The sequence below is a fragment of the Macrosteles quadrilineatus genome, unplaced genomic scaffold, assembly GCF_028750875.1.
Source record: "Macrosteles quadrilineatus isolate MER2022 unplaced genomic scaffold, UCM_ALF_1.0 Scaffold_1__1_contigs__length_201487025, whole genome shotgun sequence".
In the NCBI taxonomy this organism is placed as follows: Eukaryota; Metazoa; Arthropoda; class Insecta; order Hemiptera; family Cicadellidae; genus Macrosteles; species Macrosteles quadrilineatus.
Window position 1 is genome coordinate 14,698,255 of NW_026542594.1, and position 72,089 is coordinate 14,770,343.

At 32.9% G+C, this 72,089-nt stretch overlaps 2 protein-coding genes across 2 annotated transcripts; both read left to right on the forward strand.

Moving 5' to 3' along the window:
* Positions 1-12,734: 12,734 nt before the first annotated feature.
* LOC128982847 (uncharacterized) lies at positions 12,735-37,185 on the forward strand. The gene is made up of 12 exons (XM_054401885.1): positions 12,735-12,764; positions 13,714-13,776; positions 15,808-16,061; positions 18,527-18,737; positions 24,257-24,420; positions 24,811-24,921; positions 27,732-27,855; positions 28,583-28,797; positions 29,674-29,863; positions 31,366-31,578; positions 34,677-34,895; positions 36,630-37,185. The coding sequence occupies exons 2-12, from the start codon at positions 13,719-13,721 to the stop codon at positions 37,103-37,105; spliced, it is 2,235 nt and encodes a 744-aa protein (XP_054257860.1). The 5' UTR covers positions 12,735-12,764; positions 13,714-13,718; the 3' UTR covers positions 37,106-37,185.
* Positions 37,186-64,188: 27,003 nt separating this feature from the next.
* Positions 64,189-65,934, forward strand: LOC128994768 (uncharacterized protein K02A2.6-like). Its single transcript, XM_054419534.1, has 2 exons — positions 64,189-64,445; positions 64,521-65,934. The coding sequence occupies exons 1-2, from the start codon at positions 64,189-64,191 to the stop codon at positions 65,932-65,934; spliced, it is 1,671 nt and encodes a 556-aa protein (XP_054275509.1).
* Positions 65,935-72,089: the final 6,155 nt, after the last annotated feature.

Consider the following 72,089-nt stretch of genomic DNA (forward strand, 5'->3'; position numbering starts at 1 on the left):
GGAAAGTCACTTTTGTTATATTTTTATACAATTAACCAGTTGATATTCTTTGAATGTAGGTCAAAACAAACACTATTATATATCAAGTAATAACATACAGTATATACTGTATATATATATTCTAGAACAAATATATACTATACAATCGTTGTTGAAAAGTAATATCGTCTAGAAATAGTAACGAATGAGAAACAGTGTCGGTACCAGGAAAATAACTCATTAATCTTTTCATTTCCAACTTTCTGCTTCGTTGGATACTTTGTGCTTTACGCTCAATATACTACAGTTATTCTGAAATATTACTGATCTACACTGATGAGCGGTAAAATGAATTACAAAGAATGAAGCTTTTTCAGATAGCTTAAAATAATTTTTTAAATGCTTCGGTATTTGCTGTAGTAAGGCTTTTAGAATTATATGCGAATATAGTATAGCTTAAAGTAGCTTCATAAATGGTTTTATTATCAGATCAAAGTTAACTTATAAACCATGATAAGATAATGCATTTATATCCTATTAGTTCGATGATATATTTTAGGAAACTTGTTGTTAATAATTTGTGTTTTAATCATGAAAATTAAAAAAAAGAGAATAATTAAACTGTGGTTTGTATTTTGTTTTGCGATGGATTTTAAAACTGGTCTTTCTTACTTTAAAACTGTCCAACATCATTATTATATAGATTTACTTCTGCACAGCAATCTGTACACAATTAACACATTTTTCCTTAATCACATGAAAACTATATTTATTTTTTGTACCAACATGTTGATGGAAAAGGTTTCATAGTTTGTGTGTTTTTATGCTACTAATGTTTTCATCCCGTTATCGTAAATGATGGACATTTACAAAAACATAGCCGATAGACGAACATCCAAATAAATAGATCCATAAGACTAATGTATTCCTTAATTAAATGACGCTGGTATTTGATTGAAGTCATTAAATGATTAACTGTGAAACTTCTAAGCCAATCATAACGAGTAATTTGATTTCTAGGAGATCCTGTTAATACAACTTTTAATCCGTTGTTTGATTATCCAATGTAATCACGCTTCATTTGAAATTTTGTAAACCAGTTCAATGGAGTCATTACAGTAACTCTAGCATCTTTCTTAGGTATATAAACTGTCCTAAAACGATCTGCAACGGACAATCCGCAATATTTCATTTTTATATTTTTAAATAATTTAACCACATTTTATTTACAACAATCTAGACATCTATTTGCACATATAAACGACAAACCAAGGAAATCACTAAACACACTACCATCACTTAGGTCAGTAAATACATGCATTATTCATAATGTTCCGACTATACTTGGTTCTCTTTGTTTCTATTATATGAAGGTAAACCCTTTCGTATAATTTTTAGGTTGACTTGTAATTCTTTATTCATTTATCTCAGGCCTTGTTGACATACAAGGGTGGGTGTCAAGTGCATGTCTGATACCCTGATACAGGTCACACCAGGAATACATACATTCGGAATGGACGACTGAAGGAAAGCCATTATGTAATGGACACTCCATCACGTGGCTCGTGTATAAATGTCAACTTCATTTAAGGAATTTCGTATATCTCATAAAGGTGAATTGAGAAAAGTTATCTTAGAAATAGAAACCAAGCTGATATTTTATGATTTTTCCATGGCGCTGTAATTCTTTACTTTTCATTTAATGGAGTTAATGGGTTTTTTGAAAGATTGACATAATACCATATTCGTGTTCTCCTCAAATTTCTACATTATATATTCTTCTGATATTTTTTACACTAAAAATGAATAATTTATTTTTGTAAAAAAATACAACCGACTTCAAACGCTCTAAAAAGAATGAAATAATTTCAATAAAGTACACTTTTGTATTAGGCAAGCTCACGTATTTTAAGTCGGCGCGGCTCTATGAAGATTTTTGATACAAAATTGAAAGAGGGTGTCCATATTGCAGGTCTATAACTAAAGGTGTTAATCTGCATGTCTTTTTCATAGTTATGCGTTAAGTGTTAGTGTTATTTTATTACCGTAATCAGAGATCGGCATTATAGTGGTATTAACGAGTATCTTTAAAAAGATTATAACGCATTTAAATGTTTCTAACTTGGAAAAGTAACGTTTTAATACTAAACTAGCTTCTTTTCCCTATCATAATATCAAACTAAATTATTTTCCTATTCATATAGAACATTTGTGTGTGATATTTTCATAATGCATTTATTCTAAAGTAAACATAAAATAAAAGAAAATATTTCTTTTTATAAATAAACAAAACAGTTCAGTATGTTTTTTTATACAGGGTGAATAAAAAGTCAAGACCCCCCCCATCTAATATTTTACCAAGTAAATATACAGAGATATCCTTTTGGTGGTTGTACAATCTTAGCAGGAATTTTCATTTTATGATTTTGAAATTTTTGAGTGCCACCCCAAAAGGGGGATTTGGGGGGTAACTCAAATATTTTAAATGTAAACCCCCTTCAAGTGACACCTCATTTTAAAGGGTTTACAAAAACTTCTCTATCCAAAATGGTAGCCAATATTACCATTACGAACCAATTTTACCATTGATTTTCCACAACATTTGACGGGCTACCATTTTGGATAGAGAAGAGATAGAGACCTCTAGTTTTCTTCATTCTTTAAGTTTTTGTAAACACTTCAAAATGAGGTGTCACTTGAAGGGGGTTTACATTTAAAAATATTTGAGTTACCCCCCAAATCCCCCTTTTGGGGGGGCACTCAAAAATTTCAAAATCATAAAATGAAACTTCCTGCTAAGATTGTACGACCACCAAAAGGATATCTCTGTATATTTACTTGGTAAAATATTAGATGGGGGGTCTTGACTTTTTATTCACCCTGTATATTTATGTTATCCAGCTACAATTTACTGATTTTCAAAATACACACACAATATTTAATTTCAATCATATTTGCAGTTTGAGCCGCGCCGACTTGAAATACGTGAGCTTGCCTAATACAAAAGTGTACTTTATTGAAATTATTTCATTCTTTTTAGAGCGTTTGAAGTCGGTTGTATTTTTTTACAAAAATAAATTATTTCATGATTTTTAGTGACTGTATGATTTTTTATACAGACTGTCCCAAAAGTCCCGGACCACTTTAATATTTTCCAAACGACAACAGATAAATCAATAAGATTTGGTACATCAACACCACACCTAAAAATCTACTTTTTTAAGGAAATATCGAATTTCTGTCACATCATGGGGACGTCCCGCAAGGAGTCAGAAGGAAATCTTAAATAGAAGCATAGGTTGACATGTACATCAAATTAAAGGTCTTTACTAGTAAAATATAATGCTGCAAATTTGAACTCAAACGGACAACCAAGTCAAGAATGACAGTGGTTCAAAGATTCATTTAATTTGCATTTGGGGGCACAGCCCTAGGAATTGGAAAAAAATTGTTAACGTAAGCATAGTTCGATATGCACATCAAATTAAAGGTCTTCACTAGTAGATTACAATGCCGTAAATTCAAGCTCAAAAGAACGCCTGAGTAAAAAATGGCAGTCGTTCAAAGATTCAAAATGGCAGGTTCAGGAAATCTTTGAACGGCCGCCATTTTGTAACGGGTGGTCCTTTTGAGGCGCGGTTTCCGGCATTGAACTCTGCTAGCTAAGCCCCTTAAACTGATGTGCATATTGACCTATGCTTCTATTTAAGATTTCCTTCTGACTCCTTGTGGGACGTCTCCATGATATGACAGAAAATTGATAGTTCCTTAAAAAAGTAGATTTTTAAGTGTGGTGTTGATGTGCAAAATATTTTATACATAAAAAAATATTATTGATTTATCTGTTGTCGTTTAGAAAATATTAAACCGGTCCGGGACTTTTGGGACAGTCTGTATATTAATTACTTGAGGATTTTTGATAAGAAAAACTGTTTGAAACAATCAAAAGTTCCACAGAACAATCATTATTTAAAACTGCTTGAGTCACCTGTTCAGGTTACATAATCAATGGGTATGAAAATAAACATCTTTAGATATTCCTTAAGAAAGAAAGAGTTGTCCATTACATTAGGCCTAATGAAAAACTAATTGTCTTTTCTAGATACATTGAAATGTCAGACATCATCGTTTCCTGCAATCGGTGTACTTCTACATTATAAAAAGAAATACAGTAACGTCTCAAGCCTTTTGGAGCAATATGAAAGTTATTCCTCAGTTACCAGCACTAAAAAATCTCTCAAAAGTGGAAAATTGGTCGTTAACACCATAGTACCTTTCGTATAGTACCTTTGGAAAATATTATATGAAAGATTGGTTCAGCTAAAAGTGGTGTAAGTCATGTAGGGGGTTTTGTTTGCTCAAGATATAGCCTTGTCGAAATTGCAAATCATCTTCCTCTAGGACTTTCCGAAGCAGGCATAATAGTATTGATATGTTATAGTAACTGGGTACTAAAACCAGAATTACTGTATACACAAATCAGGTCAAACGTTAAAATACATTTTTTATAGTAACCAAAACAAAATGCATTTTTCTCAATGTAATTCATTTAGGCTCCATGGCAAGAAATAGTTTATTGATCAATATGAAGCAACTGTTTCAAGAAGAATTGTCTGTAGCTTCATTTAAATGGTTTCAACTAACAGCTGTAGGAATGTTATTATTATTTATTGTCTTCTCTGCACAAATGTAAACAATCTGCACAAATGTAAACAAAATAAATATTGAATATTTAAGTTTTTCAGAATTTTTCACCGAAACAAATATTATACTTAAACATAATATATAAGGTACCAAATAGAAACTCTCCTGGTTATTTTGATGGAGGAACCACACTGATCGGTAAAAGAATCACAGAGAAATTGGTGAACATACATAGAAAAAAAAACATCGCCACAAACAAATTGAGAACCTCCTCCTTTTGTTGGTAGTGGGGAAGTCGGTTAAAAAAAAACTTTATATATACCGATTTTCCCCTAAAATAAGGCTTAATGAGGTACAACCAAGCTATAGCTGAGCCTTATTTTTCCTCATTATAAAGCAAACAACTTTCATTCTCTAGCCATTTATCATTCGATTTCTTAAAACTTGGTGTCAATTGATAGGGAATAATTGTCAATGCTGGGTAAAACTTCTCTTGAAATACTTTCATAAAATTAGGCATATTTAGTAATTTAAGGTAAGCTCTACTATATACAAATTAAAATGTCTGCTATTTTCAAACAAAACATTATTTTTTATGATTCCTTCTCGCATATATACAATTTATAGTGTTACTTTAAATCGCACATGGAATATTATAAAGATATCTTTAATGGATTTCGGGGTATGAAACGTTAAATACCAAACAAAATGGTGGATACCTCACCGAGTTGGTTTTTTCTTCATTTTATTATTACACAGCTATCAGTTTTAGTAACTTATAATGAGAAAAACTATAACATGTAAGTACATAAGTATTTTTTCCAGATCAAATATGGTTTCTACATGATCTAAATTGATCGGTATTTGTGATCATGTTTATTTTTAATAGATGTTTTCATATACAGAAAACCCTTATAACTAGGAATAACTCAAATAAATTGTTCAATTTTCAATTTCTCAGTTTTTTTGGTTGACTTTTTTAATCAAAATACAGAAAAAGGTTGAAATTAGATTTTATATCTGAGATGTTCAACCTTGGGTTACTTTTATTTCCTCTTTTGAGTAAACCCAGCCTCTTTTTAAAGTTAACCAGAGTTTACACATTATGCGTAGTTTTCACACCGAGAGTAGCTATGAAAGTTAGTACAAATATATTAAACACAAAATAAAACATAAGGCAAACCCAGCAATGGTTACAGTAAAATAATCATTAGTAGCAGCATAGAAGAATTAAATGTAGACCGTCAGTCATGCTGCGGTTAACATAGGTTCTGGCACACACCGCTGGAAGCGCCTTTTGTTACGTAGTGCGCACGCCGTAAATACATGATGGTAACCATGGTAACCGCATCACGGCTGACAGTCTATTTTTAATTCCTTTTGTCTATGGTAGCAGTCAGTCAGCACAAAACACAAAAATTAGTAAGTAGAGTAAACTCCAAACAACACATTGGTTTTGACAAGTTTACTATTGCAGGCAGTTATTTTGCTTGTTTTAAGCACACATAACTATTTTAATTTAGTTTTAATGGGTTCATTTAACGTTTTTATTTGTTAACACTGCACGATTTCTTATGCTATATTTTTGCTAATTTCTTATTTGGCTTTACTTTTATTTGTAAGGATAATCAATAAACATTTAAGTTTATTGACGTTTAGATATTAATTTAAAGTAGGCCAATTTTTATTTTAAAGGAAAAGTATACAATATTGAAACCGTGTGCAGTAATCATGTACGATAAACAGAAAATCAAGTTAAGCGTAAATTATTCTAGTTGAAATAATCCATGCTGACAGGTTTAGTGCAAGGCAAAAGCTTCCAAGTGAATATTTTATGGGATACAGAATACGACACTTTGTTTAAAGGGAGATCGTGTGTGATAAAGGTTTGATTATATCCTCGAGTCTTCGATCAAACATGGCTTGGTCATGTTTTACGAGCACTCAAAGTTAATGCAAGAAAGCTCTATCTATGTGGATAACGTATATACTTTTATCAATGCAGATGGAACCAATACATCTAACCATTATATTGATTACTATACTAATATAATCAGTCTATCAGATTTACACATCGCGTAGCGTTTGCTAACATAATTTATGTTAACACAATCAAGATAGGAAACAATTATAACACTACTGGTTTTCAACTGTTCTGAATTGTCCAAGCTTTGTCTCAGGTTTTAGACAATAAGCCAGCATATACAGTGCGAGTGTAAGGGATAAAAGTTAGGTAGTGGCCTTTACAATCGGAAAACTCCTTCATTGTCCTTGTGTGTGTTGAGTAGGTTAAACTCTCAGTGGTTATTAACCAACCATGCATTAAACGAATTTGTAATTGAAGCTCAATCGATACTTGTTCCTAACGAGGGAAGTTGTTAGTTTCCAGTTATTGGTTTGTTGTCTAGAGTTTGATGTTAAACGACAATCAGTTTGTCCTCTTCGCTAATAGTTCAGTCTCTAAAATAGTTTAAATTGGCTTAATGAGTTTTTCACCAAAGTAAACTATAGCTATAGCTCGAGTCCTCAGATGGTTAAGATCGCGTGCGTGTGTGGAAATGATTGATTTATACATTTTTTTAAGTTGTTCACTTTTTTTCATATTAGTTGCCTACCTTATTTGAACACCTTAAACATGTATTACTGTACTTATGAAGGTGTCAAGTTATTGTACTTATTTGACATGTTCTAAGTTTCAAACCATCCTTATCCAAATCTTAAATTTAATAATTGATCTACACCTGTTTGGGAAAATTCAAGTTTTCCAAAACTTTCCTTAGTAAATATATGGAGATAGGAATGTATGGCATGACCTTTGAAACTATCGAGAAAGCTTAACTATTTATGACATAAATCTATAGAGAATGTGTGACTGCCTAAAAGTCTTAACTCTGTAGAGGAATCCTTACACCCATTTTATATAAAAACGAAAATGATTATTTGACGTTTGTATGATGAAATAACTATACGTAAGAGGAGGGCATACAGTATATTACTAAAAGCTGTAGTTTACAGTAACGTAATATCTTTACATATTTCTTTGTCTACTCATAAGTAAAATATTATGGGGTTTCCAGACTTTTATAACACCTTGTATGAAAAGAAAAATTAGCAAAAACTCAAAGGATACAACCATCTGTCATCCTCTTGTGTCATCCAACAAACTATTAATTAGAAACCAACAACTTTGTTAGTTAGTGACAATCTGACAATTATCAATAATTGTTCATCAATTGGAAATTCGATTAACGCTTGGCTAGCCAATAGCAGTTGAATGTTTTAATTGGACTTTTTTATTCTCGACTCAGAAGTACCTAACTTAAAAGATCAGTACTGTCAATATTTATTCTGACGTCAATGAACTATTACAGGTAATTGTAACAACACGGACAACTTTTATATCTGTCTTATTGGCTGAAAAGAGTTGAAACCTTTAGGGAGTGCTAGTAATATACTTTAGTAAATATGTTTATGGTATTTCATGTTTTGGTAACATGGTACAATACATTGGGTCTGATGATGATTGGAGTGTCCAATCGAAATCGATCACCACTTCCCAACTTTTATATGTATTTGCCGTCTTGTAAGTCAACAGTATAAGTGTAATTATATTATTGCAAGTGTTATTAGACTATATATTTATGTATTTTTCAGGTAATTTAATAACACTTACGATGCTGATCAAGAAGTTATTTACTGTTATACTGACCAATGCTTGATATGCACACAATTAACTTCCAATTGACAAAAGAAACAACTTATTTAACCCATATAACATTCCATTAATATTTAAAGTCTTCAAAATGGTTGTACTAACTATCGGACATGAAAACTAAGATAGTACATGAAAGGGAATTTTTTTGGAAATTTTTTGTCAAATAACAATTGTGAGGGTAAAATTCAATCAAACTTTTTTATTACATCAAATGTCTCGTTCCTTACCTCAATATGAAATCTATATATTACTTGAACTATTCTCAGACATTCAATGATGATCATTTACAACAGTGCGTTTATGAGTTAGGAACTTAAACGTGTGATGAATCCCAATTAAATTATATGTTAACAATTTTCTACCTTCATCTTATTACTAACTATTTACCTAAAAATATATATATATTTTTAAATTTAATGTAAAAAAATTGAAATTCTTAGTTCATCTCACAATAAAACTAAACACGCTAAATCCTAAGAATCCGTCTTTGCACAGCAATAACATTTACTGAAGGTATAAAGATGTGAAAAGGGTAAAAGTGTAAGTGCCAAGTTTATTTTTATGAAGTTGAGGCATTCTTCCGTCGTGACGTATTCTGTAAATGGCCATTCCGCACACTGGTGTCACCTTTCTTTTCATTTTATGCGTGACGTAAAACGTGCAATAGACGTAAAGTGAATCTGAAAAAGGGTGAATCGCTTTACTAGGTCTTAACTAAAGGATGTCAAAAAATACATGATATATACTTTGAGCTATTTATACTACAGAAATCTTATATAATTGACTACAGAAGTGTCCTACAAAAATATAAGGTGAAAAGTATTTTGAAATAAACTAGTATTATTTTATTCAACTATGATTGCGTTTTACTAAATGGTTTGCTACACGCAAGGTACAACAAGATTAAATTTGGACAATGCCACACTTCAAACACGAGTGTTGAGTTAGAAGTGCACAATAATCGACTGATTAACAAGTGCAATGCAACCTTGAAAGTAAAGCCAAGGTGAAAACCGATGAGGAAAGCTCGCGCTCTAGTACAACCATCTTATGAAAGTCGATAGTACAGTACCTCCAGTCGATAGATAATGCGTACATTATTCATGTTTAAAGGAAGATACGATTATTCTAATGAATCAAAACTGTTACTATTGAAAATGCCAAGTAAAATAATTTAAACTATGACTTTTTAATTGGTGGATAAACAATTCTATTCACCACATTCTTCCACTACTTCTACAAAAATTAAAAATATTTTCAATCTGTTGTTTCTATTGGGGGGTATATTTACACATATTTGATTGCATATACAATTAATGTATATTCATAATAGATAATAATACTCTTGTACAGTCAACATTGCATAGATAAAACAGAGTTTAAAGCTTTACATGAAAATGCATTCATAATATTTCCTCAGATATAAACGTTATAGCAATTTTTAGATTTGTAATAAGGTTTTCAATGATTTTAAAACAACTGAATCTTTAATTGGACTGATTGAATATACATATACACTATAGGGTGGCTGGTGTTACAAAATGTTGTGGTGTAAGTACAAATTAAATGGAGTGTGATAATGCATATAAGGAGCATATCAAGTCTAAATATTGGCTTCCCAAAGATTTTTCTATTTTAATAGCCATGTTTTAAAACACAATGTTAGAAAATTGAAAATCAGCTTCCATTTTCGAAGATGGCGGTTGTAGCCTACCACAGTATAAACGAATGTTGATTTTCTATATGTTGTTTCTGAGTACTATTTGTACACATGTGCAAAGTTTCTCTAAGAGGGGTATTTTTACCTAAAATGACTGGATTATGCTGCTTACATGCCTACTATCAAGTGGCATCTATGGAGTCTTCAAACCACTAAGCGAACATTAACAGATCTAAACCTCAATAGTGTCGCATATGGTTCGAAAGCATATTAATATATAAATATATATATATATATATATATATATATATATATATATATAAATGGAGCAGTTTTTTACATATTTAGCTACCTTCTCGTATACAGGGTGTCGAAAAATACAATAAACCAATTATTTAACAATTTTTATCTATGATCTTAATTTTAATTTATGAACGTTTTACAATTGAGGTTTACATACAAAATAAAAAACTGATCTTACAACAAAGTGCAGTGTGCGTAACAACAGAGTGCGTTATTATTGTTATTTGATTTAGGTTCATGTTAGTTGTCAATGTTGTGTTAGTATTGGTCATCCAACATTTTCAATGATTATTATTGAAATTTTATTGTAGAACATGAAAATGACATAATCTACTCAAGTCCGATTGCAGGTAATTGAGGATTCGCTGTATCGTGTTTAAAAACATGGTTATTATAGAAAAAAATAATTCTTTGGGAAGCTAATTTTTAGATTTGGAACCTCTTATATGCATCATCACACTTCATTTACTTTGTACTTACACCAAAAGATGTGTAACACTGATGACTAGCAACCCTGTATATACATATATTTCAGATATATTAAAATAACTTTTACTATCATTGCTGTAAAATAAAAATAGTAATAGTATAGTAAAGTTACTTTCAATCGACAAATTCTTTACTTACCCTGATGGTACCAATCATAAAAATCCTTATAAACTGCTAAAATACTCGTATAAATCCGTTTATGTGATACACAAGGTAAATATTAACACATTACCGAAAACTTAATTGTTTTATATTTACATCAGAACACTCGTGCACTTTATGCTAAATAAATATTTTGTTGGAATGTTTCAGATGGTGCACTTTTACAATAATTGTCAGCAGTAACTTCTTACTACATTTCTTCACGGAGTGAAAAGCTACCTCCATTGCTCACGTGACCAATAAACCTTGAAACTGGTGAAAGATTAATGGTTTCAGTTCCACAGACGCTCGTTAGGCGCGTGTTTGACTTCTACTTTACTTTTTCAGGCAAAACAGAACGCCTTTTCAATCCAAGGAAACAAAGTATTTATTAATCCACAAAATAGGAATCAAAGTGCACATTTGATCAGGTGATATGCACCGATTTCACAATAGCAAACATTTATTTTGCTTGTTAGATAAATACCAGAAGATAAGGATAATTTATAAAATGTAATTCATAACTTTGCTAGAGCCAGGTAGCTTAATAACTTTATAACTACAGATATTTCAAAAAAGTGTCAAAGATTTAACAAGAATAACTCAAATAATCCTTGAAGGAAGCTTGGGATTTGGTAAGTTCTTTATTGTTTATTGATTTTACATAAACATGTAGGGATATTTAAACTATACTTCTTCGCATATACATAATCTTGATACTGTTTAAGCTAGAAACGTGAAACGTACAGTCATTGTTAATCTTCATTAATCTTAGAATGATGCCAATTTTCTAGTTTTTTCCTAATTTGACGTTATTGTATTTTAATTTTGCTTCAGTGGAACCTTTGATTTGATCATGAGTACACATTAAATATCAGTTGGATGTACTACTTCTTTTTTAACGTTTGTAGGTTTTTTTAGATAAAGAAATCTATCATGGACAGAAAACTGTCATTCGCCTATTGGGTCTGATGATGATTGGAGTGTCCAATCGAAATCGATCACCACCTGCCATCTTTTGTATATTTACCGTCTTGCGAGTAGCAGTATAAGCGTAAACATATGTTTTAGGTGTTATAAGACGTATCTTTATTTACTTTCCATAAAGAAATCCACTAGGTTCAAATCCCACCAATCACCAATGGAGACTGTCTAAGTGATAACCTAGCGACCCTGTATGCCTTGTCTGAAGTAATGTGAAAACTGTTTCGTATAAAGTGGTTTGTTTAGCGGGCGTGTGATAACCAGATGGGACGACACGGAAAATGTTTTCTGTGCTAAAACGAATAAAAAATGTTAAATACAAATTTTCCAACCCCAACTGTTAAGTTGTAATGGCTGATTATGTGTATTTTTACTTGTAATTTACTTGTAGTAGCTTCTTTAAAACAAACATACAATCCAAACCAACATGTACAACATTTAAACTTGCAGCAAATAAATATACGGGTTGGAATTTGTTGTCCCTTTTTGTGGGCAGAATAATTGGAAAAATTAACGCACTTAGTAAAAACACACCCTGTATATTTTTTATCTAATGTTTTCAATAGTTGTCATTATATACATATTTATAGTCTTACCATACAATGAATTGGTATATTTTAAATGTAAAAAAACCGTGTTATTTTTGTCGATGTAGCCCAAGGTATACGAGTGTGACATATACTTTGGATATCTGTGCACTCTTATTAAGAGTGGAGGTATTGCTCAAAAAGAACAATGCCTTCCTAATAATGCAAGCTGTTAATTAAATGACGTATACCCAGCTGAATAAACCTTACAACAATGGAATCAATAGACAGTCTTTGGCACAACGGCTTCTTCACTGCGCAGGTAAGGATATACACAAGAAAAGAAATACTGTGCTTTAAACTGTTACTTATATTATCAATAAATTATTGAAAATTACGAAGTATTATATATTCGATCTGATTCAATAAACGAAAAATGTAAAGCTGGTAAAAAATTTCAAAATTAGTACATGAGTAACGCAAGTTTGTCGTAGATGACAATGGTTTGTTTTACGTTTTAATGAGATATAATGTCTACCTTTATTCCTTTTTGCATTATACTTCTTAATGTTACTAAGCGATTTAATATTATTTTCGCTACACTACTGTGAAACATGTTTATCAACTGCGAAAATTCATCATTACATTAATTACTAAGGAAAAAGAATGTTTACTATGCGAAAGCAATGTTTACTATCTTTTTTGGATTTTGCCTGACGTAAACAAATATTTCTCATTGTTTGGTCAACTGTTTCAATTTTCAACAACCAAAGAACCATTGAACTTTAAATTTAAGCACTTAATAACTTAATAAACTTAAATAAATGCAAGAGATAACCAATTTCTGTTTTAATTAAGAAACTAACTAGTCTTTGTGGTGTAGCGAAAAGTAACGTTCAAAACACGATTAAAAGTAAGTCTACACATATTCTCGACCATTTAATGTGCTCTACAAATGTGCACTTCAAATATGGTGTCAAATATGACTCACTTTCTACTGTCGTAATGAAATATAATATTTTACTAGCCAAGGAAAGGATTGTTGAGTTTAGTAATAGGTTACAGTAAAAACGTATATCTTCTGATCTAAAACAATGTTAAAGTTGTCAACATTTAAAAACATTGTTAAACAATGTAAAAAAAATAAAAGCCAAAACGAAATAGTGTAACTTATTAAACAAAGTTTAAGCTTCTTATTGCGTCATTTTCAGGAATAGGCTACATCTTGGACTATTTGATACATCTGCTTAATTAATTGTAAATGTTTTCAGGAAACATGACTAAACATGTATGGCTATCATTTGTGGTTATTTGGAGTTCAACTTTAAATATCGGTGAGTAGCAGGGTTTTTATCGTTCAGAGACGGATTACCTAAAAATAATAACATGAGAATTATTCTTAATAAGGTTTATGGAAAAATGGATGTCTTTAATCATCAATAAAAAACGACTTACTGTTTTCAACCCTAATTTAAAGATATAAGTAAATCTAACTAAATTACTGTTTACGGGAAAATTGTATCTTTAAAGACTGTTTTGCAACTGCATCAACAAACCGAAATGAATAATACAAACGCAAGGTTTTTCTGTATACCCGAATACGTAGTTAATTATCGTAGTTACATTTGTTTTAAAAGTCACTTGTTGGCCAAACTAAGTTAACTTGTGCTGTAATTCCATTTACAAGTTTTAACCCTATTTAACTTAAGCTGAAGTCATAATTATATAATGACATCATGAAAAAGAACTTAAAAATTGTTACATTCCTTTGTATATTGATGTGTAATGTCAACATACACAACAATTATCCTTTTTTTTGTCTAAGTACAAAACAGGTGTAACACTTGACCGATCCAAAAGCAAAAAGTAACATGTAATTTTGTTATGAAACGGAATATTTTTCTTCTTTCTTATGACTTGTATAAACGCAAAAAAATCCTTGACAAGAGAGATCAAAGATAGGATTGCATGATGGTGTTATCAAATTCATTGACTTACAAACATTCCAATTTGAATAAAAAATATAAAAAAAAACAATGAGTGTAGTTTTTTATTATTTTATTTGATTTATTTGACTTAACTATTTGTGTGAGTCACTAGTCATTAATATTAGCCATTATTAGTATTAGTGATAATATTATTATTAGTATTAGATTTTTAGGTACTTTCCTGTTAAAGGGAACATTCATTATTATCGATGATTTTCAATCGATATATCGATATTAACGAATTAAAACCTATCAGCTGACAACTACGATAAATAAATATTGTTCAGTATAAAAAAATATATTAAAATGAAACTGTTCCAAACCAGCCTAACAAAACTAACCAAACTTTCTGTAACATTTAAAAATTCCGTTTAATATTCCCCACATGCCTTTTCTGTAATCAAACGGAATTTTTAAAATGGTACAGCAAGTTTGATTGGTTATGTTAGGTTAGCTTAGAACAGTTTAAATTCATAATAGACTTGATTTTAGCCTAAACAAGATAGTTGTCAATTTGTAATGGATCATAAAGGGAAAGAAAAATATTGATATATTGATTAAAAATCTTTGATAATAATGAATGTTCCCTTTAACAGGAAAGTACCGATTTTTACCATTAGTTAGTATTACCCATTTGTGTTAGTGAAATACAACAACATTTGCTCAAAGTGTATTAACACAAATAACGTCTCGGAATGTTGAATCAACTATTGCTTATGTTGAAAAATATGGAACCGAAAATCTCACAAAGTTTTAAATTACGTCCATAACTTAATTGCTTTAAATAAGTTGCCAACCGTATTTAGTTTCGTGAATATTTACCCACCACCCAACCAACCACGCAGCATTGTTATTGAGCTTTTGCCTAACAACTAATTTAGTTGTATAAAACTCATAAGGTATGGTTTCTATAACTAATTAGAATTCATTATATAGCCCCTGAACTGTTTAATTAGACAAATATAAGGTACACATACCTTTACGTCAACAGTGCAAATGTGGTAGTCAAATTTACAACATATTTCGACTATTTATTCAGGCATCGACTGGTGAACTCCTAACAAGAATGCTTCATCCATTTAAGAGTCGTAAAAAAAAAAAAAAAAAAAAAAAAAAAAATACACGACATACATATTTCATGCTACAAAAGAACGTTTTCGTGCGTTATATTTGTTTGAAGGTTGGATGATCGTTGATGATGTTGGAATGGATGATCGACTCCGTTCTTGTTTAGAGTTCACCAGATGATGCCTGAATAAATGGGTGAAATGTGTTGAGAGTTTAACTACCCCTTTTTAACTGTTGACGTAAAATTATGTACCGTATATGTCTTCTATAAGTAACATTTCCACAACTTTATCCAAACTATTTCTCCAGCCGTGGCCGAGGATGAGCCCCACTACCAGTTCCCCGACGTGGAACACCACCCCTGCAACAGGGTGTGTGTAGAGGGGGAGCCGATGACGTGTATTTACAAGTTTACTGTGGAGAAGTACTTCGCCATGAGCAAGGCGTGTTACGATTGTCCTAGGAATGTAACTGATTGCTACAGACCGGACTGCGTGTCGCTGGACGGGGTCGCTAGACCGATCACCACCGTCAACAGAAAAATACCAGGACCTAGTGTGGAGGTATCGGTTGCTTAAACAGTGTGATTATTTAATTTAGAATTTTACTTTCCAATAATATTAAAGTACATTTTAAACCTTTTAGAGTTATACAGTAGCGAGGAAATATAATATGATATAAACTTATATATCGGGGATTCTCTAACTAGTTTTGAAAGCTAAAAAAAAAGAAGTAAAGAAATAGTTCAACAGCAAGTAATGAAGAATAGAGGAAAAGAAGAAAAAAGTAACCGAGGTGTTCTGTGAGTTAGTACAACAAATTGGGAATAGGTTTAATGGGTCAAAACAAAACGAGAATCAAGAATGGCATTTCTTTCCTAAAAACATACCGTTAGTAAGATATCTGTCGTTTATTTTTGTTGATTTAATTTATATTGTGAAAACTGATAAGATATATTTAATTTATGAAACTTAGTATACAATTTTAAATTAACCATACTCTGTTTGCGAAAAGTAATCATAACTTTTCGTTTCATAATGTTGGCCATTTAATATAATATATATATTTTTAATTAAATTACTAAGTAATGGGCGGTTTAATGAAATAATGAAAAGAAAACTTTTATTTAGCTCTTAGAATATATACAGGGTGTCCCGTAAGTAAACAGCCAAATTCCGGGAAATTGTTATATGGGTCAAAATAAAAAGAAAATCATGAATAACATTTTTTTTAAAATCGCTTTCTTAACCAGATATCCGCCATTTTGTATTTTTTACATAAACATTTTTGTTTTTTGACTTTTTCAACCGATCTTTATAAAAATTGGTATGTAGGTTAAGGTAGAAGGGACCCATGATGGAAAAAATTTCATCTTGATCCAACAGAAAATTTCAAAATGGCGGCCATTTTAATTTTTTAAACTTAAATTACTCAAAAACGGCTAATTTGAAGAAAAAATGCCAAGAATACTTTTATTTAGAATTTGTAATTCGCTTTCAAACGATACCAAGTTCAAAAAGATCAAATAAGAAATGGCTGAAATATTATGAATTTTAGTTGTAAAATGGGGCAAAACTGACTAGCTTCTGCCTTATTCTACCCCATTTTACAACTAAAAATCGTAATATATCAGCTATTTCTTATTTGATATTTTTGGACTTGGTATCGTTTGATAGGGAATTAAAAATTCTAAATAAAAGTGATTTTGGCATTCTTTCATCAAATTTGTCGTTTTTGAGTAATTTAAGTTTAAACAATTAAAATGGCCGCCATTTTGAAATTTTTTGTTGGATCAAGTTGACATTTTTTCTATGATGGGTCCCTTTTACCTTATCCTACATACCAAGTTTTATAAGAATCGGTTGAAAAAATCCAAACATAAAATGTTTATGTAAAAAATACAAAATGGCGGATACTGGTTAACGAAGCGATTTTGGAAAAAATGTTATTCTTGATTATCTTTTTATTTTTACCCATAGAGCCATTTTAAGGAGTTTGGGTGTTTACATACGGGACACCCTGTATATATCAAGCTGAGTTTTACAAGATCAAATAATAAATAGCTGAGGATTCACGATTTTTAGGCGCAAAATGAGGCGCAAATAAACAGCTTTGCCTTATTTTGCTTGGCTTAACTCAAAATCGTGATTTCTTAGGTTTTTAAATTTGATCCTTTTGCATTAGGATCTGTTTGATTGATTACTTGGAAAAGATGTCAAATAAAAGTGGTACAGAACTATTTTCATGAAATCAGCCATATTCTATTAATAAAAGTTATAAAAATTTTAAAGGCCACCATTTTTAAAGATAAATTTTAAACAATTATTTTTAAAAAAGCATGATTTATTATTGTATACCAAATTTTATAAAGCTATGTTAAATATATAAAACACAATTAACGGTATTCTTCATTTTTGTTTTATTAAATTAAATTTTTATACATTGTTTACAGTATGAGGCACTCTGTATAAGAAAGTAGAACAAACTTATATAAATTAGAACACATTAAACCATACAATTATAAAACTACAAATACAGTAAACAGATTAAATAAAAAATACTAGAATATAAAGAAAGGAGAAAAATACATTTAAAATGAAAACAGTAAACGATTGTGTTGAACTTTCTTGGATTTCAGATATATCATGATGTACTAGTCAGTTCTACTAATTTTAATCCACAACTTATTGGACAAATTTGATAGTTATCAATTTATTCGTCCTTTAAAAATTACATTGAGGTGTTTCAAACGTCAATATAGTTTTCAATATGCTTATCTCCTAGGCTCTACACGACTGGTTGAGCAAGCTGGTCTAGTGTAGTAGAGCGTGGAGTTTGGGTCCCGGTGATCACGGGCTCATATCCCAATAATCACCATTAGCTTATATCAGCTGAGTGATGATGCCGCAACTGTCAAAGTGTAACGTGAAGTAAAGTGTTAAACAGGCTGGGTCAGAACCTAGTGGCTTTCATTTCTACACTTTGTCTTGTGGTTTTTCCCTAACAATTTAAGAATGTCTACTTTTAGGTATGTCTGGGTGACAAGATTGTAGTGGACGTGGAGAACAACATGGCTGACGAGTCTACTAGTATCCATTGGCACGGACATCACCAGGTCCGGTCACCGTACATGGACGGCGTACCATACGTCACTCAGTGTCCCATTAACCCTATCTCAGCGTTCCGGTACACCATGAACGCCGACAACCCGGGAACACTCTTCTGGCACGCGCACACTGGTAACACACGAGTCACACTTTTCACTTGTATATATCATGATAACGTACATTTGTTGAAATTAGTTTGTGTAAGTTGTGGCAAGTTGGCATCTGTAATGCTTTACCTAGGTTATTGCAATGATTATACTTGAGCAATTTTATACTCGACTCTAAACAAGTCATTTGCTAAAGCACTCTAAGCCAACAGCCTAACGTGCTTAAGCTCGGGACACCAAGTAATGGGTACAGAACAAACATACGTTTTTAAAGTAAGCATTCCTCATGTGTTTTTGTGTAAATTATACCTTTTATTACATTAAAATGTTTGTGAACTCCTTTGGTTTAAGAAATAAACTATTTACTACATATAGTTGGCTACACTTGACAGATGCCCTTTACTTATAACTATACTTGGCGAAGTGTCTATAAGTTGGGTTGGCACATAGTCGACTGAGTGTTCAATATTAAACTCACTAAATTTGTTCACTTATTTAGGCCAAATTCTGGAAAGTTCCTTCCTATTGATATCCTTGTGTCCATTGAGTTTCATTCGCTCTTCATCCGAATTGAGTTTACTTGTTGTAGGTTGAACTTAACTTAAAAGATTTGGGTTGAATTGAAAATACAGTTTGATTGCAATACTTATGTAATTTAAATGGGTTGAATGGGATTTATTCACAAACTTTTAAAACCTACCTAGGTTGCCGTCTTACCATTATAGTACATGTAAAATAATACAAAAACACTCTATATAAATAACAAAATTTGTACATTCATGAAATTTCACCCGTGAGTTACTAATAATATGAGAAATGAAGATCCGATGAGTCCCCAAAAGTTTGGGCGTCCTAAGGCCCTTTTTGACCCGAAGGGCCCTTGGTCGTGAATAATTTTGTTTTTACGTTTAAGGGTCGAGTGAGGTGTGGTTTTCGATGTTTTTAGTTATTTTAAATCGATTGGGACTAGTTTTAAGTGTATTAAACCACTCCATACAGGGGTTTTCGAAATGTTATTCCTTTTTACCATATTTAAACATTTATTCATAAAGTAATAAAATTAGTTACCTCCATGCTTTATATAAAAGGGGATTATTGAAAATAACTGTAATTCTTTACTATATAAGAGGGAAGGATCACAAGGAGTAAGAGAAAATATTAAATACCCTCGTCACAGCAAACCTGCAGACTAAGCGAATTTTCATTTGCCCGATTTGCAATTAACTAAAATAGCATTGAGCTTAATGAATACTTATGTTTGCTGCTACAAATAAGGAGGCTAATAAAGTGTGTTTATAGTAAAATATTAATAGCCTAGTATAAATCAAATAAATTTGACAAGTTTTATTAAGACATATCTACAAACAAACAAACAAAATCATTTTACACTATTCTCCTTAAAATAACATGGAATTTTAAATTTAAAAATTTTAATTTTATTCGTAACTAATACACTTACAAAACACGTTAATATACTAAATTATTTGTTTTCTTTAAGCTCTTTAAATGCTCTAGAGAAAAATTGGGAAACTTTGTGTTTTGAGGGTCAAAGATTACAAATTTATACCACATAAAATTTAACCCTGTTCCATGGACCGATTATGCCGGTTTCGTTAAAATTGAACCAAAATTACTCGAGTTATCATGTTTACGGACACGTATATAACATGGATATATTATATTATATACAGGGTGATTTTTAAATGAGTTCCCCCCCTACTTTTTTCTACACTTCTTAAGATATCAACTCCGGACCACGTCAGATCATTGTAAAGTAGTAAGTACTTCATTTTGACTGGGTATAAATTTTTAGCCGCCATCTTGGATCCGCCATATTGGATACAAAGTTTTTTTTTCAAATGTAAAGGTAGGGTTGTGACCCATTAGTCCAAACAAGAATTTTACGTTGATTACAATGCCGCAAATAGTTGTTAAAAATCCTGATCTGTTCTAAAGTTTAAAGGACTTTTCATAACTTTATTTGTAGCCCATTTTAACATTGTGCATTTACAAACTAATACCATAATCTCAAAATAGTGCTAGATAAAGATAAGTATACACCACCATTCATTGTCGACCTATTTTCACTTGGTTATGACGGATGTATTTTTTTCGGCCGCCATCTTGGATTCGCCATTTTGAAAAGTGACCAATTAATTTAAATATGAAAGTGGTGTTATGACCCATCATTTCGAACTACTTTTTTATGCTGAACTCAATGCCGCAATCAGTTTTTCATTTGCACGTTTGGTTTTTGAATTATTGAAATTTTAAATAAGATCATTTTAATATTTCATCAAGAAAGCTTGATAACCAAAAACGGATTGCAGCATTGAGTTCAGCATAAAAAAGTAGTTGAAAATGATGGGTCACAACACCACCTTCATATTTAAATTAATTTGTCACATTTCAAAATGGCGAATCCAAGATGGCGGCCGAAAAAAATACATCCATCATAACCAAGTGAAAATAGGTCGACAATGAATGGTGGTGTATACTTATCTTTATCTAGCACTATTTTGAGATTATGGTATTAGTTTGTAAATGCACAATGTTAAAATGGGCTAAAAATAAAGTTATGAAAAGTCCTTATAACTTTAGAACAGATCAGGATTTTTAACAACTATTTGCGGCATTGTAATCACCGTAAAATTTTAGTTTGGACTAATGGGTCACAACTCTACCTTTACATTTGAAAAAAAATTTTTGTATCCAATATGGTGGATCCAAGATGGCGGCCAAAAGTTTATACCCAGTCAAAATGAAGTACTTACTACTTTACAACGATCTGACGTGGTCCGGAGTTGATATCTTAAGAAATGTAGGAAAAAGTAGGGGGCAACTCATTTAAAACTCACCCTGTATGTATATAAACACATAATATATAATATTTTGAGTTATCTAGCAACCCTCTAAACAACAGCCCTCTAAGGGTCCTTTAGGCTTCTGGGGGCATCGAAATGAAAACGTAAATCGGTTTCGGGTCTATGTTTTACCATAGGACCTTCGGTAATAGCTTATTTCTTATAAGGGAAGTTCGCTAAAAGGGGATGGATTAAGTTTTACACTATAACATAATAACATAGGTTACTACGCAATAATTTCAACTTTTAAGGTGTGAATAATCTTTCAATGTGTTTTTCGTGCAGATCTATGAAGACCAATTTCAAATTGATGTGTATTTTTCTTAGGCAGCTATTTACGTTTTTTTTACATTTATTAACAATTAAAACAATTGTATTTGTATAAAACCTTACATATTAAAATTAAATACTTAAACTAAAGCTATTTTTCTACAATTTCCATACTATCTCTCTTTACAATTTCATCATCACAATAATTATTCTCAGACGACTCATTAACCATTTTATTATTCTTAGCAACTTGTCCATCTTTACTGATTTTGTCCAAGTTGGTGTTCAAGCAGGACTCCCCTTTACAAACCTTGCATATTGCAGAACAGGCAACACCAATCTGCACGAAAAATGTGGTGCAAAAACAACTTTCACACATACAGACGTTTGCAACTTGTAACTTAATTTCCTCAAAATTATTTTAAATCAATACAAGTACGGTTGTCTTTCGTGGTTATGACGACCAGGACAACACTAAGACATCAGAGCTGCATTGTCGGTACCTGAACAATGGGAACGAGGTTTATGGGGTAAAAATTGGATTTTCTCATTTACTTCACCCTCAAAACACAAAGTTTCCCAATTTTTCTCTAGATCATTTAAAATAGCTTAAAAATAAATAATTTAGTATATTAACGTGTTTTTGTATGGTTATTAGTTACGGATAAAAATACTAAATTTGTAAATTTAAAATTCCCATGTTATTCTTACGTAGAATAGTGTAAAATGATTTTGTTTGTTTGTTAATAGATAAATCTTGATCAAACTTGTCAGATTTATTTGTTTTATACTATGCTATTAATATTTTACTATAAACACACTTTATTAGCCTCCTTGTAGCAGCAAACCTAGGTAATCGTTAAACGCAATGCTAATTTAGATTTAATTGAAAATCAAGTAAGTAAAACGGAAATTCGCTAGGTCTGCAGGTTTGCTGTGACGGGGGTATTTTATATTTTCTCTTACTCCTTGTGATCCTTTCCCCTTACGTAGTAAAGAATTACAATTATTTTCAATAATCTCCTTTTATATAGAGCATGGAGGTAACTAATTTTATTACTTTATGAATAAATGTTTAAATATAGTAAAAAGTAATAATATTTCGAAACACCCTGTATGGAGTGGTTTAATAGACTTAAAACTAGTCCTAATCGATTTAAAATAACTAAAACCATCGAAAACCACACCTCACTCGACCTTAAACGTAAAAACAAAATTATTCACGAACAAGGGCCCTTCGGATCAAAAAGGGCCTTAGGACGCCCAAAATTTTGGGGACTTATCGGACCTTCATTTCTCATATTATTAGTAACTCACAGGGTGAAATTTCATGAATGTACAAATTTTGTTTTTTATAAAACCCTATTTTACCTGTACTATTAATAGCAGAATGAACCTAAACTAAATGCAGCATTTCATTTATGATTATGAGTTAGTGAGTTGGAGACGACCGATGAAATAAAGATATAGATGAAAAAATCCTTATTTGATAAAAAAAATCTTTGTATGTTATGTCGTTGTATTAACAATAATATGAATGTATAGTAACTAAATATTTTTGGGCAAAATTTGAACCACAGAATAGATAACTGAAAACCATTAATGCCTTACTGAAATTTATTTAGGAAAAACCAGAACAAAAAGAACTAAAAACCATTGACTATTAGATACTGAAGCTGTATTAATTAGTAACAGTTAAAACTTAACTTTTAGCAAGTTAGAAAACAATTAATAGTAGACTTTACCCATCGGCTTAAAGGTGGCCGTGGTCGTACTCGTAACCAATTGAAGTAACGTAACCTGTAGAATAAACATGTAAATATTCATTTTTTTACAATTACAATAAATTTCGGTAGATTCTTTGTTAACCGCTGCCGTTTTAAATTTTCCTAAATACGCACATTATTATTCCTGAAATTGTAGAGTTATAATGTGAATACGGTACTGTATAACTGTTATCTATGGATGAACGAGTTAAGTGGCTAAGTCGTTCTCTCTGTCTCAAGTAAACGACAAAATTGCAGGTCGTAAAAAGGAAAAACAAATAAAAAGAAGAAAAAGGTAGCTCATAATGTTAATCTTATGGTACAAAATTAAAAATGGTTTTACCTACTGAACAAATATTCTTCAACGACGAAAGTTTGCAAGATATTGTGATATATTTAGTAATTCTCGAGATATCGGACGACAGAAAGATGCATATTGCACCAGTATGAGAATTCACTGTGTTAGCAACAGGTACACTAGTAAAATATTTATTCCGTCATATCCTGTATTTTTCATCTTTATTTGCTTGGAATTTGTAGCAAATCTGAATACTTCTGAACCAAACCGATCGGCAACCAGACTACGGTTTGGACAGCTTAATGGCGTAACCTAGGAAAAATTATAACCTAAAATCTGTTTTAAGGGGTCCAACGGGCTGACGGTGTTTTCGGAGCCTTCATCGTCCGGGTTCCTGACTCTGTGAACATCCACAGAAATCTGTACAACGAGGACCTCTCTGAACACGTCATGATAGTCTACGACTGGACGCACCAGTCCAGTATGGACAAATATGTGTCACACGTTCAGGTAAGACTTATGTTGAACTCAGCTATCAATTATTCTTTGAGATAACTAAACACACTTGTGTGCGCGTTTTTGGGTGAAAATAATTGCAAGGAGAGTGTAGAACGAATTAAGCTGATTTGAGTAGCTACAGAGCTAACACAGGTAACAGCTACAGAGGTAACAGTACCGACTACGATCAATCTGCTTCATAAGTCAGTATAACTTTTTAAGCCCAATGATCAATGACATTTGGGTCCAGTTTCGAATCAAAAAGCTACTGAACTTTCTCAGCATCGGACTGGTGACCTATTGAATTGTTGAGCACTATACCCACGCATATAAATCCAGCTGTGGTTAATTGTTTGATAAACACTTGTTCTTATTGTAGGTGAAAAGTGTTGTCTTTTTCAGGGCACTGGCACCAATAAGGGAGACGTTTTTCTGGTCAATGGACAAGGAAGATGGTACAAAAACTCCAAAAATTTGACCAACACTCCTGTTGCGGTATTCAAAGTTCAGAAGGTAACAGAAGGCAGAGTTAGACTAGACAGAATAAATAGTATATATATATATTGTGCAACCAAATTCCAATCATTATTAAAGGTATTATCAATCATTAAAATATGTTCAGCTATTCAAGATTGAAAAATAAAGGAAACATTATACAGTATATTTGTATTGTGCTACGGTCCTTTCTGGTATCTTTCTGGCTTACGGTCCTGCCGTTTGGTATACCTAACTAAAGTGAAAACGTAGATTGAAACAACCTTGTATCACCAAGCATTAACAGCTGAGGTATTTCAGGACTCGATGGTTAGGAGCTCTGTCTCAACTTCTGTAGGTATAAGTAAAAAAATAAAATAAAATAAAATAAAAAAAAAACATGTGATACGTGATAAGTGACTATAAACTTCTTGTCATTAGAGAGCTTTCATATTCAACCGATATGACAACTTTAAGTAATTTTTGGCTTAAAACCCCGTTTACTGTTATAATCTTTGATGAAATTAATGTGAAAAATGTTACCAATAAAAGTTGCATATATAGTAAACCAATAGGCTAAATTTACAACCATAGTTTCAAATGTCCACATCTAAAAAAAAAAAAATAATAGTTCACTAATGCATTTTTTCATAATACACTATGTAACAATTTGTATTAATCCGCAAAACTTATTTTCATAATTAAAATTAAGTACAATCAGTTAAATTTCTATGAAAATAAAAATTGTTTCAGTTTGGTCGTTTCCAAGCTTTTTTGAATACCAGACCTAATCTGCATTGTCTGTGCTCATGGACTGATCCTACTTGACTGTATAAGCATGCTTTGCTTATGCTGTCCTGTGGTGCATATTATGCAACGTTTGCGATCAGGCTTCAGGCATTCAGATCTGGGGGGAATAACGGATCAATTTAGCTTCCCTCTCAATGAATAATTTCAGTTTATGTAACCCTAGCCAGTGTAGATATACTCTATTGTTTCCGATAATTCAAACACTATCTATATAATTAATACGCTACATGAAACTTTGTCGGTTGAACTCCTCCACCATTTCTTAACCGAATTTATCCATTGACGTCTCATTGGAAAGACCGTGTCGCGTAGATTTGCAAACTGGCCTTACATTTTTGAAAAAAATCGCTTAGGCTCTGCCCCAGTGGCTTTGAAAGTTCCCATGTTATCCTTATGAAGAACATAATTGTTTACATTTTGATCAGCTGTATAATTTAATTGCTGTTATTTATTTTTCAATACAATGAAACGCATTGAGTACATTTATTTACTATTTGAGTTTGTGTAAACATAACCCCCACGACGGATCGTGTTAGTATGGTTGTATCTTCAATTTGTGATTTATCTTTGTTTTGTGTCGCTATGACGGATCGTGTTAGCATGATTGTAACTTAAATGTGTGCATTTATCGTTATTTTGTGTAGCTATAATTTGTTTTTTTTTCTTTTTTTTTCTTTTTAATGCTTCCGACGCGACGACAACGAAACATAGACAGGAGGCGTAATCGTGATAACGACCGCAGCTACAGAACAGTGGCGCGTAATAGACTTAACTCATCACAGTCAGCACCTGACCCTGGACAATCTCAACTATTAGGTTACAAATGCGCCCTAATACTACCCCAAAACGACTTTTCGTTCTCAATTGGCCCTCTATCAATGACCTGTGTTGCCTGTTCAGCGAGGCACTTTGAGAAGGATAAAACCGGCCGGAATGCTTTAGGTTTATCAATAACGAAGATAAACATGGTCTGACTTACACACCGGTAATCTTTGAGTTGACTCTTTTAAACTTATTGTAAATATGACTGTTATTCGTTTTGAAATAACTCCTGTGATACTTTGCAATTGCTCGATTTCGAGCAACATGTACACTAGTTATTATTGATTGGTTGAGATTGATTCATATCACTGCCATCAGACTGTCTATTTCGGCTCCATCCCGAAGCTTACTCAGTCATCTCCTATGTAAATCACAGCACCCAAATGGTCCAGCTACGATAACAGACTTTTGAACAAATGTTTACACCTGTTAGCATTACTCAAAGGTTGCTAACCAAAAACTAGGGAACCCATTTAAACGTGATTTTCAATAGTATTTCTAATATACCTGGTTACGATATAGGCCTCGTTTCTCTCTAAAAATCATCGAGGGAAGAATCTTACAGTGATTATGTGCCATTCTTATAGAAACAATATAAAATATTTATTTCATCATGTCACATGTATTTTTAATATAATTTATTGAACTAATATTGTAGAAACAAATACAATTTTGAAAACATCATGAGTTGTTTTTTATCGTAAGATACATTGGTGTGTCCATAACAAAACACCATGGTCTCAATGTGCTTTAGTGAAGAGATCCTTCCTGAGTGCAAGCAAAGCAGAAAAAATATAACAAGTATACTTTTCTTTAGTTTAAGTGTAACTTTTTAAATATTTAAATATTATATGTAATATTTAAATTACTGACTGACTGACGATTGAATTTTATACCTTTTAGTGTTTTTATTTATATATGTATATCACAGAGAACTAAATAAAACTCAAAATTTAATTTGTGAAAAAGTTCAAATTACCTTGTATCTGCCCTCATGTGATAGAAACTTGATAGAAACAGTCATAAGGTACATTTTATGATTCTAAAATACTTAGTTAAGAAACCTTAACAAACCTGTGTAACCTCGTAAGTAAAGAGTAGTATTTTATTTTGGAAAAAAAGGTCCAAAATGAATATTTCTATGACATATTTTGAATGAGAATCAAACATGTTAGTATAAATTCATGTTTAAGCTTGATTTTGGTATGATGGAACAGGGAACGAGGTACAGATTCCGACTGATCAATTCTGGTGTTATGAACTGTCCTGTGGAGATGTACATAGACAAACACAATGTCACCTACATAGCGACTGACGGCTATGACTTCGATCCTGTCGTTGGTGAGTTTATTGTAAAAGTAATTGTAGCATTTCTTAACCCTCATACAACATATTTGTGACAGAGAACTAGACGTGGTCAAATGCCATTCTATTTTTTGACAATGATCTAATATTAAACAGATGTCTTTGATTTATTGAGTGGTATCACGGAGTACCCTTGTGTCTTTAAGCCACAACAAAAATTAAATATTGCTTACTTAATGACACTTTAAAAAAATGTGAACTGTATCAGGGTGAGTCGGTGGGGTTAGTTGGCTGCATAACGCACAGCGGGACCAAGGTAGTGATGTAGTGGGTTCGTGTTCAAGCATTGATCATTTAGGCCGTTCCCAAAATTTAGGCAGTTCAAGGGGAAGGTTTCTTTGGTAAAATGGTCACTAACATTTTTATAGCTTAAATGTGTTTACCAGCTGCTCAGCTGTGGGCTGTTGTTTAAACAGCTGGAGCGAGAGGACGGGATGGAGTCGCTTCACTTCAAAAATCACCTAAATTTTGTCAACGGAATATAAACATAGATTTATCATTGCTGATTTATCCATTTTTGCTCGATATGTTTCAAGCTAATTTCCTTACGAACCTTGTAGGCAAGCAAATTTAATGTCAAAAGAGGACTCAAATCTCTTTAAAAATCGGTGTGAAATGCCTGGGATTAACATAACTCACAATTAATTTCAACACAAACACAAAATTTCCCTCTTTCCTCACAACATGTTTGTTTGTTTGCCAGCGGACTCGCTAGTGTCGTACGCTGGCGAGAGGTGGGACTTTGTGTTGAACGCGGACCAAGAGGTGGCCAACTACTGGATCCGCTTCACTGGGCTCATGGATTGTGATGACAGATTCACCAGCGCTCACCAAGTGGCGGTGTTGCACTACGATGGTGCCCCTGAGGTGGAGCCCACCGAGCCCGTGGGGTACGGCCTGCACCCCAAATATACCATGGTAGGGTAATACTCTAAGCTAAGAGCTTTAATGTCGAACTTTTCATTATATAACTTTAAGTTGGAAATTCGTAGGGCTTCAATGAAAAAATGTATAATTTAATACAAAGGCTATTTTAAGAGGGTTTGAATACCTTAGTCGGATGAATTCCTAAACTATTTCTAATTATTTCTGACCACATATTTAACATATAAACCTCCTACCACATTTTCCCTCTTCATATGCTTATTAATTGCAGGGAAGGTTGTACACATCCATTAATAGGTAGGATCTTCTAAATGTCATAGACCTACTAGATTGATGAGTAAAATCCAATAAAGACTTTTAAACACAATTTATTTAGTTTTCAGTTGATAAGGTATTCACTCTGACAGGAGGTGTGTGGTTTGAGGACACGTAATATTTGTTAACCTCACCATAAGTTCTGTTAAGATATTAGTTAGTTGAAGGTTACGCATAACTAGAATGCATTAGTTTCAAAACTAATATAGTTTTTACAAAGAAAATGAACACTGACTGGTTGTACACATCTTACATATTTGATACTTATGGGGTTATTTGACTGGATAATATTTTAAAGCCTCTGGAAAGGATTGATTTTGCTGCATTATGCTATTCGTCGGTAACGTTCTCTCCAACAACAGGTTGGTGTTCTATTAACACAATAAGGTTTTTGAAAAAGATTGTTATAAACTGCCTTTTGCTCAAAAAATGTAAGAAACGAGAGAACTATCCGTTTCATTTATTTGATGAATTGAGTTAACTGTACAATTTGTAAGACATACATGACGCTCCTTCGGTTTTAAACTCCCATTGAATCTAACCAGTATAGGTGATCCCCTTAACTGGTGCCTTAAAGCTTCACTTTTATTACAGCGACTTAACCCCTTAAACGTGAAGATCACTGAGCCCAACACCATCAGTGTTCCCAACCTGCAGGCCGCCAACAAGACGCAGGACAGAGTTCTGGTGAGTGAGAAGCCGGACATCCAGGTGGTGCTCTCCTATGACTTCAACCCTGTAGATCATCCCGCCTACCACAAGGGGGGCTACCGCTTCAAAGAAGGTAACATTTAAGGGGTAACTGATACACATACTCTTTTCTTAATACTAAAAAGGAGATGACTTAATTGTGTACAGCTTTGAATCAGCTTTAAATTGAACAAAATTGGGAAAGTATATGTGTGATTTTAATCGTCTGGTCAGCATATACTATTATAAAAACCAATGAATTGGGGTTGTACTCTACCTAATAATAAGTTTATAAATAGAATGGCTCAGCTCTAGAAACACCTGGTCTCAGTCCGTAATAAATCCACAGCAAGTATTATAACCTCATTTCTCTTCTCCTATTCATGTTCAGGTTGAATCGTGCCTTAACTGCATCGTATTTAAAATGTTGTTATAGTAATGTTGAATTTATTTGCATGAATCATTTTGAGTTATTATATAGGAGCCATTAATTGGTATACATATCGCATAAACCTAACCAAAATGATTATCATTTCTTTGACAGTATTCTATTAACCGAGGTTCAAGTAAAGCTATAGGAAAAAAGGGTAATTAATTGTAATGCCTTTTATAATCTTTTATACATTCAGATGTAAACAATTTAGGCAATTACAATTGGTACACAAGTTAAAAGGGTGCACTCTTAATAAAAATAACATTTAAATCTGGAATTACGTACCAATTAACAATGGGTAATGTTTAGATGACTTCGGTTGAGAAATGTAACCAAAATTACATTACAGCATTTAAACACTGTAAATATTCTTTAGGCGATATGGGTAGGTTTTTTATGAAGATAGGCTAGAACCTGCAAAAACATTTTTTTGTTTATGGGGAGGAGATAAAAATGCATTTACTCACACTGAGATGCTCAGTGGCCTCTCAGTAGTGTCAGAGTCCCGCGGGCTCATTGTCCCCGGACTACCGGCTAAAAAAACCCCTCATCTCCTAGGACACTAACCTGGAACTGTTTAGCGCTTTACTTCGGGCTAGGCCTTTAAAACTATGCTACTAGGGCTTTCCTTCTAGTTTCCTCAGAAAACTAAGGCTGATCAAGATCGACCATCTTATCTCGAAGTATGGCCTCGATGAACTGTTTTACACAGTTCCAGGTTCCCTCCCCCTGGAGCATAGCTCTAACGATGTTGTCTGGAGTAATATTGACGCCGATCTCAGAGATCAAGGACCCTCGGCGGACATGCCATTTGTCGCAAAAGAAGAAGGTGTACTCGGCCGTGTTGACACCACTGTAATGCCAGGGCAGTACAGACAGTCCGGGCTGGCAGCCTTCCCCATTCTGTGTAAAAAAGGCCCGGAAGTACCCGTGACCCGATAAAGCCTAAAACACCTTACTTAAGGCTAGGCTCGTAGTATTGCAAACTACGGTCGTGGCATTATCACATAGATAAAATCCATTGGTTATCGGCAGGAGCTGAGCCCGGGACCGAGGCTTGTACCACTAGAGCAGATCGGCCCCTAGTTTTAACTTAATACACAAAACGTACAAAGATTCTTTCAAACGAATAACATTTATTTAACATAGCCTTATTGTTCCAGTCAACTCCACATACAGAAGATACACCCCTCAGTTCAATTTCGTCACGTTCAAGTGGCCCCACGTTCCTCTGTTGTCCCAGTACAAAGACGTTCCTCAGGACTTGTTGTGTTCCTCCCAGGATCTCTCCCACTGTAGGAGTGAGTACTGCGAGTGTGCTAACATCATCAACGTGCCTCTCAACAGTAACGTCGAGCTCATCCTCATCGACAAAGGTCACTTGAAGTACAGTATAGTAGCAATTATAGTGAGAAATGGTGTTATTCTGGAAACAAATTTAAATATATGTGTCGTTATACATTTTAAGAAAATAGTTTTGATTCAAACTAAAAACTCATTAGAAATCAGAATAAGTAGTTAATATATCGTTTCCTACTTGGAAATAAACTATTTGACGGTAGGACCAAAATATTTATTTTCATTACTTGAGGCTGATCTAGACGGTTGTGGCATTATGACTTAGAAAATATCCAATGGTGACTGGCAGTATCTGAACCCTATACCTCGGGGACCACGGTCCCACACTCTACCGATAGACCAGCTCACTCACTTATTTGGTGGCAAAATCACATTAGGATCTATATACAGGCTGTGATCACAACAGATACAGCTTGTGAACTGTTATGTAAACGTCCTTTGGAAAATGTCTTAGTAATGGAAATTGCAAGATACTGTGCAATAGATATTAAAAAGGATTAAAACGTTACAAATCACTAGCCTTTTGGTTCATTTATAATAATTTAGACATATTATAACTGCAACACTCCCAAGTTGTGAATTTAATTTAATTTTACGATGAAATATCAAAATAAATTAAAAGCGGTTTTTTGTTTGGGTAATTTACGCCTTTTACGGATAATATCCACCGTAATTATAAAAATATTTATATCAAATATCACAATCGTCATTTTCAAATATGCCATTTACATGATAAAAAACAAATAAAAAACTCAAAGCTTTTACTTTTCTTAAATGGTAAAATTAAACATAGACAAAAAATAATTTACAATATCTGGTTAATATTACGGTTTGAATGAAATGAAACATGTGATCTTGCTTCTAAAAAGCATTGCTCACTTAGCATTGATTATAAAAACATCTCATTATATACTATGTGAACAAACAAAAACATTAACACTCTTACTACTTAAACAAACAGAAACATACTTAGCCCTACTATTTATAGCTCCTACTATTGTTGGTTTTAAATTGAAATGTTTGTATATCAGCTTAGAATTAGGAAATTTGACGTCATTCAAACAATGTTTATGTCAAGGGTAGGTTAAGTTAAGAGGAACTTGGTTGAAAATATATGTAATGACCATGAAAAGCTCGTAAAAAGTTATTAATTATTAGAATAGAATGTGAAATCTACAGGAAGTGTCAAATGTTATAATATAGGTAGGTAGTAGCTACCTCTGGATTAGAAAACATCATAACTAATCTATGGGTAGTAATATGAAATTATGATTAAACAATTTGTGAAAAGGCAAATGGTAATATTTCTCACAAAATGGCAAAAATATTAAGTGTTCAAAAATGTCAAAATGATTCAAGTAATTGTGAACATTATAGTTCACTATTTTTTACACCCCAAAATCTTTCAATAGAATCATTCACATTAGCGAAATTTTAAATAATTAATTAGGGTTAGATACAGCAACAGATATACAATCTCACTTATTTCATAAAATCAATAATCAATGAACCATCAAATATAAGAATAAATAAACATAACACATGATTGTAGAGAATATTATATGCCTACTAGCTGACCCGGCGAACTTCGTATCGCCTAAGTTATAGGTTTCCCCTAAGACAGACCGATGGAAAGAAAGTACCGTTACGTTTAATTTTCAAGATGATCTCGTTCGCATCGCTCAATCACGTCCTGGTTGAAGTTCGTTCGCTACGCTCACTCACCTTTGGGTTGGAGCTCGTTCGCTACGCTCACTCACCTTTAGGTTGGAGCTCGTTCGCTGCGCTCACTTGCCTTCAGGTTAGTTCGTTCGCTACGCTAACTCGCCTCCAGGTTGAAGTTCGTTTGCTACGCTCACTCACCTTTGGGTTGGAGCTCGTTCGCTACGCTCACTCACCTTTAGGTTGGAGCTCGTTCGCTGCGCTCACTTGCCTTCAGGTTAGCTCGTTCGCTACGCTAACTCGCCTCCAGGTTGAAGTTCGTTCGCTACGCTCACTCACCTTTTGGTTGCAAATTAGCTGTTGTCATAAATGTAAAAGAAATAATAGTGCTGCACCCTGTTGGTAATCCTTGTAACTTTAATGCTATTGAACATCATAGAACAGAACCAACTTGTTTAATTGAAACAGTTGTTAAGATTCATTAATTCCATTTCTCATAAGGTTAACATGGGAAACTCCAGAGCCACTGGGGCGGAGCCCTTTTAAGAATTTCGAAACGGGAAATAGTTTACGTCCAATTCGCATACCTACAGAATTTACACACCAAATTTCATAACGATCGGTGAAGTCGTTCCGGAGGAGTTTGCAGACAAACACTGTGACACGAGAATTTTATATATTAGATTTATAAACCAGCTGTGGAATTGTGAATTAAAGTAGTTTGACAGTTCAAGTTGTTTACATTTGGGTGGCATAGCAAATTGCAAACATTGCATGTGTTCTTATGGTAGCCAACATTGCATGTGTTCTTATGGTAGCCAACATTGCATGTGTTCTTATAGTAGCCATGGAGACCAATCAATATTTACTTTTAAAATCTTCACCTCAGAACTTTTAAAGCCAAAGGGACAAAGCCCAAGGTCAGTATCAACCGCCTCAGTATCAAAGTGTGAATAGTCCTATAATGGTCCTTGGTATGGTAGCTATATTTTTGTTAAATTTAAGCCCAGTCAGTTCAGTAGTTTATGCGCCGATTAGTAACACACATACAGACAGACGCCACTAGATTTTTATATAATAGTATAGAAGATTGATAACAACATAAGTCTGGTAGCCGAGTGGTTATAGTGCTTGCCTTCAAATCTGAAGGTCGCTGGTTCGAATCCATGCGAGATCGTTTCCAGATCCAGATGCCATTTGTCATTGGGCTATGAAATGATGCTATCTAACAAAAAGGTCGACGTTAGATAGTAACAAGACTAAGGGTTTGGACCATTCCCTTTCAAAACTAAAATAATGCCACTGGCGTAAAAACACACAAAATCAAACATAAGGACAATCTTATATTGCTAACCATATATCTAATATTGCTATATCAACAATAAATGTTAGCTATATTTCAAAGCTTAAATGTATTTTAAAAAATTATGTAATAATTTTGTTATTTTATAAGGCCAAACCTACAATGCCAACCACCCATTTCACCTCCACGGCTACGCGTTCCGCGTGGTTGGGATGGACCGACTGGGAAATCAAACCAAGGTACACGTTGTCAAGAGTCTGGACGAGAAGAAGAAGTTGGTGAGGAATCTGGATAACCCTCCGTATAAAGACACCGTCACTGTGCCTGACGGAGGCTACACTATACTGCGGTTCCACGCAAACAATCCAGGTATCTGCCAAAATAAACTGACATACGTAGGCTAAATCCATTGACTATACACAGAGTAGTATACTTCCTATCCAATGTAAAAAATTAAAGCCAACAATGTATGAAGTACAGAACCATCTCACCAAAGCGTACTAGCATTGACTAGTGTATTGGGTTGAATATTAATTTAAATCCATGCCAACCCTTAGAGTGCACTAGCTTATATGTTAAAAATGTATAATAGTTGTAGGAGATATAAAATTGCTGAAATTTGAAACAGCAGTATAGTAAATGTAATTCTATCATTGTTTTGGACATAGTTTAAGAGGATTCTCAAAAAGTTTCTACGAATCATTCCTTTGATTGTCATACTATGATAATTATTGATGGTAACATAAAAGTGCATTAGTAAAGCTAAACTATATTTTGATTTTGATTTGAGTTAAAAGATTACTTTAGTTATAAGAAAAAAAACTGTGTATAGCAGCAGAACCCATCATTATAAAAATCAAAGTTCTGTCCTTGTTTATTTCAAAACATGCTAAAATTCAGTCATATAAATGGAACGTCTTCTGAAGGATAGTTAATCTTAAGTTGAATATTTAGTTGCAAAGTTCCGCGTGTTACGCTTATAATATGGTGAGACGTGTAGGTAAGTAGTTCAACTAGATACACACCGAATACAACTAAGGACGCTGTTACAATCTCCTACCCTGTCTGCTTGACCCCCTTTCGAAATTTTTATGCATTCAAAATAAACATTTATTTTATAATCTAATCCTAAATGTTTTGACTTAAAGTTATCTTCAAGGCGATTATTTACAATCCTATGACTATTAAAATGTGTACAACGAGATGAGTGGCTCATGGTGAAATTAATAAAAAAAATCTAAATGTGCTTCAATAAAAAAAATATTGCATTATTTACTCAATGAAAAAAGCCCCTCTACAAATCATGCGAGGTACGTGTTCCTAAGAATATCTTAAAATACTGCACAAATCCCTTGAAACTTACTCTTAAATCCCAATAATATATCTTTAGTGATACTACCTGACGTGAAAGTGTGCAAAATGAATATGTAATACAAATTGAATCATGTTTCAACAAATAGAAATCGCAATAACTATTTCATCGGAATATACATGGATTCAAAATAAACATTTATTTTATAACCTAAACTTAAATGTTTTGACTTCAAATTATCTTCAAGGCAATTATTTACAATCCTATGACTGTTACAATGTGTATAACGAGATGAGAGGTTCATGAGGGATAATTCAATAGCATTATCCTCTAAAATCCTCTAAAGATGCATTAATTTAAAAGATTTAAACTATGGTAAATAAAACAAAGCTGTAGGCCTACATTATGTGAAGAAATTAAAAAAACTTCCATGTCAATTAAAACTGCTTGGGAGTACTTTGTGTGCTCGACTATCAAATTTTCCTTGTTCTGATGCTGTCCAATAAATATCCTTTTTATTTTAACACTCAGTAAAATAGGACCATCAGCATTTTAGCCTTAACCCTGTTATTTGCATGCATTTTTGCTTAATCGTAGACTTCCACTCATTATGAATGCTAAAAATTATCTCTTTTTTGTCAAACGAAAAACGTAACCGATCAACTGAATGATAAGATGTCGTAGAGACAAAGCACATTGAGTAGATAAAAAAATACAAAATCATGTAAGCAAAGTATTGTATATTGTTTCTTATTGATAATGTAAAACTAATAATCGTATTTTAATTTTAGGATACTGGTTGTTCCATTGCCACATCGAGTACCACGTAGAAGAGGGGATGGCTGTAGCTTTCAAAATAGGAGAACATGAAGAATTCCCTCTTCCACCGGTTGACTTTCCAGTATGTAGAGACTTCCTTAACGACGGGACTATAAGGGTGGAAGAAGTCAAAGACTCTAAAAAGGACGAAGAAGCCAAACCACCTAATAAGGAAGATCCAACTAAAGATGACAAAAAAGTGGAAGAACGTAAAGGCACGGAATTCTTGAACACCCTTGATGACATTTTGAAGGCGGGTGATTTACCCATAGCGCCCATAACGTTGGGAGACATAGCTAAAGACACAAAAATAGTTGAAACATTGAATGATCTTAAAACATCCGGAGAAACATCCGTAGGCCCCCAGAGTGCAGACGCAGCAAAGGAACAAAAAAAGACGGATGGAGCAGCAACAGTCCCTAAGGCAGTGGGAACAAAAAATACCTAAGGGAATAAAATTAGATTGGCATCTTATTAAAATTATACATTGTGAAAAGGAATAAACGATTTGGTTTCTACCCAGAAAAAGGTTTCATTATTGTAGAGTACCGAAATTGGCATTTTCCGGTGCGCGCTTTAAGTTTCACGCGTGAGGAAAAGCCGAACACAGGAACACCGAATTTAACGTGCGTTGTGAAGCCGAATAATTGGGTCAAGAGCCGAAAAACCACTTTCGACACAAACTGTAAATGATAAATTCAATAACGACCAAAATATACTCACATCAGAATAACAGATCTCAGCAAAATTAAAATAATTAATTTCTTTGCGTTATTTGAATATGAAAATATAATTATAATGATTATAGCAAATTTACATCACAACGTAAATATTATGCTTAAGTTTAAGGTTTTGTTCATTGTGGAGTAAACGCGCACTATACAATAATACCCCCGCCACAGCAAACCTGCAGACTAAGCGAATTTCAACTTGTCTGATTACATTTTTACTCAAATATTTCCATAAATAAGACACATTTATTCCCTATTTAAATAACATTAGATTTAACAAGTGCTTAGGTTTGCTGCTACGGGGAAGGTAAAAAGTGTTTTTTTTGATCATACGTGAATAGTATGGGATGAAATAAATAAATTTGCCAAATTTTATCAATATATATCCATAAACAAGTAAACTACAACAATTTTTATTTTCTCCATAAGAATAACATGGGAATTTTAAATTAAACTATTTTTGAATTTTCTCCGTGACCGTTAGGCATACAACAGCGGTTCAATATACTAAATTATTTCTTTTTTTTAAGCTCTACAAAACGGCTTAGAAAGAAATTGCAAAATTTTTTGTTTTTAGGGTAATAAATGGGAAAACACATTTTTACCCCATAAAACCACATAAACCCCTGTTCCCATGGTCCGATTATGCTGGATCGCGAACTCGTTCGAATAAACGTAGGTTTACACGTTTGTACCAAATTTCATCAAAATCGGATCATTTTTGCTCGAGTTATCGCGCTAACGGACACGCACAAATATATATATATATACTAGCTGACCCGGCGAACTTCGTATCGCCTAAGGGTCTTAGGGTATTTCCCTAAATGGGAAATTCGCTAAAAACACAAGCGTATGCATATTATTGTTATCATTTTTGTATTGTTACAGAGTAAAAACAGCTAATTTTAATTTACTTGCAATTTATTTTCCCACTACGCGTGCTAGTGTTTGTTTACTTATTACTTTCTTTGATATCAACTGCAATAAAAAAATAGCTTTCTGTCCGCAATAATGAAAAAAAACCTTATACGTATTTCCTTGTATTCTTTAGGTGCTTTACCATTGGCGTCTTATACGAAAGGATTTTGATATTTAAAGGGCAAACACTGATCTTAATGCATCAAATCTTTGTCAACGCAAAATACCCTATAAGAAACACACCTACAATACAACGATTCTAATTTTTCCTACCATATAAGAGCTGATTAGTTATCAAGGTATCTATATCAGCATTTATGAATGTTTTATTTTTACGCAATAATAATATGAAAGTCAAATTGACTAATGCTTACGATATTTTGTCCTTTTAAAATACAATTTCAAATTATATCTGGGACAATTGTTTTGTTTGATTTATCTTTATTGTAGTTTGCTTTGTGCTTACTCATAATTTTTTAAGTAGTACGGTAGTACATTTAGTGGTTTGTGTTAACGTTAACAACGATTTTATAACTCTCCCATTTACTTCATATAAGAATTACGTGTTTGGAGTTACTAATACTGTACATAAAATATTTATAACTATAACTTGTCTCACCAAAAAGTCTACAAGTTAAATAGAATGAAAGTATTATAAATAGAATAATCACTACTCGTTGGAGAGTTTTATTTTTCATTTGAAGATTACTCGATATAGAGGGAAATACTTCTAATCAAATGCTGAATTAACTTGGCTTTCTCCTATTTTACTATATTAACTATTTGGTCGTTCAAATAAGGTACCATCTTTGGCAGTTAGATCAATGTATCTGCAGTACTAAAATACTATGGGAAGGGAGGGAAACAGTTCCACGACGTAGGAAGTGGTGAACGAAGTAGTAAACGTAAGCAGTGCGGAGTGTGGGAACCGATTTTGGCAGTTAGATTAACGTATCTGCAATACTTAAATTCTCTGAGAAGGAAGGGAAACAGGTCCACGAGGTAGGAAGAGGTTAAGGAAGTTGTAAATGTGAGCAGTGCGGAGTATGGGAACCGTTTGTGGCAGTTAGATAAATGTATCTGCTATACGTAAATTTAAGGGAGGGGAGGGAAATAGGTACACGACGTTGGAAGTTGTGAAGGAAGTAGTAAAGGTAAGCAGTGCGGAGTGTGGGAACCGTTTTTGGCAGTTAGATTAACGTTTCTGAAATACTAAAATGAGTAAGGGAGAGAAAAACATGTCCACGAAGTAGGAAGTGGTGAAGGAAGGAGTAAAGGTGAGCAGTGTGGGAACCGTTTGTGGCAGTTAGATAAATGTATCTGCAATACTTAAATTCTATGGGAAGGGAGGGAAACGACACAATAGAAAGTTTATAAAACGTAAGAAGTTGTGAAGGAAATAGTAAAGGTGAGCAGTGCGGAGTGTGGGAACCGTTTGTGGCAGTTAGATTAACGTATCTGCAATACTTAAATTCTATAGGATGGGAGAGAAACAGGTCCACGAGGTAGGAAGAGGTGAAGGAAGTTGTAAAGGCGAGCAGTGTTGGAACCGTTTGTGGCAGTTAGATCAATGTTTCTGCAATACTAAAATGCTATGATAAGGAAGGGAAACACGTCCAAGAGGTAGGGAGTCGTGAATGAAGTAGTAAAGGCGAGCAGTGCGGAGGGTTGGAACCGTTTGTGGCAGTTGGATTAACGTATCTGCAATACTAAGACTGATCTCAAAGTAAACTAATGATTTTCCTTGAGCAAAGCTTGGTCTCAAGGTAATTTTATTAAATGTGTAACATGAATTGAAGTAGGCATTTTCTTAAACAAATACACGCGGTAGGGTGGTATTTGGAATGAGTAAAGGAATTATTCCATAAAATAACTACATGGTACTACATGGTACAACAGTTTTCAATTTTTACAATATTTATAAGTTTTACAAACGTAAAGTAATGAAGAATTACCTGATTTATATTAGTCCATTCCATTTAAAACTAGTATTAATTATGTTGGTAGCCTTAATATTATTAATTTTTGGCTTTATATTTATTATATACAGGGTGTCCCGGAACTCTCTACCAATATTTTAGGGCATTGATCCTGGGTAAGAAACATAACTAAATATCATATTTAAACTGTCCGGAAGTCCTTAGTTACTCACACAGCCGCCATTTTGTTTTTTTCAGTTTTTAATTTTTTTCTAAAGAATGGTTAAACATACGAAATGGAAACTTTTCACAAACATTAAGGACAACTAGACAACGCTACCAAAGAATTATCACGATTTTTCAAATTCATAAAACAAAATGGTGGCCATTTAAATTTTTTGTAAAATCAATGGTTTTTTAGTTATTTAAGAAAGAAAATTTTAAATGACCTCCATTTTGTTTTATGAATTTGAAAAATCTTCATAATTTTTTTGTAGCTTTGTCTAGTTGTCATAAATGCTTGTGCAAAGTTTCCATTTCGTATGTTTAACCATTCTTTAGAAAAAAATAATAACTTAAAAAAACAAAATGGCGGCTGTGTGAGTAACTAAGGACTTCCGGACAATTTAAATATGATATTTAGGTACGTTTCTTACCCAGAATCAATGTCCTAAAATATTGGTAGAGAGTTCCGGGACACCCTGTATATATATCAAAAATAAACTTTTGTAAGCTGAATAATATGTCGTTCATAATTAATTTTTTTTCGAATTAAATAAATTTAAAATATCACAAAAATGCATAATTACCTTAGGAAAATAAAATAAATTTTTTAAGGTGGAAATTACTTTTGACAAGTCTCTTGTTCAATAAAATTGAAAGCGTGTTAAATATCGTTTTGACAGCGATGTTGAATTTCTCGTTAAGTCATTGAAATTAGAAGCCAACCATTCGATAATTAAACAATTAATTTCTTGGTAAAGCTATTCAACATCTATCAAGTGTTTGATTTGTTTAAAAACGTACTAGTGGGAGTTATTACTCTTAGTAGGTGATGGGCGAAAAGCTTGATGTAATATACATGTAGTAAAATAATATTAAGCAATACTTATATACTTGGTTCCAAAATACTTGTAATTACTCGTATATACTTCTCATATGATTCATGGCACAATATCGTTGTATTATCCAGTGTTATATTATTTAAAACTTCAAAAAATATTACGAAATGTAAAATTAAAATACGTTATTCACTTGATTGCTGTATTATAGCAGTTGTATATCAAAATGAGGCAATGCTTTTAATGGGGCTATGGTTTAAGCTGCGACGACCAAAGCTGAAAAGGGTGGAGTTGAGATGACAAATTGCATTGGAAAAATTGTGTCTATAAACTTGTCATCCTTTTTATCCTGTATATTTACTAGCTTTGTGATTGAATAAAAGTAAGAATGAATGGCTGATCGCCAAACAATTCGGCAATATTACAAGGAAAAAGAATATTGTTCGTTAATTAAGGAAAAAGATTTCTACCTAAACAAAAAATTTATTTTGATGAAAAAATATAATAACAACCAGGACTAAAGATATGACTGAATAATGAAGTAATGGCCATATTAAGTGTAAATATACAAACAATGTGTTTGCATAATAAATACTTGTATTTTGTATAAAAACTGTAACATTACAACAAATTGTTTTTGATTATCGAGTTTCACTTTTATTATTATAAGATTATAAAACACATTTACCACCATCACAATATTGCACAAGGACAACACTAATCCCCGTCACATCATGTGATTTATCATTACACTGGGGTAGGCCTACTGCTATTATAAGTTTTAATTAGTATATTTAGCATTAAACGTGAAATTTGAAGAAATAAAATTAAAACACATTCTTTTTAGAAAAAAAAAACATAAAATGTCTAAAGTGACGTACATTTTCAATATTTAATAGGGTCCACAATATTTCCTAGCTCCTAATATTTGGTTCTAACCAAGGCTGATGGCAGTGTGTAAAAATTAGACGTGTAGCAGTAAGATCAAGGGTATTGCATTGGCACTGTACTTACTAATATTTATTATCAAAAGAATAATATACTGTACTAATTTAAAATGTTTACGATAAGTTGAAGTCTAAACATATAAAAGTGAAAACTCTCACTGTCAGACACTCACTTGCTGATTAATCAATCCAACTTCCGGATTAGCTAGAAGGCTGAAATTTGATAGAGTCACTATTCAAATCAAAATAGGAATGTAAATTGTTTTCATACAGATTTTTAGAAAATTTCTCATATAGGGAATAAGCTATTACCTTAGGTGTCATTGTAAGACCTGGACCTGGACCCAGAACCTACGTACTTTATCATTTTTAAGTCTCAAGAGGCCAAAATAACCATCCGTTGAAATTCATAAATAAATGTATATTTATTTATAGCCTAGGTGTCCGTTGGCACGATTACTCGATCAAAAATGATAAGATTTTGATGTAATTTGGTAGGAACGTGTAAACCTACATTTATTTGAAGGAGTGTGCAAACCAGCATGATCAGACTTTAGGAACTGTATAGGGGAGGATTTATAGGGTAACAATTTATTAAACACATACAATTTTGCAATATCAATAAAAAACCATTTTGTAGAGTAAAAAGATAATAATTTAGTATATTGAAATGTTATTATGCGCTTAATGGATAAGGAGAAAATTCCAAAAACAGTAAATTTAATATTTCCATCAACACTTTAGTACTTTCCCTGTAAACCTAAGTACTAGTTAAACTAATGTTATTTACATAGGGAATAAACAAGAAATGTTTAAAGAGACATTTTAGTGAAAATCTAATTCTTTTCTAAATCCGATATTTTCGTTATTTTATGGATATTAATGTAAAAATTACATAATCTGCAACAAATTTTGAATCGTAATTGTTACAGCATTGGGTGTTGTACAGTTTTGTTCTTTTGTGTATTTTTTGGACATATTATCTGATTGAATATACTGAAAATATTAAATCACATTGACTTTCTAAGGCAATCAAACAAATAAACAAAATTACATAAGCTGCAATAACTTTCGAAGCATAATTGTTACAGCATTGAGTGTTGTACAGTTTTGTTCGAGGTTGAGAGGACTATAAAATATGCCATGTGTAGGATATTATACTTGGTACAAAAGCTACAGGCACTTCATTATATAAACAGAGTTAACTGTAGATGATAGAACATTGTTTAGTGGGTACCAGCCAAACAAACAAAGCAGAGACAGAGGCAATAAATTGTTGTCTGAGTGAATATTGGTGTTTAAACACAAGCCCTGTTATAACCCCACCACTGGAATGTGTGGTCCACCATAACTCCTTTGGGGCATTATTCAACCATAAATGGTATAAGTTATTCAAAATATTACATTGATGTGTTTGTAACTGATTAGGAGTAGTTTGTTTTAAATAAGATGGGTTATAGTAGGATTACAAATGTATTTAAAATGTTTAAAATAATAAACACAGTAATACGAATAACAAAGTAATAAATGAAACTGTGAATCGTACAAGGGAAAACCGGAATGTTTTTGTTGAAAATGATGTTGGAGACGATTAATTTATCTTACCAATTAACAGTAACTTTGTACATAACTTCACAGGTTATTGACCCGTTTTTAAAGTAAAACCTCCCTTTTTGTCAAATACGAGTTATGTTTGAAACTAATTATCAAACACTATGTATAAGTGAGCTATAATTAAAAATAACCACAAATTTATTAATTTAAATGTCTTTATGTAAAGTACTAAAATAAAACTATATTAATTTTCTCTAAGGAAACACAACAATTTAATTTAAATAACTAGACGAGTTAAATAACCAGCTGCAAATGCTAGCCATCTGAGATTACTTACCTCTTTCTTATTACCAATTTTCACTAAGAGAGACCTAAGAAAATAAGATTAACTGTCAAAACCACGGACTAATAAGGGAGTTCATTTCCGTGACAACTTCAAAAACATTTTAAATGTGTTGTTTTGGCAAGGTAATCTCTTCTTTTTTACCTACTTAATGAGTTAAACTTTGTTAGTTTCAATAAGAGATAAAATAGGATTGTTATGGAAACATTTAAATACAAGCAAATAATATACCAACTAGTGTACCTGTTGCTCGAATTCGAGCAATTGCGAAACATTACAGGCGTTATTTTAATAAGGGTCATAATTTCCGATGACTTTATAAAAGTCGAGTCAAAGATTATGGAAATACTCACGATGTACACAACAGTTAGATATAATCAAAATTGTTTGTAAATATCTTATCTTTTTTCAAAAGCTGATCTTGTTTTTTAGAGTTTTCTACAAATGTTTCCCACTCATAGCCCCATTAGGTTCTCTATAGTAACGATTATAAATGAAAAAAAAAACACATTATTTCTATTTCTTCTAATTCAGTTTTATTTTTTAGTAGGCCTATATCAAATTGTCCATGACATGATTTCTCGCTTTTTTCCATTGTAATAATTACACCAACGCAAGTATCGTTTACAGATGCAATACGCCAAAGAATATCATCTACGTGCAACACACCTACGTACAATCTCCAAGAAGTGGTAAAAAAAAGGCAGAAACCAACCCACACAATAGACATAAGTTAACTCCATAAGAAATAATTTTAAGATTTACTGTGATATTAGGATTTTCCACTGATTTGGATTGCACATTATAACATTACATCATTATATTGCATAACATGACGCGATGCAGAAGAAGATCGATTTTAAAATCAGAAAAACACTTCATTTTGACAAATTCAGTAAATCACACAATTTAAATATTAACAGCTGTTTCATTAAAAAGTAATGTAAAATTATACATATGGTCATAATGTAAACAAATCTGCTGAGGGGACTTTAAATGCCTCTGGGGCAGAGCCCCAAGGGAATTTACTTCGTCCCTCTTTTGATGGCTCATCTACTGACCAAGACCTTTCTTTAGAGACCCCTACTAAGTTTCTACGCCCAGCCGTTCTCTCAAATTAGCTGTGACAAAAACCCCGTTTTCCTCCATAAGAATAACATGGGATGGGAATTTAAAGGCCACTGGGGCAGAGCCCCAGGGGAATTTACAATGTTTCTCTTTTGATGGCTCATCTACAGACCAAGACCTTTCTTTAGAGACCCCTACCAAGTTTGTACGCCCAGCCGTTCTCTGGAATTAGCTGTGACAAAAACCCGTTTTCCCCCATAAGAATAACATGTGATGGGAATTTAAAGGCCACTGGGGCAGAGCCCCAAGGGAATTTACCACGTTTCTCTTTTGATGGCTCATCTACAGACCAAGACCTTTCTTTAGACACCTCTACCGAGTTTCTTCGCCCAGCCGTTCTCTCAAATTAGCTGTCACAAAGAAAACCAGTTTCAAATTAATATATAGATAAAAAAAAACTTTGAACGCTGTTGTTCATAATATTACTGGTTCTAGTTCTTCTTACCGGTAATAGTTTTTTACTAGTTCAATATATTGAAGGCAAAATGATTGAGATTGATGATCAAACTAAACAATGAATAATATAATCAGTTTCTTTATCAGTAAAAGATAATCTAATAATATATCCACCTATTGTGATACATTAACCTCCTAGCCACAAACTTTAGTGATATACTTAATATTAGTTTAAATAAATCTTAATTGGATTATTTAGTTGGTAGGGACACCAACTTGACCTAAATAATGTAAAACGTTATTTGAACAACACATTAATACATGATGGTGCCAGTTAAGAGGGAAATTAAATATGTCTAACTGCACAATATAAACGTATGCAAGGAATAGTGATTGTTAAGAATTAAAATTGTTGCAAACCCCTTTAATCTTGAACCAAGAGTTATATGACTGAAAAGTTTTGATGGAATAAATGTTTGGTTGTAATAAAAAAGACTACTATAAGCAACATCAATCATAAAACAGCAAATTTAGTTCAGCTACAAATTTAGTGGCTTTCTATCAAAATGTAGCATGATATTACTTAGCTTAAGTTCAACCATTTACTATATACCACAACTAGGCTATAGATATTATTTATGTTATCAGTTTTACTTCACAGAATTGTCAACTCTGAGATTTCATGTGATCTTTACCTTTGTCTGCCACCACGAATAAATCTGGAGTTCAAATAGGTTCATTGTTTCTTTAGGAGTCGGTTCATGGGCATGCGTGGCATTCTACTGTAGTTTGATTTCGATTTGTTTGTGAATAAGGAAACAGCTATGTCAATTTGACCTATTGTGATTAGCATGGGTCATTTAATTTTTAACGATAGCACCCCATTGAAATTAACGTGACGCTTAATTTTATTTTGTATTTTGTTTTTTCTTTAGTTTCAAATCTACTGTACATTGAAATAGGTGTTTGATAACGTTTCTCACAACGAGGTAGGCTTCAAAACTCATAAGCTACATATTAACAAATCTACATAGAATGGATTGGTTTTGCGCACCATGCCATATAATAAATTCAAAGATAATCCGATATAATTAGTTTAATCTTTAATCTTTAACTGTTACTTATGTTTACCACATTAACCTAAGTATACCCAAGAAAAGTTTGAGTTTTATTATTGTATTACTACGAGGCATAGTTACAGCCATTACAAATATTCGAACTGATGTAACCTAAATCAACAGCTATGGATAGTGTGATATTCTTTATATTTCAGAAAAGATTTTGAGCAGTATATATTTTTTCCAACAGATTTATAGGCTTAGTTAACATCAAATTAAAAAAAATTCTATTTAACTATACGAAAGTTAGTGTACCGAAATAGTAATTACTTAATATCATTGGAATTTACGAAATAAAATGAAACTTATTTATCAGCAGTTAGTTATGTTTTGCTAACACTCATGTTATAAATATTTTTTTTTCAACATATTTTTTTCGTTCTGTGCTATAAAATCTACTTAAATTGCTATGCAGTATACATATTGATTGTCTTCATAAGACAAAAGTAGATCCCAGGGGGGAATTAAATAAATACTGGTTCCTACGACAAAATGTGTCAACATTTATTAACAATTTATTTATTCCAAGAACCAAGAAAATAAATGAACGTCTGTTTTCAGTGGAGACAAGATGTCTACTAAGTTAGCACCAGCACTTCTTACGATTCAAGGGAGTTTTCTTCATAAATTATACTTTAATTACACAATTCAAGTCTCTCTCAAAATTGCTCTGCAAGATTCTATCTGGATGGTCTTCCACTTCCTTTAGTGTGTTTTATTTTTAATAATCTTTGAGAATTTCTGCCTGTGTTAGTGTCTCATTCAACTGATCTCTCTGTGCTTTTTACGTTAATAACTGAAATATTATCATCACTACTTTAGTGTGAGACTGATACTTTGACAATGTTCTCACCAACATTCGATCACATAAGCCCTGAGTCAAATCATGGTCATAAGTCATTAATAACCAGACATTTTATCTCTAGAATTAAAATCAAATTCGATCTTGAGAATGAATTTGCTAAGTCAACCGCACGTCAACCTAGTCAAATCTCTCATACTGTCATCGCTAAAATCTTCTAGAGTGGCTCTGAAATGGACAGTTTTTTTTTAATTTTTGTATTTTGAGAATCAGCTTAAATAACTTGAACACTCAAAAAGTGTGAGAGTTTAGCCGCGGAAATTGCTAATCAAATTTACTAATCGAACCCGTGACAGTATGAGTGTTGGCTAATTTAGTACTTGATTCGGTAAACATGGATACTACGTGTCTAATAATTTAAAGGCAGGTTAAAAAAACTTCTCCTTAGCAGTCATTAAGGTTTTAAGTCCATAGATTGGTTATGTTTACATTAAAATGTTGGTTAAAAATGTCTATATGGAATATCATAATAATTTAATTATTTATTGATTGTCATTTCTAACACCATTATATACATACAATCTGTACAAGGTTGGGAATAGTTTTCAATATGCAAAACTATTCCAAACAATCACAATTAAATTACAAACATCAGTTTTAAATCTAAAATTTACAAATGCTATGCATAGTAAAATAAAAAGTGTCTTTCCATCATAGACCATTATCTCCACATCGCCCTACATCCCTATATGCGTTGGTGTAGTTTTAAGCATTCTGTCCCGTTGCAACAGCTAAAAACTCAGCAGTACCTTAGAAACTGTTTTCGAAAAGGAACTGAAGGGTTTTTGTTTTAAAGATGAAAGGAACTGAATGGACGTGTCGTTGATTATTGAACGAGGTGAAACACCATAGAATGGGATAATTCCAAGAAAAGTTTTTAATGATTGGGATATCGAAGAATAGGAGTTGAATAAACTAACGTAATATAGTGGAAAATGTACAACGAAGGAAGGGAGAGAATTATAAACTCATTGAAATGTCTCCTATTTGGTGAACTGATGTGGGCATAATTCGAATAAGCCATTTTTGCAGAAAAATACTCTGTTTGAATCGCCGAAAACGATGTTCGAGTTTTCCCAAAACATGAGACGTCAAAGAATATAAAAGTCAAGGTAAGCTTGGTTTACTTTTTAAGAATCTACTACTTTGTTCAGTAAAAGAGTGTCATAAAATGATTTCCTGCGTTTATGAAGAAGGTTACTGATATGATCACGCCAATTAAGACTAGATATAGTTTACTCCAAGAAATTTGGCTGAATCTTGCATATCTGTTGGCAAATATTAGCTACCATTTGGTGGAGGGTTCTTATTTTTTAAATGAAAATTTATTATTTGAGGTTTGTCATAGTTGGTTTTGAGGCAGTTTGTAGAGAACCAAATCATTTGATTGTCGTAAGGTTTGATAAAAAGTATTTACCAGTTGCTGTTTACTTTTGTAATGAAGAACTATAGAAGTGTCATTATCAAACTTGATAATTTAGGCTCTGTCAGAGCCATAAGATAAATAATGTGTTTATTCCAAGAATAACAGAGATCCCAATACCGAACCCTGAGGCACTCCATCAGATACATTTACAAAATTGCCTAGTGTGCTAGCATTAATTAAAAGTTTTTGAGTTTGGTTTGTATTGTATTGGACGAAATGTACCGCATAGGTCCAATTTTCCTCACGTCATAATCGAGCCGTGTCCACCGACAGCAGACTTACATTGTATTGAACAATTTGAACCTCCATGAGGGGCCTTTTTCAATGAGGGCAGTAGAAAAACGTGTGTTCCGAGTCGTCGGGAGTGCCTGGAAAGTACGACAGGAAAAATCCATGTTCTATCAGAAGATTATTAAAAACCTGACTTTTTTTGATTGAGCTCAATTTAATTGACATTGTGGTAGAATATAATAGTCGTGGTAACTTAATATATATACCCAAATGCTACGCTATACTACACTGTAAAAGAATTTATAGAGGAACACACATAAACATAACATAAAACATGGAAATCCAAGAAAATTTAAGAATTGACTCTCCGTTAGAACTTTTTCGGTGAAGACACCGGAAGTAGGAAGTAAATATGTTAGTAAGTATATATACTTCTTAAATCTGGATCTAATATGTTTTGTGTATATTTGGACATATTATATCATTGAATATACTGAAAAAATAAAAAAAACACATTGACTTTCTAAGAAACACAAGAAAACAAAAGAAAAAAACAAGTCATTAAAAATAATGCCTTTATGAATTTGTAATGAAGGTTTGCTTTTCATAAAAATGAAGTATGTGCCCCACATAAAACTCAATATGGACGTTTTGTATGACAATGTGACTGCCAAAGCTGAAATGGGTGGAGTCGAGATGAGTAATGACCTGTTCCGGAACTGTCTTTTATGTTTAACCGTCCCACAAATACCCTTAAGCTTACTTGGTTTGCAATTGAAAGAAAGAAGGTAAACAGTTTGATTTCTTGGAGTAAACTATATCTAGTCTTACTTGGCATGATCATATCAGTAACCTTCTTCATAAGGCACAGAAATATAGTTATTATATTACTATCACTTCATTATCTAATTAAAAACATAGTACCGGAGGCCGATTGTAAAGCAATATAAAGGGAAAGCATAAGCATACTCCAAGTAAATTGGAATTTAACAAATTTTAATCTTGGATATTTTTTTTTATATTTGGAATTTTGGAAACTTGGGAATTTAGGAATCAGAAAATTTACAAATTTGATAACTTAGAAACATGGAAACATAACAACCTGAAACTTTGGAATTGAGCAATTAGGGTTTTTTATATTTTGGGTAATTCGAACCTTCTCTGTGCACCCCCGGAAAGGTTTTTTTTCAAAATGTAGGAAATAAAGCCCTGATTCGGAAAATGATAGTTATTCCCGCGCAAAACGTCGGAAAACCAAGGAAAAGTGGAACAACGGAAATGTATTTTTTACGCCGTAATCGGTCACGTGGGCTTGCACGTACTCACATTAAACGGTAAAGCGAGCTGAACAACGTCGGGAAACGGAAATATAACTAAGTTACGGCAGGAAAATCGTTGGTTTAGTTGCGTTGGGTTAGGTAAGGTGGGGTTTGATTAGGTTGGGATGGGTAAGGTTTGGTTAGGTAAGTTAGGATGGGTTGGGTTAGATTACTAACAATACCTATGTTATTGATAACCCAACCTAACCTAACCTAACCTAACCCAACCTAACCTAACTCAACATAACCTAACATAACCAACGCTTTTCCGGTCGTATCTTAACTTGGTTATTTTTCAGTTTTCAACGCTTTTCCGGATCCATTGGATCTCGAAAATTACTCACATACTCTTGTCCCGCTTGCTCCACCGGTTAATTTGAGTACGCACATGACATATTTCCGCGAAAATGTAGTATTTTCCGTTTTTCGGACGGTGTTGGGAACATTTTGCGTGGGAAAACTATGATTTTCAGAATCAGTGCGTTATTTCCTACATTTTGAATAAAGAAAATTTAGTTTTTCCGAGGGTGAACTGAAAAGGTAAGAATAACCATATTTTGGAATTATGAAATTGGTACTTTGCAGTTTTTAATTGGCGAAAACAAGGCAGAAACTTGAAAACCTTAAGATTTGGAAGTTGGAAATATATAAATCTTGTAATTCTGGAAATTTGAATGCTTTGAAAACAGGACTTTAGACTTTGAAAATTAAGAATTGTTTGCTAAAATAACCTTTTAAACAAATATGACTGCTTGAAATAAATTACGTAATCCGTAAAAATGTATACTACTAAACCTACTTCCGCTTATAGTTTTTCCACAAAATTATTTTTGCAGCCATTACAATAAGAAAAATAACGCCAACTTTCCAAGAGACGATTAACAATTAATTACTAGAACGTTTTAACAATCAATTCAAAATTAATGTATTTTAAGAGCCAAATCTATATACCTATATGTACGACTGTGTAAAAGTTTAAACGTAACCATAACATTGTTCGTACCTGCACTTCTTTGGAGTTGAGGGATTCACTTTCAAAAATTAAAACTTTACCACAAAATGTTTACCATTAGTAAAATTTTTACTACAAGCATTATTAATTCATGCCGTTAGCAATATTTGAATAGTGAGGTTTCTGATTACTATTTTCTTATTTCAGTTATAATAAACTGAATTTATAGAATAATAATTGATGATTTTTTTATCGTTATTTATGAAAAAAGCTTGATCGTAAAAACAGCCTTATTTGTGATTCAAATTACTTTAAAAATTATTTGTTATTTTTGTGAATTCATTTAATTATCTCTTTTAATATTGAAAAGTTTGTTAGATCGGTTTTACTCTGTATTTCCCAAAACATAGAGTGTAAAGTTTTTTTTATTTTTTTTATGAAAGTTACTTTAAAGATTATTGTTTAGAGTTATAGAAAATGGAAAGTGATGTTTAGACTAATTAAAGTCTTAAGTATTTTACTGTTCAATGTTTATAGTTTTGTTCTCTAGGGATAAGGGGAATAAACGTTAAGATTATATGTTTTAGAGCGTGCAATCTAAAACATTTGTTGGTTTTGTTGGGACTAGAGATGAGGGAAATGAACAAATAGTTTTAAGTTTTAGCTGATCGATTTTTATCTACCTCTGTCGATAGTCGTTTCATCTAACCAAAATAAATATTGTTGAATTATGAACATGAATCTTCTAGCTAGTTAGAACATAAAGTTAGTTGAACATTAATTTATAAACATTGTCACATTCGTCAATTTTGACTATACTAACTCGGCGCTTCCCTTCTATCACCGACGAGTCTTAAATCAAGTTTAACCTTTAACCTGTTGCCATGACAACCTTGTTTTCATCGGTTGGCAAATCCAATGTTCGGCATACGGTAAACTTAGATGAAGGATTTTTTAAAGCTATGTTATTCTAACGTCTTTTTCTGATCGAATCACTAATGTCACATTAATATAAGTTTTGCACTAAGCTGGCATAGCTTGGTGACAAGGTAACCAATATTACATGTATTACCAATATTTACCTGCAAATAGGTTTTATTAATGAAAACATTTAATGTTACGTTTGGATTTTTCTAGGATGATCATCTGACCGCGTTGATTATTAAAGAGGATCCTCAAAAACAACCTCTGCAAATAAGCACTATTCCCTTAAACATCTACCCTTTAAAGCAAGTAATAATTTTTGCTATCAGACTGGTAATTCGCATTTTCAAAACGGTAGGTTTTACGTAGTCGTAAATCGACTCATAGTTTATTGCATGAGTTAATCAACTGCTCAAGACCTGGTTCATCTGTATTTGTTTCATCGCATGTTATTTTGTGGTTGTAGAAGCCAGTCAAAATAAAACCAAGCTGGGGGCTCGTTTTGCTTCTAAAATCGTGATTCCTCCGCTTTTAAATATTTGATCTAATTGACCTTAGTGTTGTTTGATAGATGATTTTAAATGCCAAGTTTAAATATTAATTAATTTGTTTTACGAAACCTGCAATTTATTAGTATTTTAAGTTACGAATATTAAAATTGCCACCATAAAATAAAATAAAAAAATATTGTAATGAATTGATTTGCGAACAGCTTAAGGCTTTCTAAAATATTGTATAAAATAGAATTGTCGTAGATTAAATGGTTTTTGATACTTGAAACTAAAGCATAATAAAACTAAAATGCAAATATCTCACTAAAAATGTCTTCTAGCTAATTTCCCTATGGGGAAGTACCTAGCTATTACCGTAGGTCTCATGGTAAGACCTAGGCCCGGGACCGATTTGCTTTTTCATTTTAATGTCCCCAGAGGCCAAAAACACCAATTGTTAAATTATGTATATATATATGTGTGTGTGTGTCCATCCAGGTGATAGCTTGAGTAATTTTTGTCCGATTTTGATCAAATTTGGTTTGAAGATGTAAGGAGGGATACACCGAATGGGTTCGCGAACCAGCATACTCGCACCATGGGCAAGGGGTTTAACGGGGTGTTTTATTGGGTAAAAATGGGGGTTGCTCATTTTTTACCCTTAAAACACAAAATTTTTCAATTTTTCTCCAGACCTTTTCAAAGAGCTTGTTTTTGCACGGTGATTGGTTGAAAAAATTCAAAAATTGTTAATTTAAAATTCCCAAGTGTATTCTTGTAGAGAATATCGTAAAATGTTGTAGTTGGCTTGTTTATGGATATATTTTGATCAAACTTGGCGGATTTATTTATTTCATACTAAGCTATTGACATGTGAACAAAAATCACATTTTATTAGTTTCCCTGTAGCAGCTAACCTAGGTACTTGGTTAACATAGGGTAAATGTTAATTTAATAGATTAATTGAAAACAATCCAGACAAATGGAAATTCGCTTAGTCGGCAGGTTTGCTTCAACGTGGGTATTTATTTTTTTATTTTAGTTTTATTTCAACCTATAGAAGCAATTTATGAATTCCTAATCTATATATTAATATTACTTACTTATTGGACACACTCTATACGTTTATAAATGGATTAAGCTGACAAAGTATCAAGTGTCCGTGTCTAAGGACAATGACCCAGCATAGCATTTCCTCTCTCGAGAGAAATTATAGAAAGTAGCCAGTTTTGCTACAAATGACACTCACATTTTCTGCCACGTTTGTCATGTATTTCCCAAGCGGCCGTTGTCACAACATGAAGAGGACAACATCTTTGCACGGACATCAGTATTATCATTTTATTACAGCATCAATATTATCCCCGATATTATTGTGCATGTTTTAAAAGTTTGATTTGTATCAGTTACAAAGTACAACGATTTTCATGCGATGTAACCTTGTCTGCGAGGTATTTGTTGAAACATGGCCAAAGTAAAATATACTATCGTTGCTCCTAGTCTCTTTAGAGGATCTGAATAAGCTATAGATATTAATTGTATGATGAGTAATTCTGAATAATTAATTGTATTGAGTTATATATACAGTGTGGTCCAAAAAGACCTGATATTTAAACATTAATCTTTATCTACAAAATTGTAACAACATGGTAACATTTACATTTGTAAAGATAGAAAAACTCAAAAAGTTTTTAGTGAAATTCGATAAATCTCAATATGGCCACCGTTTAAGGTTCTGCCAGCGATACCCATGCAATGTTAATTCCATCCCCGAGAAATGCAGCAAAGGTGTGAGATGTGCTAAGGTTTTATTTGCGTGGCAGAGCCTCCAATGGGGGTTATATTGAGAATTATTGAATATCACCAAATTCTTTTTGAGTTTTTCTATCTATACATATGTAAATCTTACCATGTAGTTAAAATGTTTTAAATGAAATTTTATGTTAAAACTAGCTGGCCCGACGGACGTCGTCCTGTCCTAATGTGGTTTTATGTCAAATGCTCGTTCATTTTCAAGATGAGCTCGTTCTCATGACTCAATCACGTCCTGGTTGAAGTTCGTTAACAAGTATAAACCACTTGAAAGATGAATGATTGTAGCCAAATAATGACATAATGACCCTGAGCTACCCATCCGCCCAAACACGTTCTCCCAAAAGCCATCTAAACGCAGCTACCCCGCAAGAGATGAAGACTCCTTAGATCATTATCTCCTTATGCATTATCCGTAAAATACATTCTTTGAACTACATAAGGCAAACGTTTTAAGTTAGTCTGGTGAAAGTGGTCACATAAAAAAACAAAGGTTTTTACTCTGAAATCAAATAATCTTTTTATTGTGGGGTTACGTTAAGGAACTTACAACACGTTGAACTGAACCAACCTAAATAACTAAAATTTCTAATGAAAAAGTAACAAATAATTAACGATTATAAACGGCCAATAATAAAGTTGATTTAGATAAAGGTATATTCTGTTATACATCGGAATGTAAAACAAATTTAAATTGATTTGAGATATACAACTTTATTAAAAAGGAAAATAAATTGTTTACGAAACTGAACGGTAAACTTACCTTGAAATGAGTATATAATAATAATCCAAAGTAGACCATACAAAATTGATTAATAAAACAAATTCTACAATATTCAACAATATTGCACAAATATCTTAATATTCAAAATACTGTAGTTATTAAAGGTTTAGCGCAGTTCGAAATAATCGAGATTAACAAATTTGAGAGGTAATTCATCCGAAAACGATTGACAGTTTTGAGGCGGGAGATAAATTACGTAATATTTGATCGAAGATGAAAAGTTTAGAATGTAATTAGCAGTTTGCTACACTTTCTTCAACTTTTACTCGTTTTATGGATAATATCAAGTTCAACAGTAAAATGTAATTTCATTGTAGTAGTACAAAGTAAGTTAACGGTACAAAGTTTTCTTTTCGCTAAACAACTCCTAATGGCTTAAGTTACAAAATACATTGTTTTAAATTCTTAGTCTATTATCATTAACAAATTATTCTTTTGTATATAAAAGAAAATTTCCTGAATTGGTTACTCAGAGAGAAATGATAGGTCTACCGTAGATTAGGTAAAAGTAGTAACATTTTTAAGATTCTTTTTAAAAGCTTACTCAAACCCTTAATTTAACAACTAAAATAATTTTTATAAAACGAAAATATCCTCAAGAAATATAAAGACCTCATGGAAAAAAACATTACAAAATAATAAAGTATGATATATGATTATAGTATTTATTATATTATATTATATGATTATGTTATTACATACGATTTTGTGTGAAATTTCAGCATTCCAAAGTGTGGTATAAAAAAAACAAGCAAAATCATAATTTATCTACGTTAACTGCATTAGAATAATTTAATCTAATGAAACCCACGCTGTAACACGACAAAGAAAAAATAAATATATAATTTAAAAACTAAAACATTAATCGCATTTACTTAGCGTTAAATCAACAAGCAATGTTCCAGTTACGATTGCATATTCATTGTTAACACATTTACATTACGGATATTTAATCTTAAATCAGTGCTAAGTTGATAGCTCCAACCCATGGATCTATATATTACAGCATATGGAGATATAACACCCACTAGCAGTTAGTCGGGTTTAGACCCTGCAATATTTGGTACTTAACGATACAAGATTTTTCAATTTCAATATGTTATTTAAAAAAAATTATAATTTTATCAGTTTTTATGTAAAAAAGGTTATAAAATGTGTTATAGGCCTATTAAGAATTTAGTTTTTCAATCTTTGAAAATGAAACATGTAATGATGTAAACTAAAAAATGTTGGCCTTTTAGCAGTTTCAAGTTTCCATAGAAAGTCTGTGTGAAAGCATTTCAATAAATTTAAATCCTCCTAAATTTGCGTAGGTACCAATAATTGTTATTCCCCAACTAAGGAATATACCATGTATCTCCAAGAGGCATACTATTAAAAAAGAATACACTACCAACTCTATATTAGTTTGCAATTTCAATTCTATAACGTAAAACAGTGTCGCTGACAGGAGATACGTTACCACGTCAGACTCACATTTTATATTTCATCCCTTATTTAATTGTCAGTCCTGTAAGAAATCATATTTCACTGGAGATCATTTACAAGTATTTAAGTGAATCGTGTTATTGTACCAATTTTTTTTATAAATAACACCAGTTCGTATACAAAATATTATTTTGGAATAAATCATTACTTCAAAGGCCAATATGAAACGCAAAAAAATATTACAAATAACCTTTTTTTATTCCCTTATTAAAAACGTTCATAGGCATTACAATCCTAAAATATGCCATTGAATTGTCTCAGGGCATAGAGTGATTGGGAATAAAGATAAAATGATATTATTTGATCAACAAAGTAATTTTAATGTATACAATCAACGAAGTTTTAATGTAATAATAATCTCGGTTGTATTTAAGATTGAACCATTTATACATTACACAATGGCGGATTTCATCAACAACACCTTTCGTTTTATGTCATGCAGCTACAAATATTGTGGCAGATTAACCACAGGTCAGTAACCGTTCCATTTTAATTCATATTAGTAATGTAGGCCTTAATAATATTTAATAAGAAGTGCATTTACGTAAATTAAAAGACTGTCAATGAACAATTATATATACATGTTAACGATTTAAAAGTTAAACGTTGCTGTTTAACTCCTGATTTAAGTTGCTGTTTGAGAGAAAATTAAACTGCCGTTGAGAAAATGTAAACAGACTAAAAGCAAAGGACTTTTCACACCACTACTATGTTTTTACGGACTTCCCTCGGAAGGATTTCCGGAAAACAGTTGTTTGTTGCCTGCATAATCAAACGGGATTTGATTACGTACTACTTTAGCGTAATGCATTTTAACGGACACCAGCTCGTCATAATATTGTCATATCTTTTTCATTTAATAAATACCTTAGGCATTTTTATAAACTTAACCACAAGAATTAGCAGCGTAGCAAAACTTACAAACTACATCAATAGTTATTTGTGTAACTAGTGGGCAAGGACAGTTTGCACTCGTGTTACACATTATATTTTTTCCTACAGTTACTATAAGTCATATAAATAATTAGTCTTTCAAACAATGTACAACACGTTTTAAGGTGGTGTTAAATTCAAACATTAAACGAAATGAGAAACGCTGCACCAGCTGATCGTAGTCTTAATATCTTGAAGTGTTGCCAACTTATTTTCAAGCATACACGTATTACATGCCTCATATAAGCACGCTGTTTTGTGTTGTTTGGTTAGAATACTGGTAAGCGAAACAAAAATAAAAAAATAAATAACATATATCCTAGGATCTTCACCATAAAGTGACTGTTGGAGCAATATGGAAATTGTTTGTTTTTCTTAAATCATGTTTTTTACAGTTATAACTGGAATAGCTGTACTTAAAAGGAAGAAAATAAAATGCTTAATCATATTTTTTTAAAGCTAAGGTTTTAAAACAGTTTTGTACCCATTTGCTAATCTCTAGTACAAAAAAAAGTGTCTGTAGGTTTATTTTTAACCTTTTTTGGGAAAATCAAAATTTCTTAGTTTTAATCAATTTAAATAGCAATTCTGAAGCTTTGAGCTCACCAAAAGCTTATTCTTACATACAATTTAACGGACAATATTATGGTAGTGTCAAAGTTAAAAAAATTTATGATACTACTAGAGGAATTTAAAGATGTTGTGTAAATGTACAGGTAAAACAAATCTAGATAATGTTTCTGCAAGTGGGAGTATGGAATATATTTGATTAAACTGAGGATTTGAGTCACACTTGTGTTGCTTTACCACCCGAAAAAAAATTTAACGCTAGGTCCAGACCACTATATAAACTTGAACAGATGGTGTTTTTGGCCTCTAAGGATCTTATAGCGAGACGGCAAATCGGTTCCTGGTCCAGGTCTTATTACGAGACCTGCGGTAATAGCTTATTCCCTACATGAGAAATTCGCTTACACGCATTTGTCATTAAACTTACAAATCGCGTTTATGGGAACAATTTTCACTCATAAATTCCAACTTTAGACATGTCTTTTAGCTAAAATCACGAACAAAGTTTCATAAAATGTAGTGAAATATTCTAATGACAGTTAAGTGTTTACAGAAGGAAACATAGCATCTCAGAGAAGTTATGAGTAGTCATTGTTAAGTCATCAAAATGGTAGGAACTTATTAACGATTTCCCAGTTTTCTATTGTTAAGAGTGTAATAGTGAAAAACATTGTACGTCACTCGTCCAAAAAGTGTTTACTGGACTCGTATGGTAATCTCGTACTCGACGAAACACTCTTCCGGTAAACACCTATTCTCCAGACTAGCAACGTAATATACTATTAATATCCTACTGAGCTTCTGTCTTAAATGTATATAGATAAGCCCTTCATAAATATTTACTGAACGAAATATATCCAGCAGGTTGTAGGTAGGTAAGCATCAAGATGATAAACAGGTCTTGTTGAAGCGCCTGCTACGCTACAATTATGATAAGCGTTGTGCGTTAGTGTATCTTACATTTAATGTTTACCTCCAGAAATGTATGGGGGACTTAGCATGGCAATACAGCGAAAATGACACACCAGATTTGCCTCTAATAGGATTATATTAACCTCATGTAAATTAATAGCTCTATTGTCGTTGTTTTTATTTTTATTTTTTATTTTTAAATTTTAGATTTTTATTTTTTTAGTTTTTTTTTATCCATTGATTTGAAGTAATAAAAAAATTTAAACAAAGGTATAGTTTCAGGAAAATTTTCAGGAGGGCCTTTTTAGTGAAAGTTTTATCCTAAACATTGATCTACTTTCTGTGTATGTACCGATTTTATAAGTTTTTTGGAACTAAAAGCGAATAATACAGGTTAGTTAGTCGTGTGGGAATCGAAAATTAACACTCAGATTTAATGGAACGTTGTAGGTAGAGAGGATTAGTAAGTGAATAATTCGATTACCACGCTGCGATTCCTCAAAGCTAAGAGTCAGTGGTTCAATGGTCGTTGGTTCAGTCAGTAAGTCAAAAGACTACAACAGACTACGAATCGGTATCGCATCCCGGAGCCAGCACTAACATTTACCAATAAAGTTCATTCTCGTAGTGTTTAGGTTCTACCTTTGCTTGATTCGTTCAACGTACAGGCGTGAGACTTAGGTGGACGGGCAAATCGCAATAAAACAAGAGCACACCAACCTCTGAAAAATCCATGAAAAAGGTGACCGAAAATACCACTCTATGCCTAGTGGAGACTTAGGACTTCCTTAAAGACGCGGAGACTAACTTATCTTAACATAATGATTAGCACTGGGTGGATATTGTTACAATAGTGACAAGGTTTACTAACAACCCATGAATATTAGAAATACATTCGAGACTGATAACAGCTATGTGTTCATTTTATATTGATTTAGTTTAACTAAACGAGAACGAGGGAAGTGTAAAAACAAGTTACTGTTGATAAGATGCTGGTTACCTTCTACAGCCGTCAGTGGCATTGATGCAACGCATAGCTAAAGAAAAAGTGAATTTCCCACCATTTACAGCAAGTGGTCCTTATCAAATCAACTGTTAAGGATGAAGGATAGCTTTATCTGGCAGAATATTGTGTATGCCTATGTAAATAATGTCTTTCCCATGCAAATTGTGTATGCCTATGTAAGTAGAATAAGCCTGATTACAAATACTTTTTCCTACAGTCACCCGACAAAGTTGGCTTCCTTGTACTGTTTATAGTACAGAAAGCTGCTAATTGCTACATATTTATACTTTGCCGTACGGTTTATTCTTTGCCGTACGGTTTATACTTTGCCACACATCAGGATTCCAACGAAACAACACAAAACAGCGTGGTTCTATTATGCACGTAATCCGTGTACGCTTGGAAATAGATTGGCAACACTTAAAGATAATAATACTATGATCAGCTGATTGACTATTATAACTACGATTTAACCTGTCATTTCGTGTTTATCGTTTCGGTATTTCTGAACTTTCTGGACTTTTCTTTTAAATGTTTTTAAAACGTTCCTACGATCTTAATAAGCAAGAAAACACCTTTAAAGCATTTTTTTTGGCGCGGAAACCACTTCAAATTACAAAACCATACGGAACTATATTCTCAAAACGCGGAGCACAATTCTTCGCCGAGGAAAAATAGCGGAGTGATACGGACCGGCTACTACTTTCTCTAGGGCACCTATTTGTGTTGCCAGCTGAACCTAAAAAGGTGTTGTATAGTGTTTGAAAAACTAATTATTTATATGCTTTACAGTGACTGTAGGAAAAATATAATGTGTAACACGAGTGCAAAATGCCTTTATTGCACTCGAAATCATTCCGCACTCGCCTGCGACTCGTGTGCAGCAAAGTGCCACTTTGCCCACTAGTTACACAAATAACTATTTCAGTCTCTAAAACTACTTTACACATCTATATAAAATCCAATGTATGTTTGTTTGTTTGACCTTAATGGACTCCGAAACTGTTATGTATCAAGAAATAAGTCCATATGTTTTATTTATAACATCTGTCAGATGACTGTTTACATTATTATGTTTTGTTTACTTTTTAGTTTAGTCTGATTTGTGAGTTCAATAAATTCAGTTGTGTTAATTATGTTTTAATTTACTAAACTGGCGACGAGGATAATTGGATAATGGATCTCAATAAGCCTGATCGTTTTGACCCCCATACAAATCCTGCAAGTGTCGCACAGCGTTGGGGTACATGGATTAAGCAATTTGAGAGGTATGCTTTAGCTGCAGACATTACCAGTGATGTAAGGAAAACTGCACTAGTACTTAATCTAGCTGGTGAGGAAGTGGCTTACATTTTTGACAGTTTACCACAACCTAATGAAATAACGTACAAAAATGTTATAAAACTATTAACTGACTATTTCGCTCCTACCAAAAATGTCCTTTTTGAAATATTTAATTTTAGGAAGTGTCATCAAGCAGAATCAGAGTCGTTTAACTCTTTCTATTCTCGACTAAGAACATTAGCTGTGAACTGTGAATTCAAAGACTTGGATAGGGAATTAATTATGCAAATTTTGATTGGATCTAGAAGTGATGAGTTAAGGAATAAAATTTTGAAAGAACCTACTATTAAACTTCAGGATGTTGTTATTGCAGCTAAGTCAAATGAATTATTTCAAACTCAAAGTAAGGAACTTTCTTTCAGTAGCTCAAGTTTTGCTAATGCACATAAAATTGACCATTCAAACAGGAAATTTGTTGCATTTAACAACAATCCAGCTCACTCTGTTACACCTAATGTTTGTCTTGGTTGTGGACTAAGACATTTTAGAAGGGATTGTCCCCATCTTCAGACTACTTGTAATATTTGCAAGAAAATTGGGCATCTAGCACGAGTTTGTAAAGGAGAGGGAAACCACGCCCCAAAGAATATTTTAGCCAAAAACACGGATCAAAGGGACAGCGGGCTCATGAAGTTTTGTCAGAGGAAACCAATTATGAACAAGAAGAAACGTTTCCACCTCAATCAAATAACGAAACAACTCAATACGTCCAGGAAGTTAACTGCACTAAAGTACCGGAACTGTATACCACTGTCAACATAAATAATCACAAAGTTCTAATGGAAGTTGATACTGGTGCAGGTGTTTCTATCATAGGAGGAGAACTATGGAATACAATTTCTCATAAAAACTGTAAACTACAACCTTCTCCTTGGAAACTCAAGGATTACAGTGGTAAACCTGTAAGTGTTTTAGGTCAGACTAATGTTTATGTGAAATACGGTAAGTTCAATGGTTTCCTTCCGTTAGTCATAACTGAAGGTAATAGAAATAGTTTATTGGGGCGTAATTGGCTAAAAAGTCTTAACATTGAAGTAAACGGAGTACTTTCAATCAACTGTCATGAATCTGAAGTTCTTAATAAAGCTCAGCTGGATGTTCAACATCTGAAAAGTGAATTTTCCGATGTATTTTCAAACTCTTTAGGGTGCTATAAAGGACCTCCGATCGAACTGAAAATTGACCAGAATTATAACCCAATTCACTTAAGAGCGCGCCCTTTACCTTATGCATTGCAGGCCCCAGTAGAAGAAGAGCTGAATAAGTTAGTTAATCAGGGAGTGTTAGAACCTGTTCAGGTATCGGATTGGGCCACACCAATTGTTGTTTCCGTAAAAAGCAATGGTAAAATACGAATTTGCGGTGATTATAAGGCAACGTTAAACAAAGCTATCCAAGATCATCTGACCCTATTCCACCAATCTCTCAGCTCTTAGCAAACTTAAACCAAGGGAAATATTTTGCTAAGTTAGATTTAGCCCAAGCTTATCAACAACTGGTTGTTGACGAGAAGTCGGCACTAGCTCAGACACTAATTACACACAAGGGTGCTTTTAAACCAAAAAGACTACAATTCGGTATTAGCTCAGCTCCATCTATATTTCAACATTTTATTGAGGGTTTGCTTACGGGCTTGGACAATGTAATCCCTTACTTTGATGATATTTTGGTTAAAGCAGGAACAATACACGAATTGATTACCACATTAAGACAAGTATTCACTCGTTTTAGAGATGCAGGGATTACACTCCAAAGCGAAAAGTGTTCTTTGTTATCTACATCAGTTGACTTCTTGGGATTTGTTGTGAGCTCTGACGGAATTCGTCCTAACCCGGACAAAGTCAAATCCATTCAAGATGCTCCTGAGCCGACTAACAAGGAACAACTGCAGGCATTTTTAGGTTTACTTAATTTCTATCACTGTTTTTTACCCAACAAAGCCAATGTTGCAGAACCTTTACATCGCTTATTGGACAAAAATGTTAAATGGCGGTGGGAGGAAAAACATAAACTTGCTTTCAATGCTTCAAAGAAGCTCCTTTCTTCCGATAGTATACTGGCTCATTACAATCCCTCCAGCTATCTTATACTAACTTGTGATGCATCTCCTTATGGTATTGGTTGTGTGCTTAGTCAGGTTCGAGGGGAAAAGGAAGTTCCAATTGCGTTTTATTCCAGGACAATGAGTCAGTCAGAACGAAGATATGCTCAAGTAGATAGGGAAGCACTTTCCATCATTGGAGGGGTTAAAAAATTCCACAATTACTTATATGGGAGGCATTTTGAAATTAGAACAGATCATAAGCCACTTCTGGGTCTTTTCACTGTGGATAAACAAACACCAAACACACTGTCACCTCGAATGATTCGCTGGAGTATCCTTTTAAATGGATATGACTTTGATCTTGTATACAAACCGGGGATTTATATTCCGAATGCTGATGGTTTGAGTCGTCTTCCATGTTCCTCCAATGTTGTTGATCAAGAGATAAATGAAGTCTTGAATGACGTGCTATACATTGAATCCGATGAGGTTAAACCAATCACCGCTAATATAATAGCAAAAGAAACAGAAAAGGATCCACTTCTATCTAAAGTACTATTATGGACTCAACGTGGTTGGCCAACTCATAACTCAGATATCAACCTTACGCCTTTCATTTCTCGTCAAAATTCAATTTCTCAATACAAACAATGTTTACTTTGGGGAACTAGGGTGATCATTCCATCCACTCTCAGGCAACAAGCTCTGAAGCTTCTACACATGGGACATGAGGGCATTGTTCGAACAAAGGCGTTGGCTCGAAGCTATTTCTGGTGGCCAAAACTTGATCAAGACATAGAAAACATAGTGAATTCTTGTCAAGCATGTCAACAAAGTAGTCACAACCCTCCAAGAGCAACAGTTCTTCCCTGGGAGAAAACGAAACAACCCTGGTCTCGTCTCCACATAGATTTCGCTGGGCCCTTCCAAAACAAGTTGTTTTTGATTGTTGTCGATTCTTTCAGCAAATGGTTAGAAGTTGTTTTGGTGCCTTCTACAGATTCAATATCAACTATAAAGGTCCTCAGAAGCCTTTTCGCAACACATGGTGTTCCAGACACAATAGTATCTGATAACGGGTCGGCTTTCACTTCACAAGAATTTCGATCGTTTAATGAAAGCAATGGCATCCGCCACGTCGTGGTTGCACCATACCATCCGTCATCGAATGGTCAGGCAGAAAGGATGGTCCAAACGACAAAAAATTCTTTGCGACGAATACTTCAAGGAGATTGGCAAAAAAGATTGGCTCAGTTCCTAATATCATCTCATATAGCGCCAAATTGTTCTACTAATATGTCACCGAGTGAACTGCTGTTCGGAAGGCGTATTAGAACCATCTTAGACAGAGTTCACCCAGATTATTCTTCAAGTGACAAAGAAGAGAAAATCTTGGATAAAGCGCTTCACGATTACCAACAGTCACCTCAGAGGAAATTTAAAGAAAATGACTCCGTATTTGCAAGAAACTATAATCAGCGAGGACCAAAGTGGATTCCTGCTAAAGTCACTAGAATAACCGGGCCACTGAGCTACCATTTGATAACAAAAGAAGGCATTGAAATACGACGTCATATTGACCAATTGAGACCTCGCTCAGAAACATCAAAAGCATCTACTAACTCACACTTGGATAATCCTGGATCTCCAGTAAACCCACCATTCCACCCACTACTCCAGAATCCTATTCAAATGAGAACACCAGAAGCACATCATATCACTCCAGTGCAACCACCATCAATGGTTCGCAATCCTATTATGATGAGAACACCAGACGTACAACCAATGCGACCATCAGTGATGCAACAATCTCGCAATTCCTTTAGTGGTATAGAAGGTTCAATTAACCCTCATCAAGAAGATGCTGGTTTCAACGTTTCTGGTTTAATTCAAGACTCCACTAGCATGAGCACGAGTCCACAACCTGTTCGGTCACGTGTCTCTAGATCAAACTCCCAAAACACTTCAATGAGCATGAGTCCTCGACCTGTTCGTATCCGTCGACCACCGGCATATCTGAAGGACTACCTAACGGGGGGAGGAGTGTTATGTATCAAGAAATAAGTCCATATGTTTTATTTATAACATCTGTCAGATGACTGTTTACATTATTATGTTTTGTTTACTTTTTAGTTTAGTCTGATTTGTGAGTTCAATAAATTCAGTTGTGTTAATTATGTTTTAATTTACTAAAGAAACCGCTCAACGGATTGTAATGAAACTTTCAGGCATTACTAGGCATTATTCAAGGATGGTTTGTGTGAAGTTTGGTGCAAATCCGTCAAAAGGGGCCCAGTGGCTCGGGAGTTTTCCAATGTTAACCTTATGAGTACTCATATTTAAATGGAATTCAAGAATCTTAACAGCTGGTTCAACTAAAGAAATTTGATGCTGTGATGTTCAATAGCATTAAAAATTTAATAGGTTTACCAACAGGGTGCAGCACTATTATTTTTTTAAATTTATGACAACAGCTAATTTGCAACCGAAAGGTGAGTGAGCGCAGCGAACAAGCTCCACCCTAATGGTGTGTGATCGTAGCGAACGAACATCAACCAAGACGTGATTGAGCCATTCAAACGAGCTCATCTTAAAAATGAACGACCATTTGACATAAAACCACATTAGGAAAGGACGACGTCTGTCGGGCCAGCTAGTAGTAAATAAAACAATGATAACGATAAACAAGCACACCTATCCTTATTAATTAGTTTTCCAACAACGGACTTGAAAAAAATCCTGGTACAAGTATTACATTTCCGAAATCCCTTAAAAACTCTATAAATCCCTATTAGGTACAAATGTTGCAAAAAACGATAAAATAACTACATCCGTCATACAGGATAGCTAAACTAATATCAAGCAAATTAAATAAACTTTCAACGCACGATAGTTGTATCAATTACTCATGTAGGATTTACTTCAGCTAGCCTAAGGGAAGATTATGAAGCATGGATAATATAACAGAGCTTTGCGTGGTGTGATGAAGGAATTACAAAGCTTTTATGTTGATTAAAATCATTTCAATATAGTTTTGCTATTTCTGGTTTATTCATATTGAATAGAGGGGTTATTTTTTATATAACCCATCAAAATATACTGTTTTATTTAAATGTTTTATGTACCCAAACGGTACAGAAATGTTGTTATGAAGAAGTTTAAAATGTAATTAATAAATTTTTTCCCCTTGTTACATTTTTAGTAATTTATAGACTAGTGATAGTTTCTACAATTAATTGAGACTGTTAGTCGTATGCATGCGGATGGTGTAATAAAATTGCACAGTAAACAGGAATAGAGTATAAGTAGTTTCGAGCTCTTCATATCTTTTATAAGTATATTGAACTTAAATATGTTAATATTTCAAGAGGAACTGATAATGTTCAACAAAGACAGTTGTGTCTAGACGGCGGTTTCAGCCTAAACACACAACGCATAGACATAGGAAATACATTGCTGTCCGAGTGAATATTGGTTTTAAAAATCACCAGATCTGTTATAATCCCACCACTGGAATGTGTGGTCCACTAAAACACCTTTAGGAGATTATTCAACTATCTGGATAAATATCAATCTTTATTTAGCATGACCAAAATAAACATTTAAAATGCCATTAAATAGAGTTCACCAGGTATTATAAAACCCAACTTTAAATCATTGATCATATGTAGAAGTATATGCGTAAACAGCTTAAATACCATATAAGTAAATAACTTTTATATAGGTTAATAGCTTTTATTACTAAAACGTTTTGAAAATTTAATAAGAATTCAAATGCTTAGCTAAATTGGAGGAAAATAATCTGAGAACTAACCTACTGGGATATCAGTCTATTTGTGTTTACCAATTAAACCTCTAATCCGTTATCTCAATGTGTTAATTGATATACTGTAAATCAATAAAAAGTAACAGCTCTTTGTAACCATGAAATTGATATGCAAAAAATAATTTATCTTTTATAAGCTATTTGCAATAGTTGAGAATCAATGAAGCAATTTGAAGTTGTTTATACAAATATAAATAAATTATTGGTAGCTTTACTTTCTCTCTGGAAGAACACCGCATTATCCTGTAAAATGTCAATTATAAGATTGATTTGAAATAAAAATAGGTTAATTATGTTCTTGTAAATTATATTTCTAAATCGTTAAGTAGTTTTTATGGATTTAATTAATTTAAGAACTTTGCATAAGCTTTATATAAACTTGTTATTCTTTCGCTCTCCCCTAGACTGACGAGTCACAAATTAGTTTAAACTACAGCCTGTTGCTATGGAAACATTCTATTTTTAACTAAAATATAATATTCTGGGTACGGTAAAATTTGATTTATTGAAGACCCATGCCAACATAACGTAACTATGAAGAAAGAACGTTTTATAACAGTTAGAAGTAAAATATATTTTTTTTCAAAACAAATATTACACTTAATTATCCACAATAGCCTATATAGGCCTTTTGTGGATAGTGAATTATGTAAATGAGTTAAAATTAATATTATGAATGTTTTAATGAAGTATACCTTAAGGTTTTGAATACTGAAAATGTGACATCCTGCCCATTTTCTACTGTTTGAAACCAACGTTAAGCTCAATTCGCAGTATCCGAGTTATTTCTCTTCACCTCTTGCTGACCTTGTGACTTCTCTTGCTACGAAAAGATTGTTTAACCCTTGAGATATTTGTAGTTTTTTGATGAGATGTAACTTAACGCATTTGACGTTGATTAATGGAGTTTAAATTAACAATCCTTGCCAAACAGCTATTTTAACGCAATCAAATTACATCCATTCTACCATTCCACTTGTCTAGACCAAACTTTGATTAAACACGCAAAATCTGCAATATTGTTGGTACAACACCCATTTAGCTAGCTACTACGTATTTTTAATGATGAAGTTTGGTGCAGCCTATATATCCAAACTATGATGGATTCAGTAAATATACTAAACTATTATGATAATGTGCTAAGCTGTGCACTAATACTCTTATAACATAGCACAGTTTTAAAAGAGATGATGGTCGAAGGTTATGACCCCGATAAGCATTAGTAAAACATGTGAAGAGAAAAAGTTAACTGAATTCAATAAAACGAATTCCCAACGTCCCATGTTATCTCGAATAACGAATGAAACTCCTGTTTGACATGAGCTCCACAATAATTCCATTCGTATTTACAAACATTAAAGCTCGTATTTTGCTATGTGACAATATAACTCTTTGGTTTACTTTTAATAACGGTAGGCTTTAGGCAAATATTTCAGTTGTGAGAATGTATTAGGCACATGGCGTTCCATTCCAAAACTCACTTATCGATGTTTCTTTCGATCTAGCTGCCATTACTGGATCTGTTGAAAAATCTCTATCGTTTTTTAACTTTGAATCTTTTCACAACTCACTTTTCCATTTCCAATTCAGTGTAGAAGGTCATTCTTCTTTCTAAAACTAACTTATTTTAAGGACGTTGTTGTTCCATAACTCACTCTCTACACCATAGCCAATCAAAATGCTTTATCTTCATAATGTTCAAATGACATTGCTGCCTTTCAAAAACTCTCTCTCTTTCCATCTGGCCAATAACGTTGCTTTAAATTGTCACGTGACTTTAATACTTTTCATTATTGCCATGCCAAAACTCACTCAATAGAATGGTATCATGCCAATACTCACTCTGTGCAGGCGTGTCATGATAATACTCACTCCTTATATATTTTAAAGCTCAATTTCAGACAAACGGCTGATTGGCAATAGAAAATCAATATTTCAATAGGCCCCAGAGGTAATTTGTAACAAATGCCCTAACATTTGAAAAACATAAGAATTACAATCAAAAAGATTTTCCTTTAGTTTGTATAAAATTTGCTAAGCTGCAATAAGTGAGTTTTGGAATAGAACGCCTCAACGTTCGTCTTGAATTGTGTTTTGAATTAAACTCTGAATTGTAATTGTAGGGTTGAAGGGGAGTAAAGAAGTGATAACTATTTTAAATGATAGTAAATAATAGTTTTTATTACAATAAAATTATTAATTGCATAATGGTTGTTATTTAGTGTTGTTAAATGTTTTATTCACATATTTTATAATGAGCACCTCCATTTAGTGTAGAAACAAGTGGATCTGACAATGTGATATATCTTCTGTCAGAACCACGGTTTATACAATTGTACAATTATTCTCCTGGAAGTGGTAAGAGTTGAATGAGTTGGAAAATGCTCCAATTTCGTTTTAGACATGTGTTAAAGCTAACACTTACCTAATAAATATTATTAAATTATATACTTGTTTAATAACGTAAATCTAAAAATCAATGTCCCCCCAGAAAAAAAGCCTAGATACTATGTTCTTAAAATAATCAAACTGCATTATGATAGTAAAAAAATGTCGTTACTGTAATTTTCTAGAGTTACTTTGGCAACGGATATTTTCTCAACATAAAATTCCAACATATGCAGATCATAACGCTTATCTATCTTTCATGCTAACACTAACCACTAAGGAAACCCCTAAGCTAACTATCTAAGAGCCTATAAAATGGTATACCAAAGTAATGTATAAGTAGCTTAGACCTATTACTGACTAGATAATAGTGATGTGTGATTTGGATAAAGATTATTATTTAAAAGAATAGACGCGTTTTTATAACACTCTGAATTGAATTTACTTGATATAACTTACAGGAAAATATTTAAATTGTATACATATTTAAACAACGATATTTTCTATGTAAAGGTCTCATATGCATATACTCGTAATTACATAAAACCGCCATATTTGTTTAACGCTCGGGATGATGCAAACTGTTACACGTTTACTTCAGCTCAACCAAACGAATATCAACTGTGTAAAGCATATAATATCGTACAATATTTGTCAATATACTGATCAAATTATGTAGATCCTAAAAACTCATAAAACGAAAACACATACAGAAAAATAAAGTTCATCGCAGAAAACTAGTAGCCTTAAAAAGTCTAACTAATTTACTAAAATGTTATTGAAACTAATATTTTGTAATGCAGGCTTTTTTTAATTTAGAACCATTGATCCAAAGCCTGTATAGCGTAAATAATATTAGCTAAAATGTATCCAATGTGCTTGTACTTGTATTATTGCTAAATGTACTATTAAAATATAAACTTAAATATTATTGTTGTAAAATGCCATTGTTGAAAATACGAGTATTTTAGACCATTTGCAACAAAAGAATAATATTTTCCTACAGTCACCCGACAAAGTTGGCTTCCTTGTACTGTTTATAGTACAGAAAGCTGCTAATTGCTCCATATTTATACTTTGCCGTACGGTTTATACTTTGCCGCACGGTTTATACTTTGCCGCACATCAGGATTCCAACGAAACAACACAAAACAGCGTGGTTCTATTATGCACGTAATCCGTGTACGCTTGGAAATAGGTTGGCAACACTTAAAGATAATAATACTATGAGCAGCTGATTGACTATTATAACTACGATTTAACCTGTCATTTCGTGTTTATAGATTCGGTATTTCTGAACTTTCTGGACTTTTCTTTTAAACGTTTTTAAAACATCCCTACGATCTTAATAAACAAGAAAATACCATTCAAGCATTTTTTTAGGCGCGGAAACCACTTCAAATTACAAAAACATACGGAACTATATTCTCAAAACGCGGAGCACATTTCTTGCCGAGGAAAAATAGCGGAGTGATACGGACCGCGGGTACTACTTTCTCTAGGGCACCATTTGTGTTGCTAGCTGAACCTAAAAACGTGTTGTATAGTGTTTGAAAGACTAATTATTTATATGCTTTATAGTAACTGTAGGAAAAATATAAGGTGTAACACGAGTGAAAAAGGCCTTTGCTGCACTCGAGATCATTCCGCACTCGCCTGCGGCTCGTGCGTAAACATTGCTCTCGTGTGCAGCAAAGTGCCACTTTCACCACTAGTTACACAAATAACTATTTAATAGTAAAAATCACATTTTTTCCATACATCAGTTGGAAAACCAATTATGAATGTAAAGTACTTCAATTATTTGGGTACCCGAAATGTTATAGAGCTCAACTTCTAATATGGTTTGATTCCAAGCGAGATCGTTTCCAAAACCAGATTCCATGTGTCGTTGGGCGATTAATAAATGATGCTATATAAAATAAGGTCAACATTAAGTAACAAGACCAGGGTGTGTCCCATTCCCTTAAAACAATTAAAAAAGGCCAAAGGCTTAAGTAATTGA

Excerpts from the sequence above, each read along its gene's own strand:
- LOC128982847 (XM_054401885.1), top strand. The coding sequence starts at position 13,719 with ATGACTAAACATGTATGGCTATCATTTGTGGTTATTTGGAGTTCAACT. Across the intron at positions 18,738-24,256 it reads CTTCTGGCACGCGCACACTG|GGGTCCAACGGGCTGACGGT; the intron begins GTAACACACGAG and ends ATCTGTTTTAAG. Across the intron at positions 34,896-36,629 it reads GTTCCACGCAAACAATCCAG|GATACTGGTTGTTCCATTGC; the intron begins GTATCTGCCAAA and ends TTTTAATTTTAG.
- LOC128994768 (XM_054419534.1), top strand. The coding sequence starts at position 64,189 with ATGATTCGCTGGAGTATCCTTTTAAATGGATATGACTTTGATCTTGTA. Across the intron at positions 64,446-64,520 it reads CTATTATGGACTCAACGTGG|ATGTTTACTTTGGGGAACTA; the intron begins TTGGCCAACTCA and ends TCAATACAAACA.